We start from the raw sequence: 72,089 nt of genomic DNA on the forward strand, positions 1-72,089 counted from the left end.
CGTGAAGAGTCTCTCTCTCCATTGAGAAATTATATAAAAAGGTTTTCGTATACGGAAGTACGAGCGAAAAGATAGGAGTGAAATGAGAACTTAGAATAGGATGAGTTCACATTTTGAGGTAGCCATATCGCGCATCTAGTGGCCAAATGTTGAGACTTGGTGGGAAACGAGATAGTACACGTAGTTGTATAGCTCGGGGTTGAGTAGTAGTTGGCCGTATAACAGAAGCACAAGGACGTTAAGTCAAAGGAGAAAGGGGTATCCTTGGATTGTGTGTTATCTTTGGTCTCAGTAATATCAGACGGTAATAGTGAAATAGCAGAGCTATGTATCGTGGTACGCGATGACGAGAAGATTGATCGGATCCATAAATAAGTATTCAAATTCTCCGTGTAAAATAACGAATTTCAGCTTCCTTGATTTCGAGTCGAGAGGGGTTGCCTTTCAGGCGTTCACGTAGAAGTATTTCTATATTTGAGTTCCATTTTGTGCCACACGAATTTATCTAGTAAGGTTGGTGTGAAAAATCACGTTCAAAGTCCGGACACGGAAAAATGTTTAATTTTTTTTTTTTAGTACGTTAACGAGGTTAGAGAACGAGCGATACGGGAAAAATCGGAAATTAATCTTTGGTAATAATCGCGAGATCCAAAATTTTACGAATACAAGTCGGAGTCGTGAGGGTTTCTCCAAAATTAATTAATTAATTAAAAAAATTTTTTTTTTTTTGCGAGATCTACTGTAATACCTTGACCACTAACAATATGGTTTAGAATTTGGACTTCGTTTAACCAAAATTCTCACTTGGAGAATTCGGCATAGAGTTGCTCTTTTCTCAAGAGTTCGAGCGTAAGACGGAGACGTTGTTCGTTTTTCCTTTCCGCTTGAATAGCTTAAAATTATAAGTACGGTAACGGATTTGTCTAGATAAGTTTGCATACGCGGTTCCGGAGGTCTATGAATACGGGCGGAGCCTTAGATAAACTGAACGGCACTAAAAGAAATTTATAACTATCGTAGCGAGTTCGGAAAGCGGTTTAGGAGACATCTTCTCCCTTAACCCTCAATTGATGATAACCAGAATGAAGGTCGATTTTAGAATATACGCGAGATCCGTGTAACGGTTCAAGAGGTTGTTGATACGGGGAAGAGGATATCGGTTCTTAAACGGAAATTATTTAGTTCACTAAAATCACATATATGTGGGGAAAACATTCCCTTCCTAACGTATAGGTTTTGGGCTCCCTAGTTCTATAGATGTCAAATCAAAGTTCAAATTACCTACCCAATAAGTTTGACGTACACTCTCCGATAAATTTGTCGGTACGCAATAGTTTTCCGTTGGTCACTTGAATGGCCTAAGTAATATCTAGGGGGTGGTGGAGTGCAAATAGTAGGCTCCAAAGCCTTGGATACAAAACATTTATCGACATCCGAATCGAATAAACATGAAGTATAGGAGTTGTTAAGAAGAAACGTACCCGTGACTAGTTCATGTCGTCTCGAGCATCCTCGGTGCTAATGTTGGAAGTTCGGCCGCGTGTGTTGGGGTTGGCTTTCTTCGTTAGACATGCATTCCTAAAATGACCCGGTTGACCACATTCGAAACAAACACCTGGCTTTTGTGTGTTGGGTCCCTTTTGACTGACGGGGGCGGTACTTCCACAATATTTGGCAATATGACCACTTCCCTGGCACCGGTGGCAAATTAGCTTGCCACATTCACCAAAGTGATGCTTGGGGCATTTGTTGCAAAAAGGTCGAGTTCCAGCATAACTTTTCTTGCCGATGGAGGTGAAAAGTTCCTTGGCAAAGTTGTTGCTGTTGTAGTTGCTGGATTGAGAGGCTTCCCATTTTCTTTTGTTGTTACCCGGTTGGTCCTCGGCCGTTGGTGCCGGTGCTTCAATTTCATCCACCGTTTCTATAGATTGGCGAGCCATCGTTAAAGCCTCTTGTAGGTTGGCGGGTTTGGATGACATTACCCTGTGTTGAATGCTCTTCGAAAGGCCATCCATGTAAAGTTTAACTCTTAGGGACTCGAGAGTCATGAGGTTTGGACACATTAAGACTAGTTCAGCAAACCGTTGATTATAAGCTTCGAGGTCATTCCGGACCGTTTGTAAATTTCTTAGCCCCTGTTCGAGCCTTTGAGTTTCGTCGCGCAGAAAGTATTCGCCAATCTATACCCACCGAAATTCGGTCCAAGAGAGTGCGTGGGCTTCATCGATACCCACCGATTGTACATACGTGTTCCACCATGAGAAAGCAATACCGGTGAGAGTGAGGGTGGAAAACTTGACCTTATCTTGGTCCCGACAACCGCTTATGTTAAAAACGGCTTTCGTTTGTTCAAACCATCTGGTGAGAGCAACCGGTCCCTCGGTTCCATCGAAAGTGGGAGGTTTGCACCCCATGAAGTTCTTGTAGGAGCACCCCTCGTTTGAATTACCAGCTCCATGATTATTGTTGTTGGAAAAGTGATCGGCCACGGCCGTACCCACGGCGGTGGTTATCATTCGATGAAGAGCTTGTTCGAGAGTTTCGGAAGGAGTATTGGGTTGACCTTGGTGAGCCATTGTTCCTTCATGACACAAGAATACCGGTGTTTAGTATTATCAATAATACTAATCGTGATATGGAAATCAAGATAAAGAGGAAATTTTTCCTTGACTCGCCTTAAATTCTTTATGTCATAATGTCGGAATGTTCATATGAGTCACCGTAATATAATCCCGGAAATTATATTACCCTGATTCATATGTGCATTCGACATCATTTCAGATAGTCAAGGTGGCGTGTCAATCAAATCAACCACGTGAGATTAAGGTAGAATAAGAGTTAGACGTGAATAGAAGAGATCGAGTATAAATGCACAAGTAGTCAAGTAATTCCTACTCCAAGTCTATATGCCGGTTGTAGTCTAGACTCACTAATGTACCCTATGACTCGGGGTTGACACCAATGAACTCTAAATCCCTACAACCAACGCTCTGATACCAATTGTAGTGACCCGACAAAATTGGCATTTGACGGCGTCGACTACTTAGGTCCCGTTACGTGGTCATAAGTCTTTAAAATAACGTTTGACCAAAATATGTCGCATTCATTGCAAAAGTAAAGATTGTTCCCTAGTTTACAAGAATTGTTCATCCAAAAGTTACGTTACAAAGTTATAAGTACAAATGAAACCTATGCGACACAATTTAAAAGTAGCCAAAAGATGCTCCATGTATGCATAAATACTCGACATCCAAAGCAAGTATCAAAATAATGAGCGGAAGCATGTAACACATATCGTTCAAAGACCTGAGAAAAACATAGAAATCTGTCAACGAAAACGTTGGTGAAATCATAGGTTTAAGTAAGTAAGTGAGTAAATAAGTAGATTGAACCACAAGATTTGCAACATCGAATTAATAGTTAACCATTCCAAAATTTGTTTCACGAGCACCCAATTATCAATGCTTAACATTTCTCCCATTGAACCCCATCACTTAGTGCTAGAACATACACTGTTTCTCGAAAATATATTTCATTCGTAAACGGTAGCGAACCGTTTGAATGAGGGTTTGTCAAACCCATATGGATCCATACAACATAAGTTCTCGCTTACACCCGGCAAGTGTAACTAATGATAATCGAATTGAGGATTTTGTTCTAAACTCGTATGTAGAATGTTTGTTTTCCTGTACTTGTGTTCACTTAGTAAAAGAAATGTTTATGTTTTCTCATCCCAAATGTAAGTTCAAAAAGAGTAAAAGTGGGACTATGATCTCACCTTGAGTGCACGAGTAATAAAGTACTTCAACAAGTAAACGTGTGCAAAGAACAATGCTAGTCTTGACCTAAACAAGTAAGTTGTATCAATAATGGTAAACGCGATTGGTCAAGGATGTTCAATTAGTCCTATGGCTCGTTACGACTCGATTAAGTAGCATGTGAATCAAATTGTCAAGTTTCATGCAAGATACGAGTATAAAAGCATGTTAGAACAATTTGCACAAACATTTGGTTAAGTTGATTAAAAGTCAACTTGGTCGGGTCAAAGTCAACGAAAAAGTCAACACGTTCGGGTCGGGTCTCGAACTATTTCTCTGAGGTTTTTAATCATATATGAGCACGTTAGAACAAGTTACATGTGAATCGGAGGTGCGTAGCATAGTAAACATTTTTTGAAAAATGACCAACGAAGACAGTAGCCTGCCAGGGTATCTGGACGGCGTCCAGATTGTCTGGACGGCGTCCAGCTTTGAAGGCCTAGACGGCGTCCAAAATGCTGGACGGCGTCCAAGTTTGAAAGCCTGGACGGCGTCCAAAATGCTGGACGGTGTCCAGATTATTATCCAGGCCTGTTTACAGCAACTCTCAAGTGCACGAACCAAAAACCAAATAAACACAATTTATGATCCGCAAACAATCAAGTCAAGTATTTTATACCGTTGGGAAGGTAATTTGACGAAGAAAACGACTAGACACATTTCAACAAGTAATTCAACACCTACAACAACCCAAAACCGCATTAAACGTTCATAATCAAAGGTCCAAGTTCTAAAAACGCATTTCATGATTCGGGTAACCAATTTACATGTATGATATGCCGTTTCGAAGGTAATCAAACACACATTGCAACTAAACACTTACTAACAATATTAACAAGCATTCAATGCATCAAAAGTTCATTTCAAGTTTCATCAAACCCTAATTAAGAATCACAAAATCAATAATCATGTTAACGCAAGGATTTCATATCATCCAACATACCAAAACGAAACTAACGATGCTAGTAACACTTTTAACACAATAGGTTTAATATCTAACAATATTTAATCAATCAAAATCAAAGATTAACTAACCCATTTCAAGTGTTCATGCTAGTTACACCAAATAACAAGATCGAGCATACAAATTACATACACGACATCACAATGAGCCATAGACACTAACTAACACCATTTCAAATCAAAAACATGAATTTAGAGAAATCTAGAGTTTTAGAAATGTTACCCAAATGAGATGAAGTTGGTACCAAAATGAAGAGGATGAAGAGAGGATCACGAATATGTAATTTATTTTGTTGCTAGCTCCCTAAATCGAATTTGGATGATGATTTTGTGTTTGAAGGTTTTGAGAGCATAAAAGGGAAGTAAGAAAAAGAGATAGAGAGAAATGGGAGGTTGGTGGTGGATGGTGGGTTACTAGTTAGCCAAGTTTGTCCGAGTGGCGAGATTAGTCCCTCGCGTTTGTAGTCGGGTGCGGGAATTACCTAAACGGAATATTTTAAAACGCGTATTAACGGAGGATGTTAAAATCCAATAACGGAAAAATATTAAGAATGTTAGCTAACGGAGGATACGAATTTAGTTACGAAGGATATTTTTAAAATAAAAAGACGGACGTTAAAATAATTTAACGGAAAAATGCGGGATGTTACAAATTAAAGCCATAAGATACTTATCTTCCTCCTCATCAGATGATGAGTCTTCATCTTCCCATGCTTCTGTGTACAAAGCCTTTTCCTGTTCTTTGTTCTTTGATTTTTCTGCTTCACTCTTTAACTTCATGTACTTGAGCTTATACTTTCTTGCTTTGTCAACAGACTTGTTGGTATTTGAACCTCCTTCACCCTTACACCAGCAATCAGCAGCTATGTGTCCTATCTTGCCACACTTAAAGCGTTTAGCTTTCTTTGGATCAAAAGTACCCTTGCCTTTACCTTTCTTATAACCAAACTTTTTCTGCCCAGTCCTTTGAGTCAAAAGAGCCATCTGAACTTCCAAATCTTTGATCTCCTCATCTTCATCAGATTCACTATCATCATCAGAAGTTTCATCACTTTTAGATTCAACTTTGCTAGAGTAACTAGAGAACAATTGCTTATTCTTCTTTGTGGTAGCCACCAATGCAGCTTCTGGATCTTTAGCAGTTTTCTTAGCATTGATCTTGTTCTTTAATTGAGTTTCCTCAAAGTTTGACAGTATGCCAAACAATTCACTTAACTCATAGTTATCTATCTTTTCACTGATTACCATAGATGTAATCACAGATTCAAAGTTTGAGGGTAACAGTTCAATGAACTTTTGACACAACACTTGTTGTGTTTTCTCTACCCCAACACTTTCAAGATCATTTATCAGAACCTGAAATCTTGAATGAAGATCACTCAAAGATTCTTTAGGCTGAGCAGCAAAATTTTCATAACATCTAATCAGATTCTTTTTCTTCTGAGTCTTAACAACAGTGACTCCTTCATAGTCATTAAGGAACAGATCCCACATAGCTTTAGCAGTCTTGGCATGACTGATCTTTCTGAGAATTGGAACAGTAACAGCATTCCCAATAATACTCCTTATTTTGCTATCTAGTTTGTACTTGATAGCTTCTGCTTCAGTCCACCTTTCTCTTGGTGTGTCACGAAAGTAGGCAGGTTGAGCAGCAACAGTATCTGTGGTAGGAACAGCAGCTATCATAGAACCAGGAATAATAGGTCCTGTTGTAAGAACATGCTCAGCTTCTTCATGAATAGATCCTAAAAACCATAGGACTTTCAAATTTAAAGTTGCAAAGTCTGTGCCATCGAATATTGGCACACCTTTTCCAGCCATAACTGGAGTAGGAATGGTACTGGTAGACATATTTATAAAAATATGGATTGTTTGTAAAGATTACCGTAATAGGATTTACACCTTACCCGCTCTGATACCAGTTATAAGTTCACAGTATTTGATCTATGAACACCAGACTCTCAATTGAACAATAAATAAGAATTATAAGTACAAGAATTGAGAGAACACGATATGAAATATATGTTTGATAATATTGATCGTGCCAAAAGATACATCGAATGAAAAACACACGTCCCTATTTATACAGATCAAAATCAAATCTGGAGATTTGGTTTCCAAAATTACTTTGCTACAAATAAGGAAAAGATAAACTTAAAAACCAAACTTATACGCTAATAACTTTAAAGTCAATCTTCTGGGGATAAACCCGAATCAAAACAAATCTTCTTAAAAGTTAAACATATCTCCAGAATATTCATTAGCTTAGCCATCAAGAAATCTAAAACCGTTGACTTCAGTAAACACCAGAGTCTGCAACTTCAGACTCTACATTTGCAGACTCTAGAATCTGCAAAATACTTTTTGACTCATCAGATCATAATTCCCAACACAACCAAATACTTAGTATACGAGAGCTTATTGCCCAGCTCCTTTTGTCTTTTGTCATCTGTATGTGCCGACAAATACTAAATTTTTTTTTTATTTTACTAAAATAATGATAATATAAAAATAAATTTTGTTCATCAATAGATGAAAAAGATTAAACAAAAGATGCAAACGAGATAAAAGCACTACAAGGCTCGGAAGAAGAGAACAACTCTAAACACTCAACAAAGAACAAAAGCTAACTAAGCTCGAGCCTTAAGCAAACTAAGCTAAAGACGAGAACTGCGAGTTGAATTGAAGATGGCAATGTAGTAATTATATATAAAGAAATTAATATTTAAAATAGAGAAATGGGTAATGTAGTCATTTACACTACTCCTTATTAAATGATTTCCCGACAATGAAACAAAACGCAACTTTTACGGGAAAAAGTTGAATAAAACCATTCTTTCCCTTTTTTTCTTTCATTGACATCTCAAATTTTCATCTTAGATCAATAGAACAACAACACTACAGTCTACAGATGATTATTAATCCTTTTGGCTTGGGAAAAAAATATACCAAACTAATAAACTTTTGAACAAATATATCAACATGTTTTATGTTAAAGTTTTTTTGTTAGTAAAGGTGAGTTTCTTATAAAGTATTTGTGAGGTTTTTTTGTTTATTTTTAATTTTTTTTATCATACCGAATTAAATTTTGTGTTTCGATCAAGTTTGATTTCGTGAAAAGGGTTATTGATTAGTTAGTATTGCTACACACCAAATTATACGTTTTCACATTATGTTATTTGGGTTAAATACATGAATGAAGATGATGACAAAGAAATTGTTCATGTGTGCATATGTAACAACTACGGGTTGTTCAGATGTGAACGTACAAAACTTATCGGATTTGAATGAAGAAGACTTGTTCATATGTTTACATTGGACACGAAACAAACCTGTAGTATATCATATGTGCACATCAGACATGGGCGTCTCAGAGGGTGTGCGAGTAAGCCAATCGCACAGGGCTCAAAATTTTGAATACGGGTCGTTTTGTTAAACGGGATACTGGGCGTGTGATCACTTATTTGTATTAAGCGGACACGAAAATTGAGGCATTTGATAAAACGTGATGATGAGGATGTTAAAATTTTAATTTTTTATGAAGGCTCATTTAATATCCCGTACATGGCCTTTCAAAGTAATGAGACGGCCCTGACATCGGACTCGATATATATTCGCACATCTAATGAACATCGGACTCGAGAGAAAGCGGGGTTCGATACACGGCTTGGTTTTGGAAGAAGATATGTGCACATCGGACTCGAAAGAAAACGGGGATCAAATCGTTCATATGTGCACAGCGGATTTGAAAGAAAGTGGAGTTTGAACCGTTTACGTGTGCACATTGGTAACTAAAAGAAATACGAGTATAGTTTATATGTGAACATGAAGAAAAATCAAGTTGGAACACATTTTATCTAATCTCTTTTTTATTTTAATACTAGGAATAATAATTAATAATAATAATAATAATAATAATATAAAAATAAATAAAAAGATGCAGTTCATGGGTGTAGTCATGTTACTGGCTACACATAACTGATTAAATGATGGAATTTGATAAATCCGATTTATTAATTGTCAAGGTGGCAAAGTTATTCATCAATGGATTCAATCGTTATTTTGTAGATAAAATTGTACATGAAAGTGTAAATAATATATAAACTAATCGAATTATAATACTCACACAAAATAAATAATCAAATTAAGAACAGAGAATAAAACGATATAATCGAATTGAAGGTTGATCGGGCTTGTGTTTAACGCAATTCCCTTAAACAGATTCTTCGTCTGTTCCCAGAGTACACCGGTCCGAACTTGAACACTTTCCTGAAAGGTAACCGGAACAGGGAGACCATGTTGCGGCTAAGAGGATAACTCTTATTGTATAAAAAAGCTTATACAATTTTTGGTGTGTTATTCTACAAAGCCTAAGGCCTTTATCTATAGTGGAGACTATAGCCTTAGGTTTGCTCCTACAACCGATGTGGGACAAATATTAAATCTTCTAGATTTTGCACCTAACTAACAACTTTGAAATTCGATATCTCTTTTATCTTTAATCCGTTTTGGACACTCCTTAACTCGTTTTAAAGCCATTGTCAAGGACTACAAAACTCACTCAATAATTACTAATATATGTCACTCGACCATATAAGTATTTGTGTCCAAAGTTTGGTTAAAACACGCGTTTTTCATCAAGTTTTTCCAACAATCCCCCACATGAATGGAGATCGATCTCAGAAACAAGAATATTTCGATTAAGTTTTATCGGTTGAATCTTGCATATGATAAGTAGGTTTTATCCTTTGAACTTTCGCTTGTAAAAACGCACTTAGTCTGCTAGCTCTGAGTAGACGACGATGTCTTTGAACTCGTCTGCAGTTTGTGTAGGCGACAATACGCTTCACACAAGAGTCTCCCTGACAACGTCAAGTCCTCATAATTATGTTCATTATGGTCATGAGAATTAGCCTGGTTCTACGAGAGCTTATCAAGTATTGTGCCCCAACAATACCCTTCGAAGTGACCCAACTTCTCTCTCACATATGTGATTCACCACCGAATGGCTATTGATTAACCACACATAGTTATTTCAATTGAATCAATAAAAGCTATAGGCTTATCCTCTTCATTGTCACTTTAAGGAAAGGACTAGGAAGTCTATAATTAGTAAACTCCTTTTAAAAGGTGTAGCGGTTGCTAGTTTAGTAATTAACTCCCCCACAGTGACTTCATCAATTCATATAAGTAGGTTGTCCTATTGAACTCAGATATTGGGATCTCCAGTCAATCGAGTTAGGTTTTCCTTCATATAAACTTAGCCTTTCAATGGCTTCATTTCCATTCCCACACACGACTTATACGCTAACTCTCTGCTTAAGCCTTTTGTCAGCGGATTCGTAATATTATCGATTGACTTCACATAGTCAATATTGATAATTCCTTTAGAGATTAGTTGTCGTACTGTATTATGTCTACGTCTCATATGTTTATTCATATCATTACACATTGTACTATGAGCTCTGCCAATCACCGATTGGCTATCACAATGTATACATATGGCCGACACCGGTTTAGGCCATCTTGTATTTCTTTAACGAATTAACGTAGCCATTATGCCTCTTCACAGCTTTATCTAAAGCTATGAATTATGATTCCATCGTGGATATATCAATAATCACTTGTTTAAACGATTTCCACGATATAACAGCACCTCTAAGTGTGAATATATACCCACTTGTCGCTCTGGAATCATTTGTATCAGATATGTAGTTTGCATCACAGTGTCCCTCGATCACTGCAGGATATCTGTTACTAAATTAACCTAATCATACAACTCTAATGAGATATACTTGGATTACTCTTGTATCTACTTAGCTTGCTTATAGCATATGTTAAGTCAGATCTAGTACAACTCATTAGATACATTACAACGTGTTATCGTGAATCATGTTCTTGATATTAAAAGACAAGACACCCTCACATTTTCAAGCTATTGGGTTCATTTTACACAACTAACAAGGGTTATTTCTTATCATTTCAAAGCTTCCCCCACATTTCTTGCAACTTGATATCATAATCATATATATCTAATATGATTTTAATCAATGCAACGTTCAAATGCCCACACATAAGATTTACATCTTTTGTGATCCATATATTTTACCATATTTGAGCAATTCTTAGTCATATTCTAGGTTTGAATTAGAGATGTCGAATTATGAAAACTTAACAAAGCTCTCACACTCAAATTATATTTCCACATCTGAATTCTGACTAGGTAATTCAAATCTCAAGATAATAATATAATAAAGATTGACATCTTTATATTTATAATTATTTTCAATATCATAAAATTCACATAAAATGGAATAATTCACATCATCAATGTACAAATCTGATTTCACAATATACCAAATGCTTCTATTACTAAATAAAAGTGATTTTGTCTTTAATAAATTCAACACAGTGAAATATTAGTTGTTAATTTATCTCTGCAGATGATCATCATTAACAAGTCCAATTCTAGTACTCCACAGACTTTGTCCAAAGCATTAGAATAGAAGACACATCATTCATGTTCTCCGTAGCTTTTTTCACAAAGAATGTTATACCATATCCCAGGAATCATGACAAAATCGACTTCATATACTTATACACCACCTTAAATGTGTATGCTATTTATCGAGGAAGTTTCTTTAATTACTAGCTTTAGGTGTCTCATCTTGAACACCTTCATCGTCTATTCTAGAAGAACTTCCACGATAATGAAGTATTTCTAGATTCCATTATAACACCTGTAGTGACCCGAACTTTTCCATGTTTATATATATTAATTGAGATTGATATTTACATGATTAAATGTTTCCAACATGTTAAGCAATCAAACTTGTTAAGACTTGATTAATTGAAATATGTTTCATATAGACAATTGACCACCCAAGTTGATCGGTGATTCACGAACGTTAAAACTTGTAAAAACTATATGATGACATATATATGGATATATATATATATATATAGTTAACATGATACTATGATAAGAAAATATATCATAAAGTATATTAACAATGAACTACATATGTAAAAACAAGACTACTAACTTAATGATTTTTAAACGAGACATATATGTAACGATTATCGTTGTAAAGACATTTAATGTATATATATCATATTAAGAGATATTCATACATGATAATATCATGATAATATAATAATTTAAAATCTCATTTGATATTATAAACATTGGGTTAACAACATTTAACAAGATCGTTAACCTAAAGGTTTCAAAACAACACTTACATGTAACGACTAACGATGACTTAACGACTCAGTTAAAATGTATATACATGTAGTGTTTTAATATGTATTTATACACTTTTGAAAGACTTCAATATACTTATCAAAATACTTCTACTTAACAAAAATGCTTACAATTACATCCTCGTTCAGTTTCATCAACAATTCTACTCGTATGCACCCGTATTCGTACTCGTACAATACACAGCTTTTAGATGTATGTACTATTGGTATATACACTCCAATTATCAGCTCTTAGCAGCCCATGTGAGTCACCTAACACATGTGGGAACCATCATTTGGCAACTAGCATGAAATATCTTATAAAATTACAAAAATATGAGTAATCATTCATGACTTATTTACATGAAAACAAAATTACATATCCTTTATATCTAATCCATACACCAACGACCAAAAACACCTACAAACACTTTCATTCTTCAATTTTCTTCATCTAATTGATCTCTCTCAAGTTCTATCTTCAAGTTCTAAGTGTTCTTCATATATTCTACAAGTTCTAGTTACATAAAATCAAGAATACTTTCAAGTTTGCTAGCTCACTTCCAATCTTGTAAGGTGATCATCCAACCTCAAGAAATCTTTGTTTCTTATAGTAGGTTATCATTCTAATACAATTTAATAATCATATTCAAACTTTGGTTCAATTTCTATAACTATAACAATCTTATTTCAAGTGATGATCTTACTTGAACTTGTTTTCGTGTCATGATTCTGCTTCAAGAACTTCGAGCCATCCAAGGATCCGTTGAAGCTAGATCCATTATTCTCTTTTCCAGTAGGTTTATCCAAGGAAATTAAGGTAGTAATGATGTTCATAACATCATTCGATTCATACATATAAAGCTATCTTATTCGAAGGTTTAAACTTGTAATCACTAGAACATAGTTTAGTTAATTCTAAACTTGTTCGCAAACAAAAGTTAATCCTTCTAACTTGACTTTTAAAATCAACTAAACACATGTTCTATATCTATATGATATGCTAACTTAATGATTTAAAACCTGGAGACACGAAAAACACCGTAAAACCGGATTTACGCCGTCGTAGTAATACCGCGGGCTGTTTTGGGTTAGTTAATTAAAAACTATGATAAACTTTGATTTAAAAGTTGTTATTCTGAGAAAATGATTTTTATTATGAACATGAAACTATATCCAAAAATTATGGTTAAACTCAAAGTGGAAGTATGTTTTCTAAAATGGTCATCTAGACGTCGTTCTTTCGACTGAAATGACTACCTTTACAAAAACGACTTGTAACTTATTTTTCCGACTATAAACCTATACTTTTTCTGTTTAGATTCATAAAATAGAGTTCAATATGAAACCATAGCAATTTGATTCACTCAAAACGGATTTAAAATGAAGAAGTTATGGGTAAAACAAGATTGGATAATTTTTCTCATTTTAGCTACGTGAAAATTGGTAACAAATATATTCCAACCATAACTTAATCAACTTGTATTGTATATTATGTAATCTTGAGATACCATAGACACGTATACAATGTTTCGACCTATCATGTCGACACATCTATATATATTTCGGAACAACCATAGACACTCTATATGTGAATGTTGGAGTTAGCTATACAGGGTTGAGGTTGATTCCAAAATATATATAGTTTGAGTTGTGATCAATACTGAGATACGTATACACTGGGTCGTGGATTGATTCAAGATAATATTTATCGATTTATTTCTGTACATCTAACTGTGGACAACTAGTTGTAGGTTACTAACGAGGACAGCTGACTTAATAAACTTAAAACATCAAAATATATTAAAAGTGTTGTAAATATATTTTGAACATACTTTGATATATATGTATATATTGTTATAGGATCGTGAATCAACCAGTGGCCAAGTCTTACTTCCCGACGAAGTAAAAATCTGTGAAAGTGAGTTATAGTCCCACTTTTAAAATCTAATATTTTTGGGATGAGAATACATGCAGGTTTTATAAATGATTTACAAAATAGACACAAGTACGTGAAACTACATTCTATGGTTGAATTATCGAAATCGAATATTCCCCTTTTTATTAAGTCTAGTAATCTAAGAATTAGGGAACAGACACCCTAATTGACGCGAATCCTAAAGATAGATCTATTGGGCCTAACAAACCCCATCCAAAGTACCGGATGCTTTAGTACTTCGAAATTTATATCATATCCGAAGGGTGTCCCGGAATGATGGGGATATTCTTATATATGCATCTTGTTAATGTCGATTACCAGGTGTTCACCATATGAATGATTTTTATCTCTATGTATGGGATGTGTATTGAAATATGAAATCTTGTGGTCTATTATTATGATTTGATATATATAGGTTAAACCTATAACTCACCAACATTTTTGTTGACGTTTTAAGCATGTTTATTCTCAGGTGATTATTAAGAGCTTCCGCTGTCACATACTTAAATAAGGACGAGATTTGGAGTCCATGCTTGTATGATATTGTGTAAAAACTGCATTCAAGAAACTTATTTTGTTGTAACATATTTGTATTGTAAACCATTATGTAATGGTCGTGTGTAAACAGGATATTTTAGATTATCATTATTTGATAATCTACGTAAAGCTTTTTTAACCTTTATTGATGAAATAAAGGTTATGGTTTGTTTTAAAATGAATGTAGTCTTTGAAAAACGTCTCATATAGAGGTCAAAACCTCGCAACGAAATCAATTAATATGGAACGTTTTTAATCAATAAGAACGGGACATTTCAGTTGGTATCAGAGCGTTGGTCTTAGAGAACCAGAATTTTGCATTAGTGTGTCTTATCGAGTTTGTTAGGATGCATTAGTGAGTCTGGACTTCGACCGTGTTTACTTGAAAAATGATTGCTTAACAAATTTTGTTGGAAACTATATATTTTTAACATGTGAATATTATGTGATATATTAATCTCTTAACGCGTTTGATATTATGTGATAGATGTCTATCTCTAGAACAAGTCCCATTGACTCACCTAATAATAATGAAGAGTCAAATGTAAATTGGAATGATTCGTGGACTGATTCACAAGTTCCCGAAGAGGAACCGGAAGAAGAGTCGGAACCGGAAGAAGAATCGAAACCGGAAGAAGAATCAGAACCAGATGAAGAAATAGAACCGTTGGGGGAAATAATAAAACGGTTAAGTAAAAGAAAATCCTCAACCAACCGACCAAGGTTAATTATGGTCAATGGTGTTTCCGCCAAGGAAGCAAAATATTGGGAGGATTACCAATTCTTCGATGAATCGGATTCCGACGAGAATTCCGATGATGTTATAGAAATTACCCCAACTGAATTTAAAAAGGCAAAAGAAAATAATAAGGGAAAGGGCATAAAAATAGAGAAATCTAATTCCAACCCCGATGAACTTTATATGTATCGTCAACCCCCGAAGTCCTTAAGTTGTAACAATGACCCGGGAACCTCTAAACCACCAGGTTTTTCTAAACCAATGTGGAAAATTACGGCTCGTATTAGGGGAACATCATATATCCCTAGAAACTTGGCAAAACGAACCAAAACCGAAGAAGAAGAAACAAGCGAGTCGGAATAAGATAGTTGTATTCGTGTGGTGTAATATATGTAATATAGTGTGCTTATGCTTTATGATATATGTAAAAGTTGCTTGTATTAATAAGTTTTTTTTATGAATCTAACTCTTGTCTATTTTACAGTATAAAAACACAAAATGGATAGACAACCCAATATTTTAAGAGACCTACCCGGAGACATGATTGATGAAATCTTGTCTAGAGTCGGTCAGAATTCTTCGGCACAACTATTTAAGGCGAGATCAGTTTGTAAGACATTCGAAGAACGTTCCAAGAATGCCTTAGTTTATAAAAGGCTTTCGTTCGAAAGATGGGGGATATCACATTGGGAAATCCATAAGTTACGATGTGTTTACTTTGACGCATATATTGCGGGGAACCCAAATGCTATTTTACGCAATGGGTTAAGAAATTATTTTGACTCAATATATTCGAATATTGGACTTCGTGATTTAGAAAAAGCGGCTAACATGCAACATAAAGAAGCATGTTATGCTTACGGATTAGTAATGTTAGCTTCTCACCAAAGTGAGAACAAGAACATCGGGCTACAACTATTAAACAAAACGTTCCCACAAGTGACGGAGTCGGTAATTGGGGTAAGAAATGAGGTTTTTAGATTGTTACGGGACTGTTGAACATTACGTAACCCTCGTCCCTTTGACGACGTTACAACACGCTGTCTTATCAACGGCCATAATGGTTATGTTCCACAAGACCAAGGATGGGAAGTAATCCTAGTAAAACCAGAATGCATGACTTGTTTCTGGACGTATGAATTACGTGTCTTTATTGCTTTTGCTGAACGACTTGTGTACTAGCTAGAATTATCTTCACAACCATCTTGTATCAAATTTATTGTGTGCTATATTTCATGCTATATGTAAAATAAGCGGTATTGTAAGTTTGTAAAATATTGTGTAAAAGTTTGAACGCGAAATATTATTATAATCAGTTTTTCATATAGAATTGTAGTAGTTGAATTGTATATTAGCTACTAAGTATGAACTTAACGGGTAGGTACTACCCGAATTTAAACTTATAAAATGCTAATATGAAGAAAAAGCTTTTATAAATGAGTTCATATTATGCTACGAAATACTATTAACTACTCTTAATATTCTGTATGATTAACTTGTTCCATTTGACTATTTTGAAGGAAATGGCACCGACTACTCGACACACCGTGAATATGAATGAAGAGGAATTCCGTACTTTTCTAGCTTCAAACATAGCCGCAGTACAGGCTGCGCTACATACCAACAATAACCTTGGATCTAGCAGTACAGGAAATCGTGTAGGATGCACCTACAAAGAATTCACTGCCTGCAAACCTTTGGAATTTGATGGAACCGAAGGACCGATCGGATTGAAACGGTGGACCGAGAAGGTCGAATCGGTGTTTGCCATAAGTAAGTGTACTGAAGAGGACAAAGTGAAGTACGCTATGCATACCTTCACAGGTTCTGCGTTAACATGGTGGAATACCTATCTAGAGCAAGTGGGACAAGACGATGCGTACGCACTACCGTGGTCAGCATTCAAGCACTTGATGAACGAGAAATACCGTCCCAGAACCGAGGTCAATAAGCTCAAGACAGAACTTAGAGGGTTACGAACCCAAGGATTTGATATTACCACGTACGAAAGACGATTCACAGAATTGTGCCTATTGTGTCCGGGAGCGTTCGAAGATGAGGAAGAGAAGATCGACGCGTTTGTGAAAGGATTGCCGGAAAGAATCCAAGAAGATATAAGTTCACAAGAGCCCGCCTCCATACAACAGGCATGTAGAATGGCTCACAAACTAGTGAACCAGATTGAAGAAAGAATTAAAGAACAGACTGCTGAAGAGACCAATGTGAAGCAAGTCAAAAGAAAGTGGGAGGAAAATGGTGATAAGAATCTCCAATACAACAACAACAGCAATTACAACAATAATCGCAACAATTATCCCAGCAATCGCAACATCAATCGCAACTACAACAAACGGCCCAACAACAACAACAACAACAACAACAACAACAGCAGCAGCAACTACAACAATCATCCCAACAACAATAATAACCGCAACAATAACAACAATCAGAAGCAGCTATGCCAAAGGTGTGAAAAGTATCACTCGGGGTTCTGCACCAAATTTTGCAACAAGTGTAAAAGAAATGGTCATAGCGCAGCGAAGTGTGAGGTCTACGGACCAGGGGTTAATAGAACGAAAGGAACAAATGGTGTCGGAACGAGTAATGGCGGAGCAAGTAGTGTCGGAGCAAGTTATGCCAATGTAGTTTGTTATAAATGTGGAAAACCGGGCCACATCATTAGAAATTGCCCGAACCAGGAGAACACGAATGGACAAGGCCGCGGAAGAGTTTTCAATATTAATGCGGCAGAGGCACAGGAAGACCCGGAGCTTGTTACGGGTACGTTTCTTATTGACAATAAATCTGCTTACGTTTTATTTGATTCGGGTGCGGATAGAAGCTATATGAGTAGAGATTTTTGTGCTAAATTAAGTTGTCCATTGACGCCTTTGGATAGTAAATTTTTACTCGAATTAGCAAATGGTAAATTAATTTCAGCAGATAATATATGTCGGAATCGAGAAATTAAACTGGTTAGCGAAACATTTAAGATTGATTTGATACCAGTAGAGTTAGGGAGTTTTGATGTGATAATCGGTATGGACTGGTTGAAAGAAGTGAAAGCAGAGATCGTTTGTTACAAAAATGCAATTTGCATTATACGAGAAAAAGGAAAACCCTTAATGGTGTACGGAGAAAAGGGCAACACTAAGCTGCATCTTATTAGTAATTTGAAGGCACAAAAACTAATAAGAAAAGGTTGCTATGCTGTTCTAGCACACGTCGAGAAAGTACAAACTGAAGAAAAGAGCATCAATGATGTTCCCATTGCAAAAGAATTTCCCGATGTATTTCCGAAAGAATTACCGGGATTACCCCCGCATCGATCCGTTGAATTTCAAATAGATCTTATACCAGGAGCTGTACCAATAGCTCGTGCTCCTTACAGACTCGCACCCAGCGAGATGAAAGAACTGCAAAGCCAATTACAAGAACTTTTAGAGCGTGGTTTCATTCGACCAAGCACATCACCGTGGGGAGCTCCTGTTTTGTTTGTCAAGAAGAAAGATGGTACATTCAGGTTGTGTATCGACTACCGAGAGTTGAACAAACTTACCATCAAGAACCGCTACCCACTACCGAGAATCGACGACTTATTTGATCAACTACAAGGCTCGTCTGTTTATTCAAAGATTGACTTACGTTCCGGGTATCATCAAATGCGGGTGAAAGAAGATGATATTCCAAAGACTGCTTTCAGAACACGTTACGGTCATTATGAGTTTATGGTCATGCCGTTTGGTTTAACTAATGCACCAGCTGTGTTCATGGACCTTATGAACCGAGTGTGTGGACCATACCTTGACAAGTTTGTCATTGTTTTCATTGATGACATACTTATTTACTCAAAGAATGACCAAGAACACGGTGAACATTTGAGAAAGGTGTTAGAAGTATTGAGGAAGGAAGAATTGTACGCTAAATTTTCAAAGTGTGCATTTTGGTTGGAAGAAGTTCAATTCCTCGGTCACATAGTGAACAAAGAAGGTATTAAGGTGGATCCGGCAAAGATAGAAACTGTTGAAAAGTGGGAAACCCCGAAAACTCCTAAACACATACGCCAGTTTTTAGGACTAGCTGGTTACTACAGAAGGTTCATCCAAGACTTTTCCAGAATAGCAAAACCCTTGACTGCATTAACGCATAAAGGGAAGAAATTTGAATGGAATGATGAACAAGAGAAAGCGTTTCAGTTATTGAAGAAAAAGCTAACTACGGCACCTATATTGTCATTGCCTGAAGGGAATGATGATTTTGTGATTTATTGTGACGCATCAAAGCAAGGTCTCGGTTGTGTATTAATGCAACGAACGAAGGTGATTGCTTATGCGTCTAGACAATTGAAGATTCATGAACAAAATTATACGACGCATGATTTGGAATTAGGCGCGGTTGTTTTTGCATTAAAGACTTGGAGGCACTACTTATATGGGGTCAAAAGTATTATATATACCGACCATAAAAGTCTTCAACACATATTTAATCAGAAACAACTGAATATGAGGCAGCGTAGGTGGATTGAATTATTGAATGATTACGACTTTGAGATTCGTTACCACCCGGGGAAGGCAAATGTGGTAGCCGATGCCTTGAGCAGGAAGGACAGAGAACCCATTCGAGTAAAATCTATGAATATAATGATTCATAATAACCTTACTACTCAAATAAAGGAGGCGCAACAAGGAGTTTTAAAAGAGGGAAATTTAAAGGATGAAATACCCAAAGGATCGGAGAAGCATCTTAATATTCGGGAAGACGGAACCCGGTATAGGGCTGAAAGGATTTGGGTACCAAAATTTGGAGATATGAGAGAAATGGTACTTAGAGAAGCTCATAAAACCAGATACTCAATACATCCTGGAACGGGAAAGATGTACAAGGATCTCAAGAAACATTTTTGGTGGCCGGGTATGAAAGCCGATGTTGCTAAATACGTAGGAGAATGTTTGACGTGTTCTAAGGTCAAAGCTGAGCATCAGAAGCCATCAGGTCTACTTCAACAACCCGAAATCCCAGAATGGAAATGGGAAAATATTACCATGGATTTCATCACTAAATTGCCAAGGACTGCAAGTGGTTTTGATACTATTTGGGTAATAGTTGATCGTCTCACCAAATCAGCACACTTCCTGCCAATAAGAGAACATGACAAGATGGAGAAGTTAGCATGACTGTATTTGAAGGAAGTCGTCTACAGACATGGAATACCAATCTCTATTATCTCTGATAGGGATGGCAGATTTATTTCAAGATTCTGGCAGACATTACAGCAAGCATTAGGAACTCGTCTAGACATGAGTACTGCCTATCATCCACTAACTGATGGGCAGAGCGAAAGGACGATACAAACGCTTGAAGACATGCTACGAGCATGTGTTATTAATTTCGGAAACAGTTGGGATCGACATCTACCGTTAGCAGAATTTTCCTACAACAACAGCTACCATTCAAGCATTGAGATGGCGCCGTTTGAAGCACTTTATGGTAGAAAGTGCAGGTCTCCGATTTGTTGGAGTGAAGTGGGGGATAGACAGATTACGGGTCCGGAGATTATACAAGAAACTACCGAGAAGATCATCCAAATTTAACAACGGTTGAAAACCGCCCAAAGTCGACAAAAGAGCTACGCTGACATTAAAAGAAAAGATATAGAATTTGAAATTGGAGAGATGGTCATGCTTAAAGTTGCACCTTGGAAAGGCGTTGTTCGATTTGGTAAACGAGGGAAATTAAATCCAAGGTATATTGGACCATTCAAGATTATTGATCGTGTCGGACCAGTAGCTTACCGACTTGAGTTACCTCAACAACTCGCGGCTGTACATAACACTTTCCACGTCTCGAATTTGAAGAAATGTTTTGCTAAAGAAGATCTCACTATTCCGTTAGATGAAATCCAAATCAACGAAAAACTCCAATTTATCGAAGAACCCGTCGAAATAATGGATCGTGAGGTTAAAAGACTTAAGCAAAACAAGATACCAATTGTTAAGGTTCGATGGAATGCTCGTAGAGGACCCGAGTTCACCTGGGAGCGTGAAGAAGAAATACTCGCATCTATTTCCAGAAGATTCGTCAACACCTTCAACAGCTTAAAATTTCGGGACGAAATTTATTTAACGGGTAGGTACTGTAGTGACCCGAACTTTTCCATGTTTATATATATTAATTGAGATTGATATTTACATGATTAAATGTTTCCAACATGTTAAGCAATCAAACTTGTTAAGACTTGATTAATTGAAATATGTTTCATATAGACAATTGACCACCCAAGTTGATCGGTGATTCACGAATGTTAAAACTTGTAAAAACTATATGATGACATATATATGGATATATATATATATAGTTAACATGATACTATGATAAGAAAACATATCATAAAGTATATTAACAATGAACTACATATGTAAAAACAAGACTACTAACTTAATGATTTTTAAACGAGACATATATGTAACGATTATCGTTGTAAAGACATTTAATGTATATATATCATATTAAAAGATATTCATACATGATAATATCATGATAATATAATAATTTAAAATCTCATTTGATATTATAAACATTTGGTTAACAACATTTAACAAGATCGTTAACCTAAAGGTTTCAAAACAACACTTACATGTAACGACTAATGATGACTTAACGACTCAGTTAAAATGTATATACATGTAGTGTTTTAATATGTATTTATACACTTTTGAAAGACTTCAATACACTTATCAAAATACTTCTACTTAACAAAAATGCTTACAATTACATCCTCGTTCAGTTTCATCAACAATTCTACTCGTATGCACCCGTATTCGTACTCGTACAATACACAGCTTTTAGATGTATGTACTATTGGTATATACACTCCAATGATCAGCTCTTAGCAGCCCATGTGAGTCACCTAACACATGTGGGAACCATCATTTGGCAACTAGCATGAAATATCTCATAAAATTACAAAAATATGAGTAATCATTCATGACTTATTTACATGAAAACAAAATTACATATCCTTTATATCTAATCCATACACCAACGACCAAAAACACCTACAAACACTTTCATTCTTCAATTTTCTTCATCTAATTGATCTCTCTCAAGTTCTATCTTCAAGTTCTAAGTGTTCTTCATATATTCTACAAGTTCTAGTTACATAAAATCAAGAATACTTTCAAGTTTGCTAGCTCACTTCCAATCTTGTAAGGTGATCATCCAACCTCAAGAAATCTTTGTTTCTTATAGTAGGTTATCATTCTAATACAAGGTAATAATCATATTCAAACTTTGGTTCAATTTCTATAACTATAACAATCTTATTTCAAGTGATGATCTTACTTGAACTTGTTTTCGTGTCATGATTCTGCTTCAAGAACTTCGAGCCATCCAAGGATCCGTTGAAGCTAGATCCATTTTTCTCTTTTCCAGTAGGTTTATCCAAGGAAATTAAGGTAGTAATGATGTTCATAACAGCATTCGATTCATATATATAAAGCTATCTTATTCGAAGGTTTAAACTTGTAATCACTAGAACATAGTTTAGTTAATTCTAAACTTGTTCGCAAAAAAAAGTTAATCCTTCTAACTTGACTTTTAAAATCAACTAAACACATGTTCTATATCTATATGATATGCTAACTTAATGATTTAAAACCTGGAGACACGAAAAACACCGTAAAACCGGATTTACGCCGTCGTAGTAACACCGCGGGCTGTTTTGGGTTAGTTAATTAAAAACTATGATAAACTTTGATTTAAAAGTTGTTATTCTGAGAAAATGATTTTTATTATGAACATGAAACTATATCCAAAAATTATGGTTAAACTCAAAGTGGAAGTATGTTTTCTAAAATGGTCATCTAGACGTCGTTCTTTCGACTGAAATGACTACCTTTACAAAAACGACTTGTAACTTATTTTTCCGACTATAAACCTATACTTTTTCTGTTTAGATTCATAAAATAGAGTTCAATATGAAACCATAGCAATTTGATTCACTCAAAACGGATTTAAAATGAAGAAGTTATGGGTAAAACAAGATTGGATAATTTTTCTCATTTTAGCTACGTGAAAATTGGTAACAAATCTATTCCAACCATAACTTAATCAACTTGTATTGTATATTATGTAATCTTGAGATACCATAGACACGTATACAATGTTTCGACCTATCATGTCGACACATCTATATATATTTCGGAACAACCATAGACACTCTATATGTGAATGTTGGAGTTAGCTATACAGGGTTGAGGTTGATTCCAAAATATATATAGTTTGAGTTGTGATCAATACTGAGATACGTATACACTGGGTCGTGGATTGATTCAAGATAATATTTATCGATTTATTTCTGTACATCTAACTGTGGACAACTAGTTGTAGGTTACTAACGAGGACAGCTGACTTAATAAACTTAAAACATCAAAATATATTAAAAGTGTTGTAAATATATTTTGAACATACTTTGATATATATGTATATATTGTTATAGGATCGTGAATCAACCAGTGGCCAAGTCTTACTTCCCGACGAAGTAAAAATCTGTGAAAGTGAGTTATAGTCCCACTTTTAAAATCTAATATTTTTGGGATGAGAATACATGCAGGTTTTATAAATGATTTACAAAATAGACACAAGTACGTGAAACTACATTCTATGGTTGAATTATCGAAATCGAATATGCCCCTTTTTATTAAGTCTGGTAATCTAAGAATTAGGGAACAGACACCCTAATTGACGCGAATCCTAAAGATAGATCTATTGGGCCTAACAAACCCCATCCAAAGTACCGGATGCTTTAGTACTTCGAAATTTATATCATATCCGAAGGGTGTCCCGGAATGATGGGGATATTCTTATATATGCATCTTGTTAATGTCGGTTACCAGGTGTTCACCATATGAATGATTTTTATCTCTATGTATGTGATGTGTATGGAAATATGAAATCTTGTGGTCTATTATTATGATTTGATATATATATAGGTTAAACCTATAACTCACCAACATTTTTGTTGACGTTTTAAGCATGTTTATTCTCAGGTGATTATTAAGAGCTTCCGCTGTCGCATACTTAAATAAGGACGAGATTTGGAGTCCATGCTTGTATGATATTGTGTAAAAACTGCATTCAAGAAACTTATTTTGTTGTAACATATTTGTATTGTAAACCATTATGTAATGGTCGTGTGTAAACAGGATATTTTAGATTATCATTATTTGATAATCTACGTAAAGCTTTTTTAACCTTTATTGATGAAATAAAGGTTATGGTTTGTTTTAAAATGAATGTAGTCTTTGAAAAACGTCTCATATAGAGTCAAAACCTCGCAACGAAATCAATTAATATGGAACGTTTTTAATCAATAAGAACGGGACATTTCAACACCTTTGTGTATATCTGAAATCCTGGATTCATGCACAAGGAACCGATAAGCCATACTGTGCTCAGCATATCCGAAAATATGCAGTCAACAGTCTTTGACATGTTTTGTGCCTTAGGTAGTGGAACAACTACCTTTGCTAGGAACCCCCACACTTTGGGGGTACTCTTAGGATGGTTTTCTTTTCCACTATAACTCGTATGGGGCTTTATCCCTTTTCTTTTGGGGTATCTTATTTAAAAGATAGTTTGCCGATAGGATGACATTCCCCCACATTTACTGGCTTACACCAGAACTTACCAACATGGCATTCACCATATCTTTCAAGGTTCTATTCTTGCGTTCAATACTCTCATTCGATTGGGGTGAGTAAGGTGCAGTGAATTCATGTCTAATGCTATTTTGTGAACAAAATTCAGCAAAAGGTGTGACATATTCACCACCTCTATCACTACGAACAACCTTGATTTTCTGTTCAAGTTGATTCTCAACTTCATTTTTATAAGCAATAAACTTCTCAATTGCTTCATCTTTACTTTTCAACAAGTAAACATAACAATACTTCGTTCTATCATCGATAAACATAATGCAGTACTTGTTACCATTCCTCGTTGGAATGGATTTCAAATCACGTACATCAGTGTAGACCATATCAAGGGTTTGGTTATTCTTTCAACCGTGTTGAAGGATAAATCTCGTTTACTTTTATTTAACACACAATCAATATAAAATGTGGTAAAAAGTTTAGTGTCATCAAACCAAAAATAGAATTTAGTTAACAATGACCATGTCTTCCATGCTACACATTTGAAGACACAATAACGTAAGCAGGACTGGAAACAATCTAATTCATATCATCGTTAACAAGCATTGCACTTAATTTGAACAAACATTCCATTCTTGGTCAAGAAAACCCTATCATATCCAAACCCTATTTCGATAGCAAATATGGTTAACAACCATCTGGACACCAGATTCCTGCGAATCTTAAGAGCATATAACACATTGTTCAATGTAAGTTCATTTCCTGGAGTTCATTTCAGGATTACAATCTCCTCGCCATTGATATCATCAAAGGCGCAGTTATCCATGAAGAGCTTTTCTCCATTACACATACATGACTGATAATCCCAGTATAAATCTACCATTCCTTGGTGTTAGAAGCAACCAAGTTAACTTTAGAGATCATCTAAAATTTGAACTCAACTAAACTGTTTTAACAAAACAAAAAGTTTCAATGGCTCAATTGTTGTTAATAAAACAACAAGTATCACGTGAATTGAATTAAGTTGAGATTACAACTCAAAATAAAAGTTTCGGTTTATCATGAACAAACTGAGATAAGCCAAACATGTTTCAAAACCAATCAGGTTTTAACCTAAACAAGAAAAAAACCCGAATAGGGTTCAACCCTTACACGTAAGCGGAACGGGTTTTAACGCAATCATGTAATGTCAAAACCTAATAGGTTAACCAAAAGTTTCAACTAAACGGTTAGACTAAACCATTTCAACACAAACGGTTGAACCAAAGTGTTAAACAAACAACTTTAAAACCAGTCCAATAACAGTCTAAAACTGTCTCAATAATGTCCCGAAGACAATCCAAAACCAGTTTCGAATACTGTCTGGACACTGTCCGGAAGTAGTCCGAAAGCATCCTGAAATGCTCCAAAAGCCTATTCGGAGTCATATTGGAAAACAGTCCTGAAACGGTCCAAGAACTATTCGAATACACGTTATAAAATGAATGGTCCATGTCATTTAAGACTTAGTTTCGGCTCAACCGAGTGATTCCAAGTCTGAACCGCACTCACAACTTAAGCATCATCTTCCCCTCAATAAGATGGGGAACGGTTTCAGTTAAGAACCTCACAAGGTTTAGCGTGGTTAGATAAAAGAAAATCTTTTCTACCAACGCCTGAAGTTCACACAAGTGAACTTCTCAGGTCTTTGAACCTGAGTAAGAACCGCATCATGTTCCCCTTCAGCAAACTTGAGAAGCGGTTTCAGTCAAGAACCTCGCAAGGTTCAGCGTGGGTGGTCAGATAAAAGAACATCTTTTGCTGCCAACGCTTAAAGTTCACACATGTGAACTTCTCAATTTTTTCAACATGAGAAAGAACCGCGTTATGAAACGGTGCAAGAATCGAGCTAGTAACAATACTAGTAGTAGAGGTCATGATTGGTTGAGTGGTCGGGGCCATATTCCACTTGAAAATTGATCGCAACAATTACTAATAACAATGCCGAACTTACAAATAATAATCAATAGTCACATTAATTAATTTAATATAGTTCGCTCATAAATCTCGACCAATTACTCGGCACATGTAACATATAACCATGTGAATGTAAAAACAAGACCATATAAATCGCATTTAGCAAACAAATTATATTATCTTCTCAATATGTAGGCCTAACATATTGTATAGATAAAAATCCCTAAAAGCATTAGCATACTAGACATGCTCATAAATAATAACTAATTATAACAAGATTTTACATATAGATCCAAGGTCTTGTGATTATGCATTCACCAAGAACCACGGAGTAATACGCATATATAATACCAAATATCTTATTGAATTTAGGGTAAAGTTACAAATAGGCTATATACTTTCTCAAATATCTCGATGTCGCTCATATACCTATTTATGTCTCACTGGCGGTTATATACTTTCATAAAGTGTACCAATGTAAGCCACTATACTTATGTTACCTGCAACGAAAACAATCAATGACACGGCTTCTAAGTAGTCATGACACGTTGGTGATACATCCGAACAAAAATTGAAATTATATAGCCTACATCAGAACAAAACTGAAAGTATATGACCTATTTATTGCTATATAAAATGAAAAAAAAAATGTTAAATAATTAACTTTACGGATTCAGCAGGTAACTAGTAACAAAATTTTAACGTTGCTACACTTTTTGAAAGTATATATAGCGGACATTGAGACACAAATAGGTATATGGACGGCATCGAGACATTTGAAAAAATATAATGCCTATTTGTAGCTTTAACCCTTGAATTTATTACAAAATACTTACGATGCATGCTTGTTTATACATATGAACTTAAAGTCATTAAATTGATAATAAACTAGGAATTGTTAATAATCAATATATATATATATATATATATATATATATATATATATATATATATATATATATATATATTTTTTTTTTTTGAGGTGGATAAAATGGATTAGTGCATGTATTAATTCAGCAATTGTCTCGGTTTTAATAAACGGGTCGCCTACTAAGGAATTCACACTTGAAAGAGGCATCGGGCAAGGCGATCCGTTATCGCCTTTTCTTTTCATTCTAGCAGCTGAAGGCCTTAATATTCTGGTGAAAGCAGCAATAGAAAAAGGTATGTTCAAAGGGGTTGAAGTAGGTGCCGAAAAGGTAACCATATCACATCTTCAATACGCGGACGACACCACATTTTTTCGAGGAATGGAATCGGGGCAACATTTTTAACCTAATAAAGCTTCTCAAATGCTTTGAAATGGCGTCAGGATTAAAAGTAAACTTTCACAAAAGTTCCATGTACGGAATTGGATCCACTTAGGAGGAAATCAACACATTGGCTAGTTGTGTCGGTTGTCAAATGGGGAAATTTCTGTTTATCTACCTTGGGAACCCAATTGGCACTAAAATGAGCAAATATAAATTGTGGAACCCGGTAATCGAAAAAATAAAAGACAGGCTCTCGAAATGGAGGATGCGATCGATGTCATTCGGTAGTAGATTAGTTCTCATAAAATCGGTCCTTTCGAGTCTCTCGCTGTACTACTTCTCGCTCTTTCGTGATGCGCCTTGTGTGTTAAAAATTCTTGAGAATGTAAGACGTTCATTTTTTTTGGGCGGGTCGGGATTGGGCTCTAAAATGGTTGGGGTTAAATGGGAAACCGTTATTTCTTCATATGTGGGGGGGGGGGGGGGGGGGGGGGGTTAAATATTGGTTTTCTCAAAAGTAAAAATTTGTCTTTACTTGAAAAGTGGTGGTGGAGGTTTTAACCGAGACCGACACTTTATGGGTTAAAGTCATTCGAAGTATGTACGAACCTGATGGAGGTCTTTCCTCTCAAACAGATGCTACTAATCGATGTCGTACGTGTATTTAGCGTGATATAATTGCTGCAAGTAATTCAATCGAAAGCCTAAACATCCCTTTCAAAAGTTCTTTTGTCAAAAAGGTGGGCAATGGTTCGAATACTCTATTTTGGGAAGAATAATGGTGCGGTCCTGTGAAGTTTTGCGCCTCTTTCCAAGTTTATACAGACTCAAGGCTTCAAAATCAGCAACTGTCAGTGAGCGGCTAACTGGTGATCGTGTTTCGTGGAGGTGGATTAGAGAACCAATGGGTCGTACAACAAACGAGCTGGATGCGCTATTGGAGCTGATAGCCTCGGTCTCACTGGATTCAAATAATTTGGATTCATGGAGATGGGGTCTATCTTCCGATGGCACCTTTACAGTGAAGAAGCTTTCTACCCTCGTAGATGTTCAGCTTTTAGGTCCTATCATCAACGTGAAGGAAACAAGAAACAACTTGGTGCCGAAAAAAGTGAAGATATTTATTTGGAGAGCTTTAAAGAAAAAAATCCCGGTAAGGTTAGAACTTGATAAAAGGGGAATCGACTTGCATAGTGTGCGGTGCCCATTATGTGACGACGATTTGGAGTCGGTGGATCATTCGGTTATCTTTTGCAATCGGGTCTACGATATTTGGAATCGAGTGTATAATTGGTGGAATCTTGGGAATGTTCCTACATCAAGTCTTGAAGAGCTACTCAATATAGATCAAACGAATCAGGGATCGAAACAAGGACGTATGATTTTGCAAGCAATTTGTTGGACTTGTGCATATCTCGTTTGGAAGAATCGGAAATCCTTGATCTTTCAAAACAAAGCTTGGAACTCGCCGGTTTCTCTAAATGAGATACAAGTCAAGTCCTTTGAGTGGAATTCTAATAGAGCAAAAGGCAGGAATTTCGATTGGCAAACGTGGATAAGAAATCCTAGTATATATTTACTTTAATTCGTGTGCTGTATTGTAAGGGTTGCACCCTTCGCAACCCAAATTTATTTTCGTGTCCATGCTATATTTGTGTAAGCATGCGTGTCATGTATGCATCATAGATGCACTGTAAGTCATGTAACTGTACTTGCAATTCGAGGTAATATATCATGCTTTTAAAAAAAAATAATAATAATCAATATCAATATCAATATCATTTCCATATACTTAAAAGAAAATAAACCAATTAAATAACACAAATATATGCCGACATGCTGATATGTATTGTGCTCCCAATTAATTAGTCAACAGGGTAAACAAACTAAATATGAAGTAACTTTACAAGCATACCCATAAATGTATAGCCTAAGGGTCAGTAGCATAGATGTTATATAATAATCTATAGCAGATATAAACGTTTATGTCACATATTAAATTACGAACACAGTTTATCATGTAATTAAAATTGTTTGAAAATCGGTTCAAAGTATCTGATACATGATAGGTCAATTACGTAAACTGTTAATTTTCCTTTATAGAACAACTCTAATATGTTATATAAAATCTGTTCGAAAATGAAAGCCGGTAACTCATCTAAACAATAAAAATACTGATGCATATACCTTGCACCACTATTTTAATAGAATACAGCAATATCATAAATTGAGGATAAAGAGCAACTTTGTTTCGACAATATATTAAGCCCGCTCAACCTTCAATTCGGTTAGATCGTTTTATTCTCCGTTCTTAATCTAATTATTTATTTTGTGCGAGTATTATAATCCGATTAGTTTATATATTATTTTCAGCTTCGTATACAATCTCACCTACAAACTTAAACAGATTCTTTATCTGATCACATGGTACATCGGTATGAAGCACAGTGGCGATTCCAGAAAGATAACTCAATGGGGTCTCAAAATTTTTTCCAGTACAAATTATATTTGAATATTATTTTAGTAGTTATTTACCTTTAAAAACTAAAAATTTGAAAAATATATGTGGTCCGAGTAGTTAAATTTAGCGGAGTCCTATACAATGTAAATGAAAAACTATAAATTCGAAAAATATATGTGTTCCTGTAATTATATTTAGTGGTGTCCTACAAAATTTTAAAAGTAATTTGTACGTAAAAAATTTAAACTAGTGGTGTCCCGTGACCCCACGGGCATCTAACATCTAAGTAAACTCGCCACTGATGAAGCAGCGTACTGCCGGACTTGAACACTTGATTGAAAGGTAATCGAACGGGGAGACCATGTTGCAGCTAAGAGGAAAACACTTTTAGTATAAAAATGCTTATACAATTTTTGGTGTGTTTTTCTACAAAGCCTAAGACCTTTATTTATGGAGACTATAGCCTTAGGTTTGCTCCCACAACCGATGTGGGACAAATACTAAAACTTATAGATTTTGCACCAAACTAAGAACTTTGAGATTCGATATCTCTTTCACCTTTAATCCGTTTTGGATACTCTTTAACTCGTTTTAAAGTCATTGTCAAGGACTACAAAACTCACTGAATAATTACTAATATATGTCACTCGACCATATAATTATTTGTGTCCAGGTTGGTGAAATCACACGTTATTCATCTAAGTTTTTACAACATATTTTACATGCATGGTAATTTTACGCATTCTATACTAACATAAACCCAATTTATGAGTGTTGATGTATAAACATAAATGCATTAGTTGTAACAAATTAAATGACAGTTAAACGACCTTTTGTTAGATAATATGTTAGCCCAACATTGTTAAACGACTTATTGTTTTCTCTCCAGTCCGAACTTTCGTGATTTCGCCGTTCGGACTGCGGGGAGTGTTAAATAATAGTTCGGCCCAAGTCCGATACGTGGGCTTGGGTCCGGTAGGGTTCTTAGCATTCTAGGATTTGTATCTCTATATATATCGTATCAATAATAAAGTCATATTTATATTTACGGGGTTTTCTATCATTCTACACTTTTACATATATCATATATGCCCTATTGATTTAATAAAAAATATGTTAAGATCTAAATATAATCAATGGTACGGTCTATATTGGTTCTCGCAGTTTTATACAATTTTTTCTGGTTTTCATTTGTACAATATAAAGTTACTGTATAATTTTCGTCTCCATATATGAGAATGCCATTGTTCGAATGACAATTAAAATATTAAATTCCATACCAAGAAGAAAAAAGGGGTTTATATTATATCATAGTACGTTTCTAGAAATTAAAGTTAGTGTACTACGGAGTATTACAGTGGGTGTGTAAGCATGACGGATCAATGCCACGTAATTAATATAAGATCATGTCATGCCTTAGTTGTGTTTTATACGTGTCTCGTAAATAATTAATTAAGGTTTACAAATATATTTATATTTACTATACAACCCCTGATTCATGCCTATATATATAGGCGTTCATGGAAGGGAATTAGATACAGCACATACATCAATACTTCTCTAATATTACATATAGAAGAAGAATACGAATGGTATGCTAATTTTCAGGAATGCTAAATATGTTAATTAGTTTACTAATTAAACAATTTGAGTTTTTAATATAATAACTGTATGTAATGTAATGTAATATGTAATCTAATATGTAATGTATATGTATATGCAGGCATCTAGTAACGTAGTTAAGGTTGCAACATGGGGGGGTAATGGCGGAGATAATGAATGGACATTCTTCCCAGATGAAGGTCCTGCTCCATATTGGATCAAAGAGATTACTGTCACTAGTACTACCGACCAGAGATCTGTAATTGCCCTCACCTTCATTTATGAGGATGCTGACAAACACATACACATTTCAAAAGTTGGAGGTCAAACTCGTGGTTATGATATAAAGGTGATCTTTCATATAATACATGAGCTAGCTACCCTATATAAATATATTCCTTATATTTGAATAGTAAGTACTATGTTCTTATGGATCATGTTTTCTTATATGGTTTCTATTTACACATTGATCACAGTATAACTTCAGCAAAGGTCGTAAGATTGTTGAGATTAAGGGTGAATATGGAGACTATAGTAACATTACAGTTATTACGTCATTGGCTTTTGGTACCCAGCTCCAACCAAGTGGAGGAACTCCTTTCTCACTGTCTCTGACTGAGGGTAGAATTGTTGGATTTTATGGCAAATATGGGAATTACCTTGACAGTATTGGAGCCATCCTTTCTCCTGATTATATTTAATAAGGCTCCCGAGTTTTACTTGGAGAATATCAAAGCATGCATCAAGTTTGCGGGAACATATATATATTAGTATCTTTCATATTTATCATCTTGTCTTTCCTGTTTAATAACTTTCCTAGGTTGTATCAATATGTTGTGTGACTGTGTGGTCGATCGTGGCACGATCTGAATAAGTTCCCTATTTTCATATATGTACTTTGTATCACATGCATGCATGCTTCTATATATTATATTATATGTATATTTGTGGATGGATATTTTCAGAAATCTTGTTACATAATGTTGATCGTTATTCATGTACTCCCTAATTTATATTGAACTAGTTAAATGGCCCCTGCTCCGACTTCCGATGCGGGGTTTGAACGGCGACAAAAGTGACAATTAGACTCTCATGGCCATGATGCTGCCTACAAATTACAATCGATTAGGTCAGATCCATACCTATTTTCGACTTCAAACTCATCAGAACTTCATACAAAATACCAATTGTCTCTAGACCATTGACATAAACTATTATTAACAAATTAAAATCTTTTCTGTATATTCATGATCAGACACCAATTCCACCTTCTTCAGGGAATCTTCACCATCATCAGCGTGTACCACTTTCACAAAACCATGAACATGCAAAGTAAGTAAACCAAAACCATATAATTGAAGTACAAAGAATAAATAACTGTTAGTAATCCATAAAAAAGGTCTCTAAGTAATCACATTATTATAAACAATCACTCACCAAGACAAACGCATATGAAATCGCAAGAAAGATTTAAAAAAAAAAAAAAAAACACATGAAACTGCCTAAACAAATAAACAAAGATTATTTGTAGTGAAACAAACGTAGACACTGTTGGCACTAATTAATCGGTTATGTCATGTTAGATAAGCATGGTGTTATTATTTAATTAAGTTTTAGTCTATGTTTAGTTTAATTAAAGGAGTCAAATGTGGTTAGTTGAATTAGTATTTGGTTGACCGAAGTTCGCTACTAGAAAAAGCACTTTTCTGGACGATACCTTTCCGGACGACTTTTGTCGTCTACAAAGGCCAGCTAAATGACAAAAAAAAAAACAGCTTTTCAGTTTCACTTTTTCTAAAATGTTGACCATGTTTTTCCGGACGACACCAAGTCGTCTGGAAATGTGTCTGACGGAAAATTTTGGCTCCAAAAGTTTGGCGGGGGTTTTTTCCGGACGATTTGTCGTCCAGGAAGCTTTTCGGACGATTTTTGCATCAGATTGTTTTTGTGTATATATACACCTACACACAATTAACAAACTCATCAACTAAATATTTATTAAACTTCTCAACTTAGAAATGATAACGATTTCACCGATTATCGTCTCATTTGACGTGTATTACGGTAGTAAATTCCGTAATGAAAATAAAGAGTACGACTATACGCGTAGTTCAAAATCTTCGTTCGAAGAAATTGACATTCGCGACCTAGTTTTAGAGGATTTGTTAGAATTCTTGAAAGAAAATGTACCGTTTGAACACACAGACGTGTTGTATTTTGAAGATGATTGTGTTCCAGAATTGTGCGTTACGTATCTTCGTACCGAAGAACAGTGGTGCGGTATAAAAGAAACCGTCAATTGGCATTTCGGACGAATTTCTCTTTACATACTTTTGGAAGATGAAGAAACTTTTATTATGTATTAGTTTAATTATGTCGTTTATATAATATTTTATTGTGTTTCAGTTTAATTATGTTGTTTTTTTAATATTTTATTGTGTTTCAGTTTAATTATATTGTTGTTTTAATATTTTATTGTGTTGTATTTTAATTATGTTGTTGTAGTTTATTAAATGAATAAAAAATCGCATTTAATTTCGATTTTTAACAAAGTTACTGAATTAAATCACATTACAACGATGAACATTAAATGGAAATCATACAAAGTTACTGAAATTAAAATCACACTAATAACGACAAGCATACGAACTAGTTGGAAAACATATTAATGAAACACTAATAACGACGACGAGGATGACTACGAGCATCCGACAAAGTGGATGAATTTTCAGAACCTGAGCTCAATGCTGCCGATGTTTCAGAAATGAAGGACCGGTCGATAGTGAAATGTCCCGTTCATATTGATTATAAACGTACTATATTAATTGATTTCGTCGCGAGGTTTTGACCTCTATATGAGAGGTTTTTCAAAGACTGCATTCATTTTTAAAAACAACCATAACCTTTATTTTAGCGATAAATGTTTAAAAAGCATTACGTAGATTATCAAATAATGATAATCTAAAATATACCGTTTACACACGACCATTACATAATGGTTTACAATAAGAATATATTACATCAAAAATAAGTTTCTTGAATGCAGTTTTTACATAATATCATACAAGCATAGACTCCAAATCTTGTCCTTATTTTAGTATGCAACAGCGGAAGCTCTTAATAATCACCTGAATAAACATGCTTAAAACGTCAACAAAAATGTTGGTGAGTTATAGGTTTAACCTATATATTATCAAATCATAATAATAGACCACAAGATTTCATATTTCAATATACATCCCATACACAGAGATAAAATTCATTCATATGGTGAACACCTGGTAACCGATATTAACAAGATGCATATAAGAATATCCCCTATCATTCCGGGAAATCCTTCGGACATGATAAAAGCGAATTCGGAGTACTAAAGCATCTGGTACTTTGGATGGGGTTTGTTAGGCCCAATAGATCTATCTTTAGGATTCACGTCAATTAGTAGATCGGTTTACTAATTCTTAGGTTACCAAGCAAAAGGGGCATATTCGGCTTCGATAATTCACCCATATGATGTAGTTTCATTTACTTGTGTCTATTTCTTAAAACATTTATAAAACTGCATGTATTCTCATTACAAAATATTAGATTTTAAAAGTGGGACTATAACTCACTTTCACAGATTTTTACTTCGGCGGGAAGCAAGACTTGACCACTGGTCGATTCACGAACCTATAACAAATATGTACATATATATCAAAGTATGTTCAAAATATATTTACAACATTTTTAATATGTTTTAAAGATTTGAGTGTATTAAGTCAGCTGTCCTCGTTAGTAACCTACAACTAGTTGTCCACAGTTAGATGTACAGAAATAAATCGATATATATTATCTTGAATCAATCCACGACCCAGTGTATACACGTCTCAGGCTAGATTAAAACTCAAAGTATATATATTTTTGGAATCTACCTCAACCCTGTATAGCTAACTCCAACTTTACTGCATATAGAGTGTCTATGGTTGTTCCAAATAATATATATACATGGGTCGATATGATATGTCAAAACATTTGCATACGTGTCTATGGTATCCCAAGATTACATAATATATTAGAATACATGTATAATACAATATAAGTTAGCTAGGATATGATTTGTATAGAATTGTTACAATATTTCCCGTAGCTACAACAATCAAAAAATATCCAATCTTGTTTTACCCATAACTTCTTCGTTTTAAATCCGTTTTGAGTGAATCAAATTTCTATGGTTTCATATTGAACTCTATTTTATGAATCTAAATATAAAAAGTATAGGTTTATAGTCAAAAATACGGGTTACAAGTCGTTTTTGTAAAGGTAGTCATTTCAGTCGAAAGAACGACGTCTAGATGACCATTTTGGAAAACATACTTCCACTTTGAGTTTAACCATGATTTTTGGATATAGTTTCATGTTCATAAGAAAAATCATTTTTCCAGAAGAAAAACTTTTAAATCAAAGTTTATGATAGTTTTTAATTAACTAACCCAAAATAGCCCGCGATGTTACTACGACGGCGTCTATCCGGTTTTACGGTGTTTTTCGTGTTTTCCGGTTTTAAATCATTAAGTTAGCATATCAGATAGATATTAAACATGTGTTTAGTTGATTTTAAAAGTCAAGTTAGAAGGATTAACTTTTGTTTGCAAACAAGTTTAGAATTAACTAAACTATGTTCTAGTGATTACATGTTCAAATATTCGAATAAGATAGTTTTATATGTATGAATCGAATGATGTTATGAACATCATTACTACCTCAAGTTTAGTAGGTAAACCTACTGGAAGTGATAAGAAATGATCTAGCTTCAAAGGATATTGGATGGCTTGAAAGTTCTTGAAGTAGAATCATGACACGAAAACAAGTTCAAGTAAGATTATCACTCGAATTAAGATAGTTATAGTTATAGGAATTGAATCAAAGTTTGTATATGAGAATTACCTTAATTTATAATGATATCTTACTGTAAACAACAAGGATTTCTTGAGGTTGGATGATCACTTTACAAGATTGGAAGTGAGCTAGTAAACTTGGAAGTATTCTTGATTTTATGAAACTAGAACTTGTAGAATTTATGAAGAACAATTAGAACTTGAAGATGGAACTTGAGAGAGATCAATTAGATGAAGAAAATTGAAGAATGAAAGTGTTTGTAGGTGTTTTTGGTCGTTGGTATATGGATTAGATATAAAGGATATGTAATTTTGTTTTCATGTAAATAAGTCATGAATGATTACTAATATTTTTGTAATTTTATGAGATATTTCATGCTAGTTGCCAAATGATGGTTCCCACATGTGTTAGGTGACTTACATGGGCTGCTAAGAGATGATAATTGGAGTGTATATACCAATAGTACATATATTTAGAAGCTGTGTATTGTACGAGTACGAATAAGGGTGCATACGAGTAGAATTGTTGATGAAACTGAACGAGGATGTAATTGTAAGAATTTTTATTAAGTAGAAGTATTTTGATAAGTGTCTTGAAGTCTTTAAAATGTATGAATACATATTAAAACACTACATGTATATACATTTTAACTGAGTCGTTAAGTCATCGTTAGTCGTTACATGTAAATGTTGTTTTGAAACCTTTAGGTTAACGATCTTGTTAAATGTTGTTAACCTATTGTTTATTATATCTAAAGAGATGTTAAATTATTACATTATCATGATATTATAATATATTAATATATCTTAGTATGATATATGTACAGTTAAATGTTGTTACAACGTTAATCGTTACATATATGTCTCGTTTCGAAATTCTTAAGTTAGTAGTATTGTTTTACATATGTAGTTCATTGTTAATATACATAATGACATGTTTACTTATCATTTATCATGATTAAACATAGTGTAACAATATCTTAATATGATTCATATGTAATTAGTAAGACGTTGTTATAACGATAATCGTTATATATATCGTTTCAAGTTTCTTAATTCAATAAACACAATTTTATGTATATAACTCATTGTTAAAATACCTAATGAGATACTTACTTATCATAATATCATGTTAACTATATATATAATCATATATATGTCATCATATAGTTTTTACAAGTTTTAACGTTCGTGAATCACCGGTCAACTTGGGTGGTCAATTGTCTATATGAAACCTATTTCAATTAATCAAGTCTTAACAAGTTTCATTGCTTAATATGTTGGAAACACTTAATCATGTAAATATCAATTTCATTTAATATATATAAACATGGAAAAGTTCGGGTCACTACAGTACTTACCCGTTAAATAAATTCCGTCCCGAAATTTTAAGCAGTTGGAAGTGTTGACGTATCTTCTGGAAATAAGTGCAGGTATTTCTTCTTCATTTGATCTTCTCATTCCCAGGTGAACTCGGGTCCTCTACGAGCATTCCATCGAACTTTAACAATTGGTATCTTGTTTTGCTTATGTCTTTTAACCTCACGATCCATTATTTCGACGGGTTCTTCGACGAATTGAAGTTTTTCATTGATTTGGATTTCATCTAACGGAATAGTGAGATCTTCTTTAGCAAAACATTTCTTCAAATTTGAGACGTGGAAAGTGTTATGTACAGCTGCAAGTTGTTGTGGTAATTCAAGTCGGTAAGCTACTGGTCCGACACGATCAATAATCTTGAATGGTCCTATATACCTTGGATTTAATTTCCCTCGTTTACCAAATCAAACAACGCCTTTCCAAGGTGCAACCTTAAGCATGATCATCTCTCCAATTTCAAATTCTATATCTTTTCTTTTAATGTCGGCGTAGCTCTTTTGTCGACTTTGGGCGGTTTTCAACCGTTGTTGAATTTGGATGATCTTCTCGGTAGTTTCTTGTATTATCTCTGGACCTGTAATCTGTCTATCCCCTACTTCACTCCAATAATTCGGAGACCTGCAATTTCTACCATAAAGTGCTTCAAAAGGCGCCATCTCAATGCTTGAATGGTAGCTGTTGTTGTAGGAAAATTCTGCTAATGGTAGATGTCGATCCCAACTGTTTCCGAAATCAATAACACATGCTCGTAGCATGTCTTCAAGTGTTTGTATCGTCCTTTCGCTCTGCCCATCAGTTTGTGGATGATAGGCAGTACTCATGTCTAGACGAGTTCCTAATGCTTGCTATAATGTCTGCCAGAATCTTGAAATAAATCTGCCATCCCTATCAGAGATAATAGAGATTGGTATTCCATGTCTGTAGACGACTTCCTTCAAATACAGTCATGCTAACTTCTCCATCTTGTCATGTTCTCTTATTGGCAGGAAGTGTGCTGATTTGGTGAGACGATCAACTATTACCCAAATAGTATCAAAACCACTTGCAGTCCTTGGCAATTTAGTGATGAAATCCATGGTAATATTTTCCCATTTCCATTCTGGGATTTCGGGTTGTTGAAGTAGACCTGATGGCTTCTGATGCTCAGCTTTGACCTTAGAACACGTCAAACATTCTCCTACGTATTTAGCAACATCGGCTTTCATACCCGGCCACCAAAAATGTTTCTTGAGATCCTTGTACATCTTTCCCGTTCCAGGATGTATTGAGTATCTGGTTTTATGAGCTTCTCTAAGTACCATTTCTCTCATATCTCCAAATTTTGGTACCCAAATCCTTTCAGCCCTATACCGGGTTCCGTCTTCCCGAATATTAAGATGCTTTTCCGATCCTTTGGGTATTTCATCTTTTAAATTTCCCTCTTTTAAAACTCCTTGTTGCGCCTTCTTTATTTAAGCGGTAAGGTTAGTGTAAATCATTATATTCATAGCTTTTACTCGAATGGGTTCTCTGTCCTTTCTGCTCAAGGCGTCGGCTACCACATTTGCCTTCCCCGGGTGATAACGAATCTCAAAGTTGTAATCATTCAACAATTCAATCCATCTGCGCTGCCTCATGTTCAGTTGTTTCTGATTAAATATGTGTTGAAGACTTTTGTGGTCGGTATATATAATACTTTTGACCCCAAATAAGTAGTGCCTCCAAGTCTTTAATGCAAAAACAACCGCGCCTAATTCCAAATCATGCGTCGTATAATTCTGCTCGTGAATCTTCAATTGTCTAGACGCATAAGCAATTACTTTCATTCGTTGCATTAATACACAACCGAGACCTTGCTTTGAGGCGTCACAATATATCACAAAATCATCATTCCCTTCAGGTAATGACAATATAGGTGCCGTAGTTAACTTTTTCTTTAACAATTGAAACGCTTTTTCTTGTTCATCCTTCCATTCAAATTTCTTCCCTATATGCGTTAATGCAGTCAAGGGTTTTGCTATTTTGGAAAAATCTTGGATGAATCTCCTGTAATAACCACCTAGCCCTAAAAATTGGCGTATGTGTTTCCAAGTTTTCGGGGTTTCCCACTTTTCAACGGTTTCAATCTTTGCTGGATCCACCTGAATACCTTCTTTGTTCACTATATGACCGAGAAATTGAACTTCTTCCAACCAAAATGCACACTTTGAAAACTTAGCGTACAGTTTTTCTTTTCTCAGCAACTCTAGCACTTTTCTCAAATGTTCTTCGTGCTCTTGATCATTCTTCGAGTAAATAAGTATGTCATCGATGAAAACAATGACAAACTTATCAAGATATGGGCCACACACTCGGTTCATGAGGTCCATGAACACAGCTGGTGTAGTGACCCAAACTTTTCCATGTTTATATATATTAATTGAGAATGATATTTACATGACTAAATGTTTCCAACGTGTTAAGAAATCAAACTTGTTAAGACTTGATTAATTGAAATAGGTTTCATATAGACAATTGACCACCCAAGTTGACCGGTGATTCACGAACGTTAAAACTTGTAAAAACTATACGATGACATATATATGGTTATATATATAGTTAACATGATTTTATTATAAGTAAGTATCTCATTAGGTATTTTAACAATGAGTTATATACATAAAAATGAGACTATTAATTTAAGAAACTCAAAAACGATATATATAACGATTATCGTTATAACAACGTCTTACTAGGTACATATGAATCATATTAAGATATTGATACACTTGGTTAATTATGTTAAATGATAAGTAATTATATCATTAAGTGTATTAACAATGAACTACATATGTAAAAATAAGACTACTAACTTAATGATTTCGAAACGAGACATATATGTAACGATTATCGTTGTAACGACATTTAACTGTATATGTATCATACTAAGATATATTATATATCATAATATCATGATAATGTAACAATATAACATCTCATTTGATATAATAAACAATAGGTTAACAACATTTAACAAGATCGTTAACCTAAAGGTTTCATAACAACATTTACATGTAACGACTAACGATGACTTAACGACTCAGTTAAAATGTATATACATGTAGTGTTTTAATATGTATTCATACACTTTTGAAAGACTTCAAGACACTTATAAAAATACTTCTAATTAACAAAAATTCTTACAATTACATCCTCGTTCAGTTTCATCAACAATTCTACTCGTATGCACCCGTATTCGTACTCGTACAATACACAGATTTTAGATGTATGTACTATTGGTATATACACTTCAATGATCAGCTATTAGCAGCCCATGTGAGTCACCTAACACATGTGAGAACAATCATTTGGCAACTAGCATGAAATATCTCATAAAATTACAAAAATATGAGTAATCATTCATGACTTATTTACATGAAAACAAAATTACATATCCTTTATATCTAATCCATATACCAACTATCAAAAACACCTACAAACACTTTCATTCTTCAATTTTCTTCATCTAATTGATCTCTTTCAAGTTCCATCTTCAAGTTCTAAGTGTTCTTCATAAATTCCATAAGTATAGTTTCATAAAAATCAAGAATACTTCCAAGTTTGCAAGTCTACTTCCAAGCTTTCTAATTCATTCCAAGTAATCATCTAAGATCAAGGAACCTTTGATATTTATAGTAAGTTATCTTTCTAATTCAAGGTAATATTCATATTCAAACTTTGATTCAATTTCTACAACTATAACAATCTTATTTCAAGAGAAAATCTTACTTGAACTGTTTTCGTGTCATGATTCTGCTTCAAGAACTTTCAAGCCATCCAAGGATCCTTTGAAGCTAGATCCATTTTTCTCATTTTCAGTAGTTTTATCCATAAAAATTGATGTAGTAATGATGTTCATAACATCATTCGATTCATACATGTGAAGCTATCTTATTCTAAGGTTTAAACTTGTAATCACTAGAACATAGTTTAGTTAATTCTAAACTTGTTCGCAAACAAAAGTTAATCCTTATAACTTGACTTTTAAAATCAACTAAACACATGTTCTATATCTATATGATATGCTAACTTAATGATTTAAAACCTGAAAACACGATGAACACCATAAAATCGGATATACGCCGTCGTAGTGAAACCGGGGGCTGTTTTGGTTTGGATAATTAAAAACTATGATAAACTTTAATTTAAAAGTTGTTCTTCTGAGAAAATGATTTTTCATTTGAACATGAAACTATATCCAAAAATCTTGGTTAAACTCAAAGTGAAAGTATGTTTTTCAAAATGGTCATCAAGATGTCGTTCTTTTGACGGAAATGACTACCTCTTTAGTAATTGACATGTAACTTAAATTTTCGACTATAAACCTATACTTTTTCTTTTTGGATTCTTAAATTAGAGTTCAATATAAAACCATACCAATTTGATTCACTCAAAACGGATTTAAAATGAAGAAGTTATGGGTAAAACAAAATTGGATATTTTTGATCTTTTTAGCTACGGGAAATGTTTAACAAATCTATACAAATCATATCCTAGCTAACTTATATTGTATTATACATGTATTCTAATATATTATTTAATCTTGGGATACCATAGACACGTATGCAAATGTTTTGACATATCATATCGACCCATGTATATATATTATTTGGAACAACCATAGACACTCTATATGCAGTAATGTTGGAGTTAGCTATACAGGGTTGAGGTAGATTCCAAAAATATATATACTTTGAGTTGTGATCTAGCCTGATACGTGTATACACTAGGTCGTGGATTGATTCAAGATAATATATATTGATTTATTTCTGTACATCTAACTGTGGACAACTAGTTGTAGGTTACTAACGAGGACAGCTGACTTAATACACTCAAATCTTTAAAACATAATAAAAATGGTTGTAATTATATTTTGATCATACTTTGATATATATGTACATATTTGTATAGGTTCGTGAATCGATCCGTGGCCAAGCCTTATTTCCGAGGAAGGAAATATCTGTGAAAGTGAGTTATAGTCCCACTTTTAAAATCTAATATTTTTGAGATGAGAATACATGCAGGTTTTATAAATGATTTACAAAATAGACACAAGTACGTGAAACTACATTCTATGGTTAAATTATCGAAATCGAATATGCCCTTTTTTATTAAGTCTGGTAATCTAAGAATTAGGGAACAGACACCCTAATTGACATGAATCCTACAGATAGATCTATTGGGCCTAACAAACCCCATCCAAAGTACCAGATGCTTTAGTACTTCGAAATTTATATCATATCCGAAGGGTGTCCCGGAATGATGGGGATATTCTTATATATGCATCTTGTTAATTTCGGTTACCAGGTGTTCACCATATGAATGATTTTTATCTCTATGTATGGGATGTGTATTGAAATATGAAATCTTGTGGTCTATTGTTATGATTTGATATATATAGGTTAAACCTATAACTCACCAACATTTTTGTTGACGTTTAAAGCATGTTTATTCTCAGGTGAATACTAAGAGCTTCCGCTGTTGCATACTAAAATAAGGACAAGATTTGAAGTCCATGTTTGTATGATATTGTGTAAAAACTGCATTCAAGAAACATATGTCGATGTAATATATTTCTATTGTAAACCATTATATAATGGTCGTGTGTAAACAGTATATTTTAGATTATCATTATTTGATAATCTACGTAATGTTTTTAAAACCTTTATTGATAAAATAAAGGTTTTGGTTGTTTTAAAAATGAATGCAGTCTTTGAAAAACGTCTCATATAGAGGTCAAAACCTCGCAACGAAATCAATTAATATGGAACGTTTATAATCAATATGAACGGGACATTTCAGTTGGTATCCGAGCATTGGTCTTAGAGAACCAGAAAATTTGCATTAGTGTGTCTTATCGATTTTGTTAGGATGCATTAGTGAGTCTGGACTTTGACCGTGTTTTCTTTAAAAATGATTGCTTAACATTTTTGTTGGAAACTATATATTATTAACATGTAAATATTATACAACAACAACAACAACAACAACAATACCCAATCCCGCGCCTGCGAGGTATGGGGGAGGTAAGGTGTAGACAATCCTTCCTCTACCCTAAACTAGAAGAGAAGTCGTTTCTGTTACCATGAGTCGAGAGAATTCTCCACCCACGGTAAAGGAAATTCATCCCCCTCTCTACTCCAGGGTAGAGAGATTGCTTCCGTGAGGACCTCCGGCTAAAAAAAAGACTCTTTTTTTTTTTTTTTTTTTAAACTAGAAAATAGAAATTAAAAAATAAATTAAAACATACAAAGATAAATAAAAAATAATAATAAAAATAATAATAATAATAATAATAATAATAATAATAATAAAATATAGGGGGGACGCCATGAAAATGGTAAATATTATGTGATATATTAATCTCTTAACATATTTGATATTGTGTGATAGATGTCTACCTCTACCACAAATTCCATTGACTCACCTAATAATAACGAAGAGTCGAATATATATTGGCAAGATTCACAAGTTCTCGAAGAACCGGAAGAAGAGGAAACAGAACCGGAAGATGAGGAACTAGAAGAAGAGGAACCAGAAGAAGAGGAACCGGAAGAAGAAGAGGTTCCGGAGGGGGGAATAGTAGGAAACACAGAAAACCAGTCAAATAAAAGAAAATCCTCAACCAATGGACCAAAGTTAATAATGGTCAATGGTGTTTCCGCTAAGGAAGCAAAATATTGGGAAAATTACCAATTTTCCGATGAATCGGATCCTGATGAGGATTCCGATGATGTTATAGAAATTACCCCGACCTAATTTAATGAAGCAAAAGAAAATAATAAGGGAAAAGGCATCAAAATAGAGAAATCTGATTCCGACCCCGATGAACTTTATATGTACCGTCAACACCCGTATTTTCAATATCGTGACAATAACCCGGGAACCTCTAAACCACCAGGTTTTTCTAAACCAATGTGGAAAACGACGAATCGTATTAGAGGAACATCATATATCCCTAGAAGATTAGGAAAAAGAACCAATTCCAAAGAAGAAGAAATCAGTGATTCAGATTAGAGGGGTGTGAGCATGTTGTGTAATAAATGTATTGTAGTGTGCTTGTACTTTTATGTTCTATGTAAAAATTGCTTGTATTGTTTGTTATTACGAATCTAATCCTTGTCTATTTTATAGTATAAAAACAAAATGGACGTTAAGGGTAGACAACCGAATATTTTAGAAGACCTACCAGAGGATATGATTGAGGAAATCTTGTCTAGAGTCGGTCAGAATTCATCAGCACATTTAGTTATGGCGAAATTAACTTGTCAAACATTTGAAAGACTTTCCAGAAATGCCTTAGTTTATAAAAGGCTTTCCTTTGATAGGTGGGGTATATCACATTGGAGAGACCGTAAATTACGCCGTGTTTTCTTTAAAGCATTAAATGCGGGGAACCCAAATGCAATTTTACGCTACGGGTTAAGAACCTATTTTGACTCAACATATCCCAACATAGGATTTCGTGAATTAGAAACAGCTTCTAACATGCAACATAAAGAAGCATGTTATGCTTACGGGTTAGTGATGTTCGCTTCTTACCAAAATGAGAAAAAGAACATCGGATTGCAGCTTTTAAATAAAACTTTTCCACAAGTGACGGATTCAGTAGTTGGGGTGAGAAACAAGGTTTTTAGATTATTACGGGGCTGTTGGACATTACGAAACCCTCGTCCTTTTGACAACATTACAACATGCTGCCTAGCTAATGGTCATAACGGTTATTTTCCACAAGACCAAGAATGGGAAGTCGTCTTAGTAAAACCAGAATGCATGACTTGTTTCTGGACTTATGAATTAAGTGTCTTTGTTTCCTTTGCTGAAAAACTTGCGTATTAACTAGATTTATCTTCAAAACTGTCCTGTATCATAGTGTACTATATTTCATGTTATATGTAATATAGCGAAGCTGTATGTTTGAAGAATAATTGTATGTGATATATTATTATAATCAGTTTTTCATATGGAATTGTAGTAGTTGAATTGTATATTAGCTACTAAGTATGAACTTAACGGGTAGGTAGTACCCGAATTTAAACTTATAAAACGCTAATATGAAGAAAAAGCTTTTATAAATGAGTTCATATTATGCTACGAGATACTATTAACTACTCTTAATATTCTGTATGATTAAGTTGTTTCATTTGACTATTTTGAAGGAAATGGCACCGACTACTCGACACACCTTGAATATGAGCGAAGAGGAATTTCGTGCCTTTCTTGCTTCAAACATAGCCGCAGTACATGCCGCGCTACATACCAATAATAACTCTGAATCTAGCAATACAGCTAACGGCACAAGAAATCGTGTAGGATGCTCCTACAAGGAACTCACTGCCTGCAAACCTTCAGAATTTGATGGGACCGAAGGACCAATCGGATTGAAACGGTGGACCGAGAAAGTTGAATCGGTGTTTGCCATAAGTAAGTGTGCTGAAGGAGACAAAGTGAAGTACGCTACACATACCTTCACAGGTATTGCGTTAACATGGTGGAATACCTATCTAGAGCAAGTGGGACAAGATGCTGCTTACGCGCTACCATGGTCAGCATTCAAGCACTTGATGAATGAGAAGTACCGTCCCAGAACCGAGGTCAATAAGCTCAAGTTAGAACTTAGAGGGTTACGAACACAGGGATTCGATATTACTTCGTACGAAAGACGATTCAAAGAATTGTGCCTATTGTGTCCGACAACGTTCGAAGATGAGGAAGAGAATATCGACGCGTTTGTGAAAGGGTTACCGGAGAGAATCCAAGAAGATATAAGTTCACACGAGCCTGCCTCCATACAAAAGGCATGTAGAATGGCTCACAAACTAGTGAACCAGATTGAGGGAAGAATTAAAGAACATGTGGCCGAAGAGGCCAACGTGAAGCTAGTCAAAAGAAAGTGGGAGGAAAATGGTGATAAGAGTCACCAGAACAACAACAACTATCCCAACAATCGCAACATCAATCACAACTACAACAAACGGCAAAACAACAATAACAACAACTACAACAATCATCCCAACAACAACAACAACCGCAACAACAACAACAATCAGAAGCAGCTATGCCAAAGGTGTGAAAAGTATCACTCAGGGTTCTGCACCAAATTTTGCAACAAGTGTAAAAGAAATGGTCATAGCGCGGCGAAGTGTGAGGTCTACGGACCAGGGGTTAACAGAACGAAAGGAACAAATGGTGTCGAAACGAGTAATGGTGGAGCAAGTAGTGTCGGAGCTAGTTATGCCAATGTAGTTTGTTATAAATGTGGAAAACCGGGCCACATTATTAGAAATTGCCCGAACCAGGAGAACACGAATGGACAAGGCCGCGGAAGAGTTTTCAATATTAATGCGGCAGAGGCACAGGAAGACCCGGAGCTTGTTACGGGTACGTTTCTTATTTACAATAAATCTGCTTACGTTTTATTTGATTCGGGTGCGGATAGAAGTTATATGAGTAGAGATTTTTGTGCTAAATTAAGTTGTCCATTGACGCCGTTGGATAGTAAATTTTTACTCGAATTAGCAAACGGTAAATTAATTTCTGCAGATTATATATGCCGGAATCGAGAAATTAAACTGGGTAGCGAAATATTTAAGATTGATTTGATACCAGTAGAGTTAGGGAGTTTTGATGTAATAGTTGGCATGGACTGGCTGAAGGAGATGAAAGCAGAGATCGTATGTTACAAAAATGCAATTCGCATTGTACGAGAAGAAGGAGAACCGTTAATGGTGTACGGAGAAAAGGGCAACACGAAGCTACATCTTATTAGTAATTTGAAGGCACAAAAACTAATAAGAAAAGGTTGCTATGCTGTTCTAGCACACGTCGAGAAAGTACAAACCGAAGAAAAGAGCATCAATGATGTTCCCGTCGCAAAAGAATTTCCCGATGTATTTCTGAAAGAATTACCGGGACTACCTCCACATCGATCTGTTGAATTTCAAATAGATCTTGTACCAGGAGCTGCACCAATAGCTCGTGCTCCTTACAGACTCGCACCCAGTGTGATGAAAGAACTGCAAAGCCAACTGCAAGAACTATTAGAACGTGGTTTCATTCGACCAAGCACATCACCATGGGGAGGTCCTATTTTGTTTGTCAAGAAGAAGGATGGTACATTTAGGTTGTGTATTGACTACCGAGAGTTGAATAAACTTACCATCAAAAACCGTTATCCACTGCTGAGAATTGACGACTTATTTGATCAACTACAAGGCTCGTCGGTTTATTCGAAAATCGATTTACGTTCTGGATATCATCAAATGCGAGTAAAGGAGGATGATATTCCAAAAACTGTTTTTACGACGCGTTATGGTCATTACGAGTTTATGGTTATGCCGTTTGGATTGACTAACGCACCATCTGTGTTCATGGACCTTATGAACCGAGTGTGTGGGCCATATCTTGACAAGTTTGTCATTGTTTTCATTGATGACTTACTTATTTACTCAAAGAATGATCAAGAGCACGAAGAACATTTGAGAAAAGTGCTAGAAGTATTGAGGAAAGAAAAACTGTACGCTAAGTTTTCAAAGTGTGCATTTTGGTTGGAAGAAGTTCAATTCCTCGGTCACATAGTGAACAAAGAAGGTATCCAGGTGGACCCGGCAAAGATCAAAACCGTTGAAAAGTGGGAAACCCCAAAAACTCCGAAGCATATACGTCAATTTTTAGGATTGGCTGGTTACTACAGAAGATTCATCCAAGATTTCTCCAAAATAGCAAAACCCTTGACTGCATTAACGTATAAAGGGAAGAAATTTGAATGGAAGGATGAACAAGAGAAGTCGTTTCAGTTATTAAAGAAAAAGCTAACTACGGCACCTATATTATCATTGCCTGAAGGGAATGATGATTTTGTGATTTATTGTGATGCATCAAAGCAAGGTCTCGGTTGTGTATTAATGCAACGAATGAAGGTGATTGCTTATGGGTCTAGACAATTGAAGATTCACGAGCAAAATTATACAACTCACGATTTGGAATTGGGTGCTATTGTTTTTGCATTAAAGACTTGGAGGCATTATTTATATGGGGTCGAAAGTATTATATATACCGACCACAAAAGTCTCCATCATATATTTAATCAGAAGCAACTGAATATGAAACAACGCAGGTGGATTGAACTGTTGAATGATTATGATTTTGAGATTCGATACCACCCGGGGAAGGCGAATGTGGTAGCCGACGCTTTGAGTAGAAAATACAGAGAACCTATACGGGTAAAAGCTATGAATATAATTATTCGTACTAACCTTACTACTCAAATAAAGGTGGCGCAACAGGGGGTTGTAAAAGAAGGAATGTTGAAGAATGAGATACCCAAAGGATCAGAGAAACATATTAATATTCGGGAAGATGGAACCCGATATAGGGATGATAGAATTTGGGTACCAAGGTTTGGAGATGTGAGAGAAATGGTACTTAAAGAAGCACATAAAACCAGATATTCAATACATCCCGGAGCGGGGAAGATGTATAAAGATCTCAAGAAACACTTTTGGTGGTCGGGTATGAAAGCCGATATTGCTAAATATGTAGGAGAATGTTTGACGTGTTCTAAGGTCAATGCTGAACATCAGAAACCATCAGGTCTACTACAACAACCTGAAATCCCGGAATGGAAATGGGAAAACATTACCATGGATTTCATTACTAAATTGCCAAGGACTGCAAGTGGTTATGATACTATTTGGGTAATAGTTGATCGTCTCACCAAGTCAGCACACTTCCTGCCAATGAGAGAAGATGACAAAATGGAGAAGTTGGCGCGATTGTATTTGATGGAGGTTGTCTCCAGACATGGAATACCCGTATCTATTATCTCTGATAGGGATGGTAGATTTGTTTCAAGGTTCTGGCAGACATTGCAACAAGCATTGGGGACTCGTCTAGACATGAGTACTACCTATCATCCACAAACTGATGGACAGAGCAAAAGGATGATACAAATGCTTGAAGACATGCTACGAGCATGTGTTATTGATTTCGGAAACAGTTGGGATCAACACCTACCGTTAGCAGAATTTTCCTACAACAACAGTTATCATTCTAGTATTGAGATGGCACCGTTTGAGGCACTTTATGGTAGAAAGTGCAGGTCTCCAATTTGTTGGAATGAAGTGAGGGATAGACAGATTACGGGTACGGAGATAATACAAGAAACTACCGAGAAAATCATCCAAATTCAACAACGATTGAAAACCACCCAGAGTCGACAAAAGAGCTACGTGGACAGTAAAAGAAAAGATATAGAGTTTGAAATTGGAGAAATGGTCATGCTTAAAGTTTAACCTTGGAAAGGCGTTGTTCGATTTGGTAAACGGGGGAAACTAAATCCAAGGTACATTGGACCATTCAAGATTATAGATCGTGTCGGACTAGTAGCTTACCAACTGGAGCTACCTCAACTGTAGTGACCCGAACTTTTCCATGTTTATATATATTAATTGAGATTGATATTTACATGATTAAATGTTTCCAACATGTTAAGCAATCAAACTTGTTAAGACTTGATTAATTGAAATATGTTTCATATAGACAATTGACCACCCAAGTTGACCGGTGATTCACGAACGTTAAAACTTGTAAAAACTATATGATGACATATATATGGATATATATATATAGTTAACATGATAGTATGATAAGTAAACATATCATTAAGTATATTAAGAATGAACTACATATGTAAAAACAAGACTACTAACTTAATGATTTTTAAACGAGACATATATGTAACGATTATCGTTGTAAAGACATTTAATGTATATATATCATATTAAGAGATATTCATACATGATAATATCATGATAATATAATAATTTAAAATCTCATTTGATATTATAAACATTGGGTTAACAACATTTAACAAGATCGTTAACCTAAAGGTTTCAAAACAACACTTACATGTAACGACTAACGATGACTTAACGACTCAGTTAAAATGTATATACATGTAGTGTTTTAATATGTATTTATACACTTTTGAAAGACTTCAATACACTTATCAAAATACTTCTACTTAACAAAAATGCTTACAATTACATCCTCGTTCAGTTTCATCAACAATTCTACTCGTATGCACCCGTATTCGTACTCGTACAATACACAGCTTTTAGATGTATGTACTATTGGTATATACACTCCAATGATCAGCTCTTAGCAGCCCATGTGAGTCACCTAACACATGTGGGAACCATCATTTGGCAACTAGCATGAAATATCTCATAAAATTACAAAAATATGAGTAATCATTCATGACTTATTTACATGAAAACAAAATTACATATCCTTTATATCTAATCCATACACCAACGACCAAAAACACCTACAAACACTTTCATTCTTCAATTTTCTTCATATAATTGATCTCTCTCAAGTTCTATCTTCAAGTTCTAAGTGTTCTTCATATATTCTACAAGTTCTAGTTACATAAAATCAAGAATACTTTCAAGTTTGCTAGCTCACTTCCAATCTTGTAAGGTGATCATCCAACCTCAAGAAATCTTTGTTTCTTACAGTAGGTTATCATTCTAATACAAGGTAATAATCATATTCAAACTTTGGTTCAATTTCTATAACTATAACAATCTTATTTTAAGTGATGATCTTACTTGAACTTGTTTTCGTGTCATGATTCTGCTTCAAGAACTTCGAGCCATCCAAGGATTCGTTGAAACTAGATCCATTTTTCTCTTTTCCAGTAGGTTTATCCAAGGAACTTAAGGTAGTAATGATGTTCATAACATCATTCGATTCATATATATAAAGCTATCTTATTCGAAGGTTTAAACTTGTAATCACTAGAACATAGTTTAGTTAATTCTAAACTTGTTCGCAAACAAAAGTTAATCCTTCTAACTTGACTTTTAAAATCAACTAAACACATATTCTATATCTATATGATATGCTAACTTAATGATTTAAAACCTGGAAACACGAAAAACACCGTAAAACTGGATTTACGCCGTCGTAGTAACACCGCGGGCTGTTTTGGGTTAGTTAATTAAAAACTATGATAAACTTTGATTTAAAAGTTGTTATTCTGAGAAAATGATTTTTATTATGAACATGAAACTATATCTAAAAATTATGGTTAAACTCAAAGTGGAAGTATGTTTTCTAAAATGGTCATCTAGACGTCGTTCTTTCGACAGAAATGACTACCTTTACAAAAACGACTTGTAACTTATTTTTACGACTATAAACCTATACTTTTTCTGTTAGATTCATAAAATAGAGTTCAATATGAAACCATAGCAATTTGATTCACTCAAAACGGATTTAAAATGAAGAAGTTATGGGTAAAACAAGATTGGATAATTTTTCTCATTTTAGCTACGTGAAAATTGGTAACAAATCTATTCCAACCATAACTTAATCAACTTGTATTGTATATTATGTAATCTTGAGATACCATAGACACGTATACAATGTTTTGACCTATCATGTCGACACATCTATATATATTTCGGAATAACCATAGACACTCTATATGTGAATGTTGGAGTTAGCTATACAGGGTTGAGGTTGATTCCAAAATATATATAGTTTGAGTTGTGATCAATACTGAGATACGTATACACTGGGTCGTGGATTGATTCAAGATAATATTTATCGATTTATTTCTGTACATCTAACTGTGGACAACTAGTTGTAGGTTACTAACGAGGACAGCTGACTTAATGAACTTAAAATATCAAAATATATTAAAAGTGTTGTAAATATATTTTGAACATACTTTGATATATATGTATATATTGTTATAGGTTCGTGAATCAACCAGTGGCCAAGTCTTACTTCCCGACGAAGTAAAAATCTGTGAAAGTGAGTTATAGTCCCACTTTTAAAATCTAATATTTTTGGGATGAGAATAAATGCAGGTTTTATAAATGATTTACAAAATAGACACAAGTACGTGAAACTACATTCTATGGTTGAATTATCGAAATCGAATATGCCCCTTTTTATTAAGTCTGGTAATCTAAGAATTAGGGAACAGACACCCTAATTGACGCGAATCCTAAAGATAGATCTATTGGGCCTAACAACCCCCATCCAAAGTACCGGATGCTTTAGTACTTTGAAATTTATATCATATCCGAAGGGTGTCCCGGAATGATGGGGATATTCTTATATATGCATCTTGTTAATGTCGGTTACCAGGTGTTCACCATATGAATGATTTTTATCTCTATGTATGGGATGTGTATTTAAATATGAAATCTTGTGGTCTATTATTATGATTTGATATATATAGGTTAAACCTATAACTCACCAACATTTTTGTTGACGTTTTAAGCATGTTTATTCTCAGGTGATTATTAAGAGCTTCCGCTGTCGCATATTTAAATAAGGACGAGATTTGGAGTCCATGCTTGTATGATATTGTGTAAAAACTGCATTCAAGAAACTTATTTTGTTGTAACATATTTGTATTGTAAACCATTATGTAATGATCGTGTGTAAACAGGATATTTTAGATTATCATTATTTGATAATCTACGTAAAGCTTTTTAAACCTTTATTGATGAAATAACGGTTATGGTTTGTTTTAAAATGAATGCAGTCTTTGAAAAACGTCTCATATAGAGGTCAAAACCTCGCAATGAAATCAATTAATATGGAACGTTTTTAATCAATAAGAACGGGACATTTCAGTTGGTATCCGAGCGTTGGTCTTAGAGAACCAGAATTTTGCATTAGTGTGTCTTATCGAGTTTGTTAGGATGCATTAGTGAGTTTGGACTTCGACCGTGTTTACTTGAAAAATGATTGCTTAACAAATTTTTTTGGAAACTATATATTTTTAACATGTGAATATTATGTGATATATTAATCTCTTAACGCGTTTGATATTATGTGATAGATGTCTACCTCTAGAACAAGTCCCATTGACTCACCTAATAATAATGAAGAGTCAAATGTAAATTGGAATGATTCGTGGACTGATTCACAAGTTCCCGAAGAGGAACCAGAAGAAGAGTCGGAACCGGAAGAAGAATCGGAACCGGATGAAGAAATAGAACCGGTGGGGGAAATAATAAAACGGTTAAGTAAAAAAAAATCCTCAACCAACCGACCAAGGTTAATTATGGTCAATGGTGTTTCCGCCAAGGAAGCAAAATATTGGGAGGATTACCAATTCTCCGATGAATCGGATTCCGACGAGAATTCCGATGATGTTATAGAAATTACCCCAACTGAATTTAAAAATGCAAAAGAAAATAATAAGGGAAAGGGCATAAAAATAGAGAAATTTAATTCCAACCCCGATGAACTTTATATGTATCGTCAACCCCCGAAGTCCTTAAGTTGTAACAATGACCCGGGAACCTCTAAACCACCAGGTTTTTCTAAACCAATGTGGAAAACGACGGCTCGTATTAGGGGAACATCATATATCCCTAGAAACTTGGCAAAACGAACCAAAACCGAAGAAGAAGAAATAAGCGAGTCGGAATAAGATAGTTGTATTCGTGTGGTGTAATATATGTAATATAGTGTGCTTATGCTTTATGATATATGTAAAAATTGCTTGTATTAATAAGTATTTTTTTTTTTATGAATCTAACTCTTGTCTATTTTACAGTATAAAAACACAAAATGGATAGACAACCCAATATTTTAAGAGACCTACCCGGAGACATGATTGATGAAATCTTGTCTAGAGTTGGTCAGAATTCTTCGGCACAACTATTTAAGGCGAGATCAGTTTGTAAGACATTCGAAGAACGTTCCAAGAATGCCTTGGTTTATAAAAGGCTTTCGTTCGAAAGATGGGGGATATCACATTGGGAAATCCATAAGTTACGATGTGTTTACTTTGACGCATATATTGCGGGGAACCCAAATGCTATTTTACGCAATGGGTTAAGAAATTATTTTGACTCAATATATCCGAATATTGGACTTCGTGATTTAGAAAAAGCGGCTAACATGCAACATAAAGAAGCATGTTATGCTTACGGATTAGTAATGTTCGCTTCTCACCAAAGTGAGAACAAGAACATCGGGCTACAACTATTAAACAAAACGTTCCCACAAGTGACGGAGTCGGTAATTGGGGTAAGAAATGAGGTTTTTAGATTGTTACGGGACTGTTGGACATTACGTAACCCTCGTCCCTTTGACGACGTTACAACACGCTGTCTTATCAACGGCCATAACGGTTATGTTCCACAAGACCAAGGATGGGAAGTAATCCTAGTAAAACCAGAATGCATGACTTGTTTCTGGACGTATGAATTACGTGTCTTTATTGCCTTTGCTGAACGACTTGTGTACTAGCTAGAATTATCTTCACAACCATCTTGTATCAAATTTATTGTGTGCTATATTTCATGCTATATGTAAAATAAGCGGTATTGTAAGTTTGTAAAATATTGTGTAAAAGTTTGAACGCGAAATATTATTATAATCAGTTTTTCATATAGAATTGTAGTAGTTGAATTGTATATTAGCTACTAAGTATGAACTTAACGGGTAGGTACTACCCGAATTTAAACTTATAAAACGCTAATATGAAGAAAAAGCTTTTATAAATGAGTTCATATTATGCTACGAAATACTATTAACTACTCTTAATATTCTGTATGATTAACTTGTTCCATTTGACTATTTTGAAGGAAATGGCACCGACTACTCGACACACCGTGAATATGAATGAAGAGGAATTCCGTACTTTTCTAGCTTCAAACATAGCCGCAGTACAGGCTGCGCTACATACCAACAATAACCTTGGATCTAGCTGTACAGGAAATCGTGTAGGATGCACCTACAAAGAATTCACTGCCTGCAAACCTTTGGAATTTGATGGAACCGAAGGACCGATCGGATTGAAACGGTGGACCGAGAAGGTCGAATCGGTGTTTGCCATAAGTAAGTGTACTGAAGAGGACAAAGTGAAGTACGCTACGCATACCTTCACAGGTTCTGCGTTAACATGGTGGAATACCTATCTAGAGCAAGTGGGACAAGACGATGCGTACGCACTACCGTGGTCAGCATTCAAGCACTTGATGAACGAGAAGTACCGTCCCAGAACCGAGGTCAATAAGCTCAAGACAGAACTTAGAGGGTTACGAACCCAAGGATTTGATATTACCACGTACGAAAGTCGATTCACAGAATTGTGCCTATTGTGTCCGGGCGCATTCGAAGATGAGGAAGAGAAGATCGACGTGTTTGTGAAAGGATTACCGGAAAGAATCCAAGAAGATATAAGTTCACACGAGCCCGCCTCCATACAACAGGCATGTAGAATGGCTCACAAACTAGTGAACCAGATTGAAGAAAGAATTAAAGAACAGACTGCTGAAGAGGCCAATGTGAAGCAAGTCAAAAGAAAGTGGGAGGAAAACGGTGATAAGAATCACCAATACAACAACAACAGCAATTACAACAATAATCGCAACAATTATTCCAACAATCGCAACATCAATCGCAACTACAACAAACGGCCCAACAACAACAACAACAACAACAACAACAACAACAATAGCAACTACAACAATCATCCCAACAACAATAATAACCGCAACAACAACAACAATCAGAAGCAGCTATGCCAAAGGTGTGAAAAGTATCACTCGGGGTTCTGCACCAAATTTTGAAACAAGTGTAAAAGAAATGGTCATAGCGCGGCGAAGTGTGAGGTCTACGGACCAGGGGTTAATAGAACGAAAGGAACAAATGGTGTCGGAACGAGTAATGGCGGAGCAAGTAGTGTCGGAGCAAGTTATGCCAATGTAGTTTGTTATAAATGTGGAAAACCGGGCCACATTATTAGAAATTGCCCGAACCAGGAGAACACGAATGGACAAGGCCGCGGAAGAGTTTTCAATATTAATGCGGCAGAGGCACAGGAAGACCCGGAGCTTGTTACGGGTACGTTTCTTATTGACAATAAATTTGCTTACGTTTTATTTGATTCGGGTGCGGATAGAAGCTATATGAGTAGAGATTTTTGTGCTAAATTAAGTTGTCCATTGACGCCTTTGGATAGTAAATTTTTACTCGAAATAGCAAATGGTAAATTAATTTCAGCAGATAATATATGTCGGAATCGAGAAATTAAACTGGTTAGCGAAACATTTAAGATTGATATGATACCAGTAGAGTTAGGGAGTTTTGATGTGATAATCGGTATGGACTGGTTGAATGAAGTGAAAGCAGAGATCGTTTGTTACAAAAATGCAATTCGCATTATACGAGAAAAAGGAAAACCCTTAATGGTGTACGGAGAAAAGGGCAACACGAAGCTACATCTTATTAGTAATTTGAAGGCACAAAAACTAATAAGAAAAGGTTGCTATGCTGTTCTAGCACACATCGAGAAAGTACAAACTGAAGAAAAGAGCATCAATGATGTTCCCATTGCAAAAGAATTTCCCGATGTATTTCCGAAAGAATTACCGGGATTACCCCCACATCGATCCGTTGAATTTCAAATAGATCTTGTACCAGGAGCTGCACCAATAGCTCGTGCTCCTTACAGACTCGCACCCAGCGAGATGAAAGAACTACAAAGCCAATTACAAGAACTTTTAGAGCGTGGTTTCATTCGATCAAGCACATCACCGTGGGGAGCTCCTGTTTTGTTTGTCAAGAAGAAAGATGGTACATTCAGGTTGTGTATCGACTACCGAGAGTTGAACAAACTTAGCATCAAGAACCGCTACCCACTACCGAGAATCGACGACTTATTTGATCAACTACAAGGCGCGTCTGTTTATTCAAAGATTGACTTACGTTCCGGGTATCATCAAATGCGGGTGAAAGAAGATGATATTCCAAAGACTGCTTTCAGAACACGTTACGGTCATTACGAGTTTATGGTCATGCCGTTTGGTTTAACTAATGCACCAGCTGTGTTCATCGACCTTATGAACCGAGTGTGTGCACCATACCTTGACAAGTTTGTCATTATTTTCATTGATGACATACTTATTTACTCAAAGAATGACCAAGAACACGGTGAACATTTGAGAAAGGTGTTAGAAGTATTGAGGAAGGAAGAATTGTATGCTAAGTTTTCAAAGTGTGCATTTTGGTTGAAAGAAGTTCAATTCCTCGGTCATATAGTGAACAAAGAAGGTATTAAGGTAGATCCGGCAAAGATAGAAACTGTTGAAAAGTGGGAAACCCCGAAAACTCCGAAACACATACGCCAGTTTTTAGGACTAGCTGGTTACTACAGAAGGTTCATCCAAGACTTTTCCAGAATAGCAAAACCCTTTACTGCATTAACGCATAAAGGGAAGAAATTTGAATGGAATGATGAACAAGAGAAAGCGTTTCAGTTATTGAAGAAAAAGCTAACTAAGGCACCTATATTGTCATTGCCTGAAGGGAATGATGATTTTGTGATTTATTGTGACGCATCAAAGCAAGGTCTCGGTTGTGTATTAATGCAACGAACGAAGATGATTGCTTATGCGTCTAGACAATTGAAGATTCAAGAACAAAATTATACGACGCATGATTTGGAATTAGGCGCGGTTGTTTTTGCATTAAAGACTTGGAGGCACTACTTATATGGGGTCAAAAGTATTATATATACCGACCACAAAAGTCTTCAACACATATTTAATCAGAAACAACTGAATATGAGGCAGCGTAGGTGGATTGAATTATTGAATGATTACGACTTTGAGATTCGTTACCACCTGGGGAAGGCAAATGTGGTAGCCGATGCCTTGAGCAGGAAGGACAGGGAACCCATTCGAGTAAAATCTATGAATATAATGATTCATAATAACCTTACTACTCAAATAAAGGAGGCGCAACAAGGAGTTTTAAAAGAGGGAAATTTAAAGGATGAAATACCCAAAGGATCGGAGAAGCATCTTAATATTCGGGAAAATGGAACCCGGTATAGGGCTGAAAGGATTTGGGTACCAAAATTTGGAGATATGAGAGAAATGGTACTTAGAGAAGCTCATAAAACCAGATACTCAATACATCCTGGAATGGGGAAGATGTACTAGGATCTCAAGAAACATTTTTGGTGGCCGGGTATGAAAGCCGATGTTGCTAAATACGTAGGAGAATGTTTGACGTGTTCTAAGGTCAAAGCTGAGCATCAGAAACCATCAGGTCTACTTCAACAACCCGAAATCCCGGAATGGAAATGGGAAAACATTACCATGGATTTCATCACTAAATTGCCAAGGACTGCAAGTGGTTTTGATACTATTTGGGTAATAGTTGATCGTCTCACCAAATCAGCACACTTCCTGCCAATAAGAGAAGATGACAAGATATAGAAGTTAGCACGACTGTATTTGAAGGAAGTCGTCTCCAGACATGGAATACCAATCTCTATTATCTCTGATAGGGATGGCAGATTTATTTCAAGATTCTGGCAGACATTACAGCAAGCATTAGGAACTCGTCTAGACATGAGTACTGCCTATCATCCACAAACTGATGGGCAGAGCGAAAGGACGATACAAACGCTTGAAGACATGCTACGAGCATGTGTTATTAATTTCGGAAACAGTTGGGATCGACATCTACCGTTAGCAGAATTTTCCTACAACAACAGCTACCATTCAAGCATTGAGATGGCGCCGTTTGAAGCACTTTATGGTAGAAAGTGCAGGTCTCCGATTTGTTGGAGTGAAGTGGGGGATAGACAGATTACGGGTCCGGAGATTATACAAGAAACTACCGAGAAGATCATCCAAATTCAACAACGGTTGAAAACCGCCCAAAGTCGACAAAAGAGCTACGCTGACATTAAAAGAAAAGATATAGAATTTGAAATTGGAGAGATGGTCATGCTTAAAGTTGCACCTTGGAAAGGCGTTGTTCGATTTGGTAAACGAGGGAAATTAAATCCAAGGTATATTGGACCATTCAAGATTATTGATCGTGTCGGACCAGTAGCTTACCGACTTGAGTTACCTCAACAACTCGCGGCTGTACATAACACTTACAACGTCTCGAATTTGAATAAATGTTTTGCTAAAGAAGATCTCACTATTCCGTTAGATGAAATCCAAATCAACGAAAAACTTCAATTCATCGAAGAACCCGTCGAAATAATGGATCGTGAGGTTAAAAGACTTAAGCAAAACAAGATACCAATTGTTAAGGTTCGATGGAATGCTCGTAGAGGACCCGAGTTCACCTGGGAGCGTGAAGATCAGATGAAGAAGAAATACCCGCATCTATTTCCAGAAGATTCGTCAACACCTTCAACAGCTTAAAATTTCGGGACGAAATTTATTTAACGGGTAGGTACTGTAGTGACCCGAACTTTTCTATGTTTATATATATTAATTGAGATTGATATTTACATGATTAAATGTTTCCAACATGTTAAGCAATCAAACTTGTTAAGACTTGATTAATTGAAATATGTTTCATATAGACAATTGACCACCCAAGTTGACCGGTGATTCACGAACGTTATAACTTGTAAAAACTATATGATGACATATATATGGATATATATATAGTTAACATGATAGTATGATAAGTAAACATATCATTAAGTATATTAACAATGAACTACATATGTAAAAACAAGACTACTAACTTAATGATTTTTAAACGAGACATATATGTAACGATTATCGTTGTAAAGATATTTAATGTATATATATCATATTAAGAGATATTCATACATGATAATATCATGATAATATAATAATTTAAAATCTCATTTGATATTATAAACATTGGGTTAACAACATTTAACAAGATCGTTAACCTAAAGGTTTCAAAACAACACTTACATGTAACGACTAACGATGACTTAACGACTCAGTTAAAATGTATATACATGTAGTGTTTTAATATGTATTTATACAATTTTGAAAGACTTCAATACACTTATCAAAATACTTCTACTTAACAAAAATGCTTACAATTACATCCTCGTTCAGTTTCATCAACAATTCTACTCGTATGCACCCGTATTCATACTCGTACAATACACAGCTTTTAGATGTATGTACTATTGGTCTATACACTCCAATAATCAGCTCTTAGCAGCCCATGTGAGTCACCTAACACATGTGGGAACCATAATTTGGCAACTAGCATGAAATATCTCATAAAATTACAAAAATATGAGTAATCATTCATGACTTATTTACATGAAAACAAAATTACATATCCTTTATATCTAATCCATACACCAATGACCAAAAACACCTACAAACACTTTCATTCTTCAATTTTCTTCATCTAATTGATCTCTCTCAAGTTCTATCTTCAAATTCTAAGTGTTCTTCATATATTCTACAAGTTCTAGTTACATAAAATCAAGAATACTTTCAAGTTTGCTAGCTCACTTCCAATCTTGTAAGGGGATCATCCAACCTCAAGAAATCTTTGTTTCTTACAGTAGGTTATCATTCTAATACAAGGTAATAATCATATTCAAACTTTAGTTCAATTTCTATAACTATAACAATCTTATTTTAAGTGATGATCTTACTTGAACTTGTTTTCGTGTCATGATTCTGCTTCAAGAACTTCGAGCCATCCAAGGATCCGTTGAAGCTAGATCTATTTTTCTCTTTTCCAGTAGGTTTATCCAAGGAACTTAAGGTAGTAATGATGTTCATAACATCATTCGATTCATATATATAAAGCTATCTTATTCGAAGGTTTAAACTTGTAATCACTAGAACATAGTTTAGTTAATTCTAAACTTGTTCGCAAACAAAAGTTAATCCTTCTAACTTGACTTTTAAAATCAACTAAACACATGTTCTATATCTATATGATATGCTAACTTAATGATTTAAAACCTGGAAACACGAAAAACACCGTAAAACCGGATTTACGCCGTCGTAGTAACACCGCGGGCTGTTTTGGGTTAGTTAATTAAAAACTATGATAAACTTTGATTTAAAAGTTGTTATTCTGAGAAAATGATTTTTATTATGAACATGAAACTATATCTAAAAATTATGGTTAAACTCAAAGTGGAAGTATGTTTTCTAAAATGGTCATCTAGACGTCGTTCTTTCGACTGAAATGACTACCTTTACAAAAACGACTTGTAACTTATTTTTCCGACTATAAACCTATACTTTTTCTGTTTAGATTCATAAAATAGAGTTCAATATGAAACCATAGCAATTTGATTCACTCAAAACGGATTTAAAATGAAGAAGTTATGGGTAAAACAAGATTGGATAATTTTTCTCATTTTAGCTACGTGAAAATTGGTAACAAATCTATTCCAACCATAACTTAATCAACTTGTATTGTATATTATGTAATCTTGAGATACCATAGACACGTATACAATGTTTCGACCTATCATGTCGACACATCTATATATATTTCGGAACAACCATAGACACTCTATATGTGAATGTTGGAGTTAGCTATACAGGGTTGAGGTTGATTCCAAAATATATATAGTTTGAGTTATGATCAATACTGAGATACGTATACACTGGGTCGTGGATTGATTCAAGATAATATTTATCGATTTATTTCTGTACATCTAACTGTGGACAACTAGTTGTAGGTTACTAACGAGGACAGCTGACTTATTGAACTTAAAACATCAAAATATATTAAAAGTGTTGTAAATATATTTTGAACATACTTTGATATATATGTATATATTGTTATAGGTTCGTGAATCAATCAGTGGCCAAGTCTTACTTCCCGACGAAGTAAAAATCTGTGAAAGTGAGTTATAGTCCCACTTTTAAAATCTAATATTTTTGGGATGAGAATAAATGCAGGTTTTATAAATGATTTACAAAATAGACACAAGTACGTGAAACTACATTCTATGGTTGAATTATCGAAATCGAATATGCCCCTTTTTATTAAGTCTGGTAATCTAAGAATTAGGGAACAGACACCCTAATTGACGCGAATCCTAAAGATAGATCTATTGGGCCTAACAACCCCCATCCAAAGTACCGGATGCTTTAGTACTTCGAAATTTATATCATATCCGAAGGGTGTCCCGGAATGATGGGGATATTCTTATATATGCATCTTGTTAATGTCGGTTACCAGGTGTTCACCATATGAATGATTTTTATCTCTATGTATGGGATGTGTATTGAAATATGAAATCTTGTGGTCTATTATTATGATTTGATATATGTAGGTTAAACCTATAACTCACCAACATTTTTGTTGACGTTTTAAGCATGTTTATTCTCAGGTGATTATTAAGAGCTTCCGCTGTCGCATATTTAAATAAGGACGAGATTTGGAGTCCATGCTTGTATGATATTGTGTAAAAACTGCATTCAAGAAACTTATTTTGTTGTAACATATTTGTATTGTAAACCATTATGTAATGATCGTGTGTAAACAGGATATTTTAGATTATCATTATTTGATAATCTACGTAAAACTTTTTAAACCTTTATTGATGAAATAAAGGTTATGGTTTGTTTTAAACTGAATGCAGTCTTTGAAAAACGTCTCATATAGAGGTCAAAACCTCGCAACGAAATCAATTAATATGGAACGTTTTTAATCAATAAGAACGGGACATTTCATCAACCACTCGCGGCTGTACATAACACTTTCCACGTCTCGAATTTGAAGAAATGTTTTGCTAAAGAAGATCTCACTATTCCATTGGACGAAATCCAAATTAATGAAAAACTTCAGTTCATTGAAGAACCCGTCGAAATAATGGATCGTGAGGTTAAAAGACTTAAGCAAAACAAGATACCGATTGTTAAGGTTTGATGGAATGCTCGTAGAGGACCCAAGTTCACCTGAGAGCATGAAGATCAGATGAAGAAGAAATACCCGCATCTATTTCCAGAAGATTCGTCAACACCTTCATCAGCTTAAAATTTCGGGACGAAATTTATTTAACGGGTAGGTGCTGTAGTGACCCAAACTTTTCCATGTTTATATATATTAATTGAGATTGATATTTACATGACTAAATATTTCCAACATGTTAAGCAATCAAACTTGTTAAGACTTGATTAATTGAAATAGGTTTCATATAGACAATTGACCACCCAAGTTGACCGGTGATTCACGAACGTTAAAACTTGTAAAAACTATACGATGAAATATATATGGTTATATATATAGTTAACATGATTTTATTATAAGTAAGTATCTCATTAGGTATTTTAACAATGAGTTATATACATAAAAATAAGACTATTAAAATAAGAAACTCAAAAACGATATATATAACAATTATCGTTATAACAACGTCTTACTAGGTACATATGAATCATATTAAGATATTGATACACTTGGTTAATTATGTTAAATGATAAGTAATTATATCATTAAGTGTATTAACAATGAACTACATATGTAAAAATAAGACTACTAACTTAATGATTTCGAAACGAGACATATATGTAACGATTATCGTTGTAACGACATTTAACTGTATATATATCATACTAAGATATATTATATATCATAATATCATGATAATGTAACAATTTAACATCTCATTTGATATAATAAACAATGGGTTAACAACATTTAACAAGATCGTTAACCTAAAGGTTTCAAAACAACATTTACATGTAACGACTAACGATGACTTAACGACTCAGTTAAAATGTATATACATCTAGTGTTTTAATATGTATTCATACACTTTTGAAAGACTTCAAGACACTTATAAAAATACTTCTACTTAACAAAAATGCTTACAATTACATCCTCGTTCAGTTTCATCAACAATTCTACTCGTATGCACCCGTATTCGTACTCGTACAATACACAGCTTTTAGATGTATGTACTATTGGTATATACACTTCAATGATCAGCTCTTAGCAGCCCATGTGAGTCACCTAACACATGTGGGAACCATCATTTGGCAACTAGCATGAAATATCTCATAAAATTACAAAAATATGAGTAATCATTCATGACTTATTTACATGAAAACAAAATTACATATCCTTTATATCTAATCCATATACCAACGACCAAAAACACCTACAAACACTTTAATTCTTCAATTTTCTTCATCTAATTGATCTCTCTCAAGTTCCATCTTCAAGTTCTAAGTGTTCTTCATAAATTCCATAAGTATAGTTTCATAAAAATCAAGAATACTCCCAAGTTTGCAAGTCTACTTCCAAGCTTTCTAATTCATTCCAAGTAATCATCTAAGATCAAGGAACCTTTGTTATTTACAGTAGGTTATCTTTCTAATTCAAGGTAATATTCATATTCAAACTTTGATTCCATTTCTACAACTATAACAATCTTATTTCAAGTGAAAATCTTACTTGAACTGTTTTGGTGTCATGATTCTGCTTCAAGAACTTTCAAGCCATCCAAGGATCCTTTGAAGCTAGATCCGTTTTTCTCATTTCCAGTAGTTTTATCCAGAAAACTTGAGGTAGTAATGATGTTCATAACATCATTCGATTCATACATATAAAGCTATCTTATTCGAAGGTTTAAACTTGTAATCACTAGAACATAGTTTAGTTAATTCTAAACTTATTCGCAAACAAAAGTTAATCCTTCTAACTTGACTTTTAAAATCAACTAAACACATGTTCTATATCTATATGATATGCTAACTTAATGATTTAAAACCTGAAAACACGATGAACACCATAAAATCGGATATACGCCGTCGTAGTGAAACCGGGGGCTGTTTTGGTTTGGATAATTAAAAACTATGATAAACTTTGATTTAAAAGTTGTTCTTCTGGGAAAATGATTTTTCATTTGAACATGAAACTATATCCAAAAATCTTGGTTAAACTCAAAGTGAAAGTATGTTTTTCAAAATGGGCATCAAGATGTCGTTCTTTCGACGGAAATGACTACCTCTTTAGTAATTGACATGTAACTTAAATTTCCGACTATAAACCTATACTTTTTCTGTTTACATTCTTAAATTAGATTTCAATATGAAACCATAGCAAAACCATAGCAATTTGATTCACTCAAAACGGATTTAAAATGAAGAAGTTATGGGTAAAACAAGATTGGATATTTTTGATCTTTTTAGCTACGGGAAATGTTTAACAAATCTATACAAATCATATCCTAGCTAACTTATATTGTATTATACATGTATTCTAATATATTATGTAATCTTGGGATACCATAGACACGTATGCATATGTTTTGACATATCATATCGACCCATGTATATATATTATTTGGAACAACCATAGACACTCTATATGCAGTAATGTTGGAGTTAGCTATACAGGGTTGAGGTAGATTCCAAAAATATATATACTTTGAGTTGTGATCTATCCTGAGATGTGTATACACAGGGTTGTGGATTGATTCAAGATAATATATATCGATTTATTTCTGTACATCTAACTGTGGACAACTAGTTGTAGGTTACTAACGAGGACAACTGACTTAATACACTCAAATCTTTAAAATATAATAAAAATGGTTGTAATTATATTTTGATCATACTTTGATATATATGTACATATTTGTAGAGTTTCGTGAATCGATCCGTGGCCAAGTCTTATTTTCGAGGAAGGAAATATCTTTGAAAGTGAGTTACAGTCTCACTTTTAAAATCTAATATTTTTGGGATGAGAATACATGCAGGTTTTATAAATGATTTACAAAATAGACACAAGTACGTGAAACTACATTCTATGGTTGAATTATCGAAATCGAACATGCCCCTTTTTATTAAGTCTGGCAATCTAAGAATTAGGGAACAGACACCCTAATTGATGCGAATCCTAAAGATAGATCTATTGGGCCTAACAAACCCCATCCAAAGTACCGGATGCTTTAGTACTTCGAAATTTATATCATATCCGAAGGGTGTCCCGAAATGATGGGGATATTCTTATATATGAATTTTGTTAATGTCGGTTACCAGGTGTTCACCATATGAATGATTTTTATCTCTATGTATGGGATGTGTATTAAAATATGAAATCTTGTGGTCTATTGTTATGATTTGATATATATAGGTTAAACCTATAACTCACCAACATTTTTTTTTACCTTTAAAGCATTTTTATTCTCAGGTGAATACTAAGAGCTTCCGCTGTTGCATACTAAAATAAGGACAAGATTTGGAGTCCATGTTTGTATGATATTGTGTAAAAACTGCATTCAAGAAACATATGTCGATGTAATATATTTCTATTGTAAACCATTATGTAATGGTCGTGTGTAAACAGTATATTTTAGATTATCATTATTTGATAATCTACGTAATGTTTTTAAAACCTTTATTGATAAAATAAAGGTTATGGTTGTTTTAAAAATGAATGCAGTCTTTGAAAAACGTCTCATATAGAGGTCAAAACCTCGCAATGAAATCAATTAATATGGAACGTTTATAATCAATATGAATGGGACATTTCAACTGGTGCGTTAGTCAATCCAAACGGCATAACCATAAACTCGTAATGACCGTAACGCGTCCTAAAAGCAGTCTTCGGAATGTCATCCTCTTTCACCCGCATTTGGTGATATCCAGAACATAAATCGATCGTTGAATAAATCGACAAGCCTTGTAGTTGATCAAATAAGTCGTCAATTCTCGGTAATGGGTAACGGTTCTTGATGGTAAGTTTGTTCAACTCTCGGTAGTCGATACACAACCTGAATGTACCATCTTTCTTCTTGACAAACAGAACAGGAGCTCCCCATGGTGATGTGCTTGGTCGAATAAAACCACGCTCTAAAAGTTCCTGTAACTGACTTTGTAATTCTTTCATTTTGTTGGGCGCGAGTTTGTATGGAGCACGAGCTATTGGTGCAGCTCCTGGTACAAGGTCTATTTGAAATTCAACGGATCGATGTGGGGGTAATCCCGGTAATTCTTTCGGAAATACATCGGGAAATTCTTTTGCGACGGGAACATCACTGATGTTCTTTTCTTCAGGTTTAACTTCCTTGATGTGTGCTAGAATGACGTAACAACCTTTTCTTATTAGTTTTTGTGCCTTCAAACTACTAATAAGATTTAACTTCGCGTTGTTCTTTTCTCCGTACACCACTAAAGGTTTTCCTTTTTCACGCATTATGCGAATCGCATTTTTGTAACAAACGACCTCTGCTCTCACCTTTTTCAACCAGTCCATGCCAATTATTTCGTCAAAACTCCTTAACTCGACTGGTATTAAATCAATTTTAAACGTTTTATCCCCCAGTTTAATTTCTCTCTCCCGACATATATTATCTGCTGAAATTAATTTACCGTTTGCTAATTCGAGTAAAAAATTTACTATCCAAAGGTGTCAATGGGCAACTTAATTTAGCATAAAATTCTCTACTCATATAGCTTCTTTTCGCACCCGAATCAAATAAAACATAAGCAGATTTATCATCAATAAGAAACGTACCCGTAACAAGCTCCGGGTCTTCCTGTGCTTCTGCCGCATTAATATTGAAAACTCTTCCACGGCCCTGCCTATTAGTATTCCCCTGATTCGGGCAATTTCTAATAATGTGGCCCGGTTTTCCACATTTATAACAAACAGCGTTGGTATTACTTGCTCTGACACTATTCGTTTCGGCATTACTTGTCCCGACATTATTTGTTCCTTTAGTTCAGTTAAACTTTGGTCCGTAGACCTCACACTTTGCCGCGCTATGACCATTTCTTTTACACCTGTTTCAAAATGTCGTGCAAAACCCCTGATGATTTTCTTCACACCTATGACCTGGCTGTTTTTGGTTTTGTTTCCGTTGTTGTTATTGAGGTTGTTGTTGGGATTGTTATTGTTGTTGAAACGGTTGTTGTAGTTGTTGTTGTTGTTGGGATGTTTGTTGTAGTTATTGTTAGGATTTCAGTTATTGTTGCGATTGTTGTTGCGGTTGTTAGGATAGTTGTTGCGATTGTGGTTGTAATTGTTGTTGTTGTTGTTGTTGTTGTTGTTGTACTGGTGACTCTTGTCACCGTTTTCTTCCCATTTCCTCTTGAGTTGTATCGTGTTGGCTTCTTCGGCCGCCTGCTCTTTAATTCTTCCCTCAATCTGATTTATGAGTTTATGAGCCATTCGACTTGCCTTCTATATAGAAGCGGGCTCGTGTGAACTCACATCTTCTTGAATCCTTACTGGTAACCCTTTTACAAACGCGTCGATCTTCTCTTCTTCATCTTCGAATGCTCCCGGACACAATAGGCACAACTCTATGAATCGTCATTCATACATGGTAATGTCAAACCCTTGTGTTCGTAACTCTCTAAGTTCTGCCTTGAGTTTATTGACTTCATTTCTAGGACGGTACTGCTCGTTCATCAATTGCTTGTATGCCGACCACGGTAGTGCGTAAGCAGCATTTTGTCCTACCTGTTCAAGATAGGTGTTCCACTACGTTAACGCAGTACCTGTGAAGGTAAGCTTAGCGTACTTAACTTTGTCCTCTTCAGTACACTTACTTATGGCAAACACCGATTCAACTTTCTCAGACTACCGTTTCAATCCAATTGGTCCTTCGATTCCATCAAATTCCAAAGTTTGCAGGCAGTGAATTCTTTGTAGGAGCATCTTACATAATTTCTTGCACCGTTAGCTGCATTGCTAGATTCAGAGTTATTGTTGGTATGTAGCGCAGAATGTACTGCGGCTATGTTTGCAGCAAGAAAGGTACGAAATTCCTCTTCGGTCATATTCATGGTGTGTCGAGTAGTCGGTGCCATTTCCTTCAAAATAGCCAACTGAATCGAGTTAATCATACAGAATATTAAGAGTAGTCAATAGTATTTCGTAGCATAATATGAACTCATTTATAAAAGCTTTTTCTTCATATTAGCGTTTTATAAGTTTAAATTCGGGTACTACCTACCCGTTGAGTTCATACTTAGTAGCTAATATACAATTCAACTACTACAATTCCATACGAAAAACTGATTATAATAATATATCACATATAAATATTCTTCAAACTTACAACTTCGCTATATTACATATAACATGAAATATAGTACACTATGATACATGACAGTTTTGAAGATAAATCTAGTTAATACGTAAGTTGTTCAGCAAAGGAAATAAAGACACGTAATTCATAAGTCCAGAAACAAGTCATGCATTCTGGTTTCACTAAGATGACTTCTCATCCTTGGTCTTGTGGAAAATAACTGTTATGACAATTGGGTAGGCAGCATGTTGTAATGTCGTCAAAAGGACGAGGGTTTCATAATGTCCAACAGCCCCGTAATAATCTAAAAACCTTGTTTCTCACCCCAACTACTGAATCCGTCACTTGTAGGAAGGTTTTATTTAAAAGTTACAATCCGATGTTCTTTTTCTCACTTTGGTAAGAAGCGAACATCACTAACCCGTAAGCATAACATGCTTCTTTATGTTTCATGTTAGAAGCTCTTTCTAATTCACGAAATCCTATGTTGGGATATGTTGAGTCAAAATAGGTTCTTAACCCGTAGCATAAAATTGCATTTGGGTTCCCCGCATTTAACGCTTTGAAGAAAACACAGCGTAACTTACGGTCTCCCCAATGTGATATACCCCACCTATCAAAGGAAAGCCTTTTATAAAGTAAGGCATTTCTGGAAAGTCTTTCACATGTTTGACAAGTTAATTTCGCCATAACTAAATGTGCTGATGAATTCTGACCGACTCTAGACAAGATTTCCTCAATCATATCCTCTGGTAGGTCTTCTAAAATATTCAGTTGTCTACCCTTAACGTCAATTTTGTTTTTATACTGTAAAATAGACAAGGATTAGATTCGTAATAACAAACAATACAAGCAATTTTTTTTACATAGAACATAAAAGTACAAGCACACTACAATACATATAATACACAACATGATTACAACCCTATAATCTGAATAACTGGTTTCTTCTTCTTCGGACTTGGTTCGTTTTCCTAATTTTCTAGGAATATATGGTGTTCCTCTAATACGAGCCCTCATTTTCCACAATGGTTTAGAAAAACCTGGTGGTTTAGAGGTTCCCGGGTCATTGTTACATTTTTGAAAATATGGATGTTACCGATACATATAAAGTTCATCGGGGTTGGAATCGGGTTTCTCTATTTTTATACCTTTTCCCTTATTATTTTCTTTCACTTTATTATATTGGGTCGAGGTAATTTCTATAACATCATTGGAATCCTCATCGGGATCCGATTCATCGGAAAATTGGTAATCTTCCCAATATTTTGATTCCTCGGCGAAAACACCATTGACCATTATTAACTTTGGTCCGTTGGTTGAGGATTTTCTTTTATTTAATCGATTTACTATAGGTATCAATATTTCTTCCTCCGGAACCTCTTCTTCTTCTGGTTCCTCCTCTTCCGATTCCTCCTCTTCTGGTTCCTCTTCTTCCGGTTCCTCCTCTTCCGGTTCCTCCTCTTCCGGTTCCTCTTCGGGAATTTGTGAATCTTCCCAAAATATATTCAACTCTTCGTTATTATTAGGTGAATCGATGGGATTTGTACTAGTGGTAGACATCCATCACACAATATCAAACACATTAAGAGGTTAATATATCACATAATATTCACATGTTAATAATATATAGTTTCCAACAAAAGTGTTAAGCAATCGTTTTTAAAGAAAACATGGTCGAAGTCCAGACTCACTAATGTATCCTAACAAACTCGATAAGACACACTAATGCAAATTTCTGGTTCTCTAAGACCAACGCTCGGATACCAACTGAAATGTCCCGTTCATATTGATTATAAATGTTCCATATTAATTGATTTCGTCGCAAGGTT

General features: G+C 34.9%; 1 protein-coding gene across 1 annotated transcript; it reads left to right on the forward strand.

Annotated features, from left to right (window-relative positions):
• Positions 1–28,881: 28,881 nt before the first annotated feature.
• On the forward strand, positions 28,882–29,688 carry LOC139894786 (uncharacterized). Its single transcript, XM_071878115.1, has one exon. It carries the CDS (start codon positions 28,882–28,884, stop codon positions 29,686–29,688), a length of 807 nt encoding a protein of 268 aa, XP_071734216.1.
• The last annotated feature ends 42,401 nt before the right edge of the window (positions 29,689–72,089 follow it).

Source organism: Rutidosis leptorrhynchoides, chromosome 1 (assembly GCF_046630445.1).
Source record: "Rutidosis leptorrhynchoides isolate AG116_Rl617_1_P2 chromosome 1, CSIRO_AGI_Rlap_v1, whole genome shotgun sequence".
NCBI lineage: Eukaryota > Viridiplantae > Streptophyta > Magnoliopsida > Asterales > Asteraceae > Rutidosis > Rutidosis leptorrhynchoides.

Excerpts from the sequence above, each read along its gene's own strand:
- LOC139894786 (XM_071878115.1), top strand. The coding sequence starts at position 28,882 with ATGGTGCGGTCCTGTGAAGTTTTGCGCCTCTTTCCAAGTTTATACAGA.